The sequence below is a fragment of the Lactuca virosa genome, chromosome 2, assembly GCF_052849685.1.
Source record: "Lactuca virosa cultivar CGN04683 chromosome 2, Lactuca_virosa_CGN04683_v6, whole genome shotgun sequence".
In the NCBI taxonomy this organism is placed as follows: domain Eukaryota; kingdom Viridiplantae; phylum Streptophyta; class Magnoliopsida; order Asterales; family Asteraceae; genus Lactuca; species Lactuca virosa.
Window position 1 is genome coordinate 242,172,311 of NC_136427.1, and position 71,359 is coordinate 242,243,669.

Below are 71,359 nucleotides of genomic sequence, written 5' to 3' on the forward strand. Positions count from 1 at the left end.
ATTAATGAGTTTTAATTTTGGGAATTTTAAAATTAAAAGATAAGTTCATTAATAAAATTGATATTCATTTATTACTATATTTATTGCAAGTATTACATTAAAATAATATGTGAATTTAATAAAATAGAAAAACTAATAAAATGACATGTGAAAAAAAAATTAATTCAAAATAACCATAAAATAACATTTGACAAATTAAATAAAAGTGTGACAAGTGGCAAAAAAAACTTTCATTTATTAAAGAGGATATGCAATCAAATAAAAAAAAAAGAGACATATGACATGGTTAAGTTTTTTTTATTAACATAGGTAGATATATAGATTTCAAGTTTTATATTGTTTTAATATGCAATCAAAATGAAAAAAGGTTAATGATTTAAAGTTTAATCACAAATATACACCATAAGTGCCCAACATTGTTTTTGTAACACATTAAAATAAAAATGGACTTGAAACGTATTCCTTTCATACTAGCAATTTGTATATTTATTTTTAAAACAAACAATTAATTTTCAACATGAATCAGCCGTTTCTGGCCATCGTTCCCGTTGACTTCTCGGCGTTCCAACGACATGTTAACAAGAATCACAGCAAATCTAGCTTCATACATCTAATAAAAACTAAAAAAAACAAAAACTCCATACACAAACACTCAAATACAACCGATTCAACTATCAATTAAAATAAATTCAACTCTCTCGTCTACTTTACTTAAATAGTTAAATTAAAAATGAACGACATCTCTAAATAATGTGCAAAAAATTCTCAATTTCATCTACAGACTTATAGTTCTACTGCCTAGACATAGGTGCCATTGACATGGCTGATTGTTGGCTATAAAAACCACCTTCCATTTGATAATTCTGGTAACCATCTGGAACAATTCCCGGTGTATACAAAGAAACACCATTCACTGGCGGCCCAGCCATAGGTTGTGGTGGTGGCGGTTGGTTCATGGTATGGCCATATGTTACTGTCCCAGCCGACACCATGTACACCGGAGCTGGATATGGCGGCATTGGCGGTGGCGGAGATGATGGTGGAGGCGGTTGTTGGTCTGGATACTGGAAGGGTGGAGCTGGTGGTTCACTGTTATTTATCTTGGTTCTCTTCTGCAAAGGGTAGTCATTTGAGGGTGAATTTCCAATAACGCCCTCGGAAGCCAGGGACGAGAGGACGTAAGTCAGCATCTCGGCGGATGATGTTGATGCCGTGAGCTTTGCCGCCACTGCAGCGGCGGCAGATTTGGTGTCCTCGGATTGGTCGGTGAAAGGTGGTTGTTGTGTGTACATCACCGGAGCAGACTGTTCTCCGGTCACCGGAACAGGTGGCGGTTGTCTGCCATTAGGGTTAAGCAATTGCCTACAATAATTATCAGCCTTTTCTGCTTGAGAATGTGCAGCCTGAAAACACAAGAACAATCATTTTTGTAAGTAAGTAGCTCTTTTTTTTTTTTTTTTTTTTTTTTTTAATAATACTTCAGTACCCAAATTGGTGAAAATAGTAATATACCTGAAGCTGACTTCGGACTTTGTCCAGCTTCATTTCCTGATAATAAAACCATGGAAGCTTTCATTTATATGAAGAAAAAAATGTGAATATGTAACACCAATTTCAGGATACCAACAAACCTGATCTTGAAGAGCTTCCCTCAAATAAGACACAAGATTTGTTCTTGATGATTCAATAACTGTAAGTTGCTCAATACAATCCCTCAATGTAGCATGCTGCCCCTTGAGCTCATCTGTGACACCTGTCCCATTTACTTTGAAAAGAAAAAGAAAAAAGGTAAATATTTCAGAAATATACTATATAAGATGAAAATCAGAGATGAGAAAAAAAAAATACCAGATCTAATATCCCCACCAATTTCCTTTTCCACTTTTTCAACACAATTAATGGCATTTTTGCATTTGCTGATGACTGCATCTTCATTGACCTGACTACCATATATCACTTGATACCCTGAAACTATCTTGTCCACTGCATTGCCACTGCCAGCTGGCTGTTTCTGATTAAAATACAGTAACAAGTAAGAGCAAACATTAACACAATTCAATACAGGAACATGTAAAAGATAATTAAGTAAAGTACCAATTTTAACCCTGAATGCTTCCCATTCCTATTACTAGTTTCCATATGCCTTTTGACAAGCTCTTCCTTAAGAACTTGCCCTCGTGAACCAAAAACCTTTCTTTCATCCAAAATAGTGACCTGAAAAATTAAAAAAGAATTACATAATTTTCTTGATTAGAAGCATGGAGAGAAGAGAAGCATACGAGGCGTAAAGCAGAATTTCTTCCAAATTCGTCCCCATTGTCGATGACATCACGTAGTGCATCTGGAAGAACCTTCCAGAATTCACCAACAAATTCAGAACCTTTTTTCCTGCTATTTTGTAAAATATCATTTGCAAGATACAGAAAAGCCAGGCGTTGATCACGTGGAGAGCTATGGAATTGTCTTGCCCATGTTTCCACTACTTGTTTTGCCTTGTTCATATGAAATATACACCAATGTGACAGAGCTATATATATTGTTAGGGATTAAAAAATAAAATATAAATACCATGAGATAGTTGTTAATAATTATGAAAGTTAAACAATTATATAGCTTCATAAACACATTTCAGTAGGATACTCTCAATGCTTTGCTGTGAATTGTTGAGCTTAGTCAGCTTCTCCACCAAAATTTGTGGATTAAATGCACTACCCATTGTGTCTAACAAATGTAGTACTACCTCCAATGACAAGACCTCTTAAAGACAACCTTCACACCAAAATTCCAACATGAAAATTAACAAAAGAACACTTCTGAAAGCAATAGCAATCGCTAGCTTTGACTAATTCTCATGGTAAAAAAGGAAAGGAACCTGCTTATATAGATGGTGATAAATTAAATATGGGCATTGGTGTGTGGAGACAGAGAATGAAAGAAATCTTGCAACAATTACTAACTGGTAGATGAAATTTTTCTTAGGTGTTTGTAATTATGTTATCCAATTACCAATTCTTTAATATATTGTTATATACTACTAATTGGTGGATGAAAATTGTAACAGTTGACAAGGCACATGGTTTAATGAAAGTGTGATTAGTCAAATGTCTAACACAAGAATCAAGATTGATCTTGTGTAATGGTAGCATCATAAAATTGCAAACGAGTAACTAAATGCCTAAAAACTGCAATGTGGACAAAGGAATTATGGCTGAAACAGAACAGAAAGAAGTATTAGTCGTTCGAGTTATGGTATTCGGCTACCCAATTTAGATCCATTATTTATCAGGTCATGTAAATTATCTGAAGCTAAAGTAGAACAAGACAGTTAAGTTGAATGCAAAACAACTAAGATCAGTCTTGCAATCAACAAGGAGACCAAAGTAGAACAAACGGATAACTAGGATAAAGGCTTCAGTAAATGTCCGTACAAAGTACAAACTATAGCGTTCGATAGTTTTTTAGCAAAGGAATCAAAAGCATATGAGATTTTCCGGACAAGGTAAACCGAATAAATTAAGAAGAGAATAACAAAAACAGTAAAAAGAATTGCATATTGGAATGCTGAATTTATGACAAGGAATACTAACCTGATTAAAGAAGATAATTAAGCGGCGGAGCGTCAACTTTCTCCAAAAACGAATAAATTGGAGGGAAATTTTAGGGATTTGACGGATACGGAGGAAAAATTAGGTAAACTGAATGAATGATATTTTTGGAAAGGATTTTTGTTGTTAATGAGAAAGAAAGGAAGGGTGTAGATGCCGCCGACTGACAAGGGTTTGAAAAAAGTGTTTGGGAGTTTGGGACCGCTTCCGAAACCAGCTAATAACATCGTACGGGAAGAGAAAAATGTGGTTGTTGAGGGAGATAACCTCCGACGTGCGTTTGAAACCGTCACATGGTTTGTAGTGGGTATTTGGGATTTTGCTTATTTTTAACTCCATAATCATTTTTTTTTTTATCAAATTGCTTAGGTTTTGAAAAAAAAAATCTAAAAAAATATTTGGATTAAAAGCTATAGATTGATAAACTTTTTTTTAATGTTTAAATTAGTTTATAGATATTTTATATGAATGTGTCATAAACATTTTCAAAAACATTTATGTATTTCTCAAACACCTTTTAAATATTATTTACTTTTGAAAAATGAATAAGTCATAAACACCTTCAAAAGCAATCTATATACACCCGTCTAATTTTGTATAAATACTTTTGGATTAATGTTAGTCCCTTTCAAAAAAAAAAGGTAACCTTGGTTTTTTCTTTTGGAAAACGACGTAGACTCTATAAAGGGTTATTTCGTAGTCCCGATCCATTTCGAAACTTGTTTCTGAGTCAGTGGACATCCACTTAATGGAAATTTGGAATGCACATCGAGATTCCAAACATCTCGGACTTACTTGGCAAAGTAAACAATAGCATGAGATCTAACGATGTTGAGATTTTCCGGGTTAGTTTTTGCTTCGTTTACTTGTTTATGTGTTTTTATGGATTATTAACCAAAAAATATATTCTGAAATTCGAAGAACATGTCCCAAACTGCGAATAACATGATCATAATAGAGTGTTAATTCGTATCCAAAACCTTAGAAAACTATTTTATTTGGAACAAGAAATCTGATATACTTATAAACTACCCCTAATTTCACTTATGTCCAAACGGAATTTGAACCATTGACCTCAAGAAGAGAGAGTAACACTTGATACTGCTATGCTAAAAGTCTTGTGGTTCCTTAGAAAACTACTATTTGTCATTAGTTACCCTCTAGTAACTTAAAAACTGATATATTGTGTTGTTCCTTGGGTTTAGCCGTCTTTTTAGTCATCTAAAATGAACTGTCGTATTCCGAAATACGAAGAGCAGTCCGGAATGTGAAGACCATCCCGGTCTTGTTTGATATTCCATCCAACATTTATTTTTGAAGTTACATAAATTGTTTGATATTCATCACGATGGTCGCTTCAATACTTCTCATATTTTGTCACATAAACTTGTCATTGGTGTCAATATTCTTGGCAAGCTAAAGCACCTATTCACATCCAAGAATATCTTCCGGCAGATGTGCTTTGATATGTGGCTTAAAATTCTCGAGGGTGTGGAACGGGATCATATGTTAATGCATTATATTTTTTGCAAAGTTGTCACAAACCCATGAAACAATGTAGAGGAAATGTTTTTCTGAGATCGGAGAAAATAAATTGACATTTGAGACAAGTCTTAGAATGGTCTGATCTTTTTTCGGACGAGACTTTTTTTGATTAGGTATTTTATGACCGGTCTAAGTCTTTGTCGATTCGGCCTCATGGTCTTTATATGTGCATTTTTCAGTTCATTTTCAGAGTTTTTCAGTTCGGTTTTGATATCTTCATATTTTATATTTCGGTTTCGAGTTTTTCTTTTAACAAATATGTTATTAATAATAAAATGATACATTAAGATTTACTAAATATGATACACTAAAGTTTAATAAAAGAAAAAAAAAGGAAAAAAGTTGGGTTATATATGGTTAAAAAAATGTTCAATTAACAAAAAAAATGATATATACATAATCTTTGGCTTCCGGTCTTTTTTGAGATTAGTCTACGATAGGTGTCGGGCCAGTCTTGGACCGGTCTGGTATATTTTTGGATCAGTCTCAAAACGATCCGTTTTATTTTTCGGTCCGGTCTCATTGTAAACCGATTCGCTATCGTTTTTTTTTTGGGGAATGGTCCAAGATCTCTAGGGTGCAAGCCTCCAATTACACGACATTGTGGGCTTAAGTACTAAATGTTGGGTCTTGTCTAAGGCTATGATTAACTATAATACAAGGGGAAAAAGTTTAAACATCAAACATGAAAGAAAATTTTATGTTTTTGTTTTTTTATAACAATTATGAAAGATGAAAAATCTATTAATTATCAAATCTTAGTTGATTTATGGTATAATATAAGAAAACAATGAGGGGCATAAATTTCATAGGTAGGAAGTACAAAATAAATAAATTAGTTTCTTTAAAAACTAATGTTTGATATGTGTATTGAGCTTGAGTATCATTTTTAGAATGGATATCTAGTTTGCTACATTCACATGCTATACATTTAAAAATCAAAATGAAACATTCTGCAAACCCAAGCAACTTTATCTCAAGTTTTTATTAGTTTTTAGTTTTTACTTTTACCTACCAAATGTTATCCTAATGCCTACCAAAAGATGTATAAAGTATAAGAGAGGTTAAATATCTTCATGTTAAATGTTCTTACTTATCCTCCTACTTACAAGATCATCACAAGTGTCAAAATCAAAGGATGAGATGAGAAAAGAGAAATAGTGTTTTACACATGACAATCATTGAATTGGTAGGAGGATGAAGTAGGAGGAGTAAGTAGAAAACAATTTAATTTTTCAAGTATAAACATGTTATTGAAACCATAAATTGGTATATACTACCAAACATGCTTCTATTACATTTATTTAGCTACCATTTTTGGTTCATATAAAACTTCTAAAGCAACAATATACTTGCCAATGTTAACATATACCACATGCAATCTAGCAGCTTAACATTTAGGCACTTTTATGTTATCCTAACAAAGCTATACCATAAAATCAACTATACATTTTGACCCTCAACACTAGCTTTTAACACCAAACTGATGTAGACTAAGGTTTAATTGTAGAATTATAGACTAAAATTAAAATATACAAAGGGTTCTTGGATTTTGAAAGGCCAAGTCTCTCCCAAGTAATCTCTCCCTCAACTGATTATCTTCCAAAGATACCTAACAAGCACTGACCCCTACTTATACTCTATTAAACCGACATAACATGTAAAATGACCTAAAATCCCTTATCCCAACATTAACCCATTTGACTTTCTTTACTTGACCTTGACTAGTTTATTATCCATTTTATTGCATATCTAATCCATATATGAGGTATAACACAAACTCAACATGCTTGACCTTCTAATTAACTAAATTTTGCTACCATCAGTCAAATAGATAAAATTCATTCAAAATAAGTTGAAAGAGCAGTTGCAGAACAACATAGACAAAGCAAAAGAAAGCCAAACAAACAGATCTAAAAGGGGATAAAATCTCAGATCATGTTACTAAACAAAACCTATTATACTTTAACATAAAACATACAGAAAACAACACAATGTTAATCACTTGAAGACCCATCATCATCATTTTCATGCAGTGTAACCACTTTCTCTATAAACCTTTTCCTCACTCCTTCAAGAACAGCTTCTCTAGAAGCTTCACCATTGAGCCCATCATTAAGAACAGGATCTGATTGGCACAAAATCATAGCAACACCTTCTGGAGTGCATCTCCTACCAAAAGTATGCAACCCAACATAATTTGCCTTCACTGCACCATTATTGTACACCAACACAGTGGGAAGATTACAATCTGGATAATTAGGAATGCAATCAGTTGATATAATCTTGACAAATTTGGTAGCTGAATACATTGTTGCCAGTTCTTCCACACACTGCATTAGAACTCCACACTCTGGGTACCTATTCAATCACAACTTCCCATTAACAACCATATAATCAAAATCAATTGCTAATCAATAATAACAAACAAGATAGTAGTTAATTAGTGATTACCCATCTTTGTATAGAATAACAACCACCCACACATTAGATGGAGCTTGTGATACCTCACGCACAAAATCGGATCCTGAAATGGGAATGACTGACCCAAACTTTGCAACTTTCACTGTTTGCTTCATCTCTGCTAACCTCTTTCTCCTTCAAGAACAGAAAAGAATATGAAACCATGAGAATCTCACATGGAAGTTTAATGTCCCCATAAAATGAGATTAGGATTGTGGGAGTTGAAAGCACCTGTATTCTTCGAGGAAACGATTGTCATCAAGATCATCTTCTAAATCTTCAAGTTCTTCTTCTGTCTTGTTATCGATCCAAGATTTGGTTTTAGGTTTGGAATCTTCATCTTCTGCAGGAGTGAAAGGGTCGGGTTTGAAGGCAGGAGGTTTGGGAGGTAAGTTCCCAAGTTTTCTTTGAATATCATCCCATTGAGTTGATGCTCCTTCAACATCTTTGTAGACAAAGTGATAGTCTGCCATTGTTGCTAACTATTTATTGATCTTTGTCTTGTTAAGATCAGCTTTATCACTTGGCTCCCAAGATCTCTGCAAGCATAACGAATAATGTGTACTAAGACTTCAGAGATTACTAGAATACGTCCAAACAGCTAGTGTAAATGGATAAACCATCTCAGGAGATGCATAAATTTCATTTGATTGATTGCTTCAGAATTCATGTCATTGATTCCCATTATACACACGTCTGTACCAATAAATTGCAAAAACTTTGCTTGATTGCTACATGTTAACAGTTCACTTCTTGCTTCTGTCCCAATTACCACCAGCAAAGGGACTAAGGGAGACTACCTTCATAAATCATACCCAAGATTGGCAATACTAAAACAGAATAGACTGCTCTGATAATCAAAGGAACAAATTCAAACATATTAATTACAAAAAAGCATATGAATGTTGCATCGAATGCAATCGCAGCAGGGGACAGAATATAACCTTCATAAAATTACAGAGCATAGACCCTGGATAATCAAACAGCCCAAATTCGACGTATTGAGTAAACGCAAATGTCATGTTGTTATTTATGTGGCGAAATTGACATTCAATTACAAATACAGGAAGTACGAACAGTAAGTACGGACGGGAGAAGATGAATCAGGTTGATAGAAGGAAATGAAATATAAACCAGATGCGAAGAACCAACTCACCACAGATGCGATTGTGAGAGAACGAAGTCGGAGTTTGTCTAAACCAACCACCAAGAACCCGAATCAATACTCAAGGTCAGATGCGATTTTGAGAGATGCAGATGCCTGCAACCCAAATCAAAACTAGAGAGTGCAGATGCGATTTTGAGAGCAATGAGATTCGGATTGGGGACGGATGTGATTTTAATATGTTTTAATCAAAACTACCTCGTTTTAGTTATTTTCTTCTACCGTTCAAAAAAATAATAATTATATTCTTCTACATGTATTTCTTAGATGAAACATAGCAAATGAACTAGATATATGAAAAAATTGTCTGTATAAAATAGACATGGTATAATTTACATTAGGATTTTAATTATATATATAAAAAGTGTAGTTGTAGGCTTCATTACTAAATTCACGACCATCAAATAGATTACAAACATAATTATTTTCGATTATACATGCTTCATTACTAAATTCAAATAGATTACAAACATAATTATTTATGATTACATAGGCTTCGTTACTAAATTCAAATAGATTACAAACATAATAATTTTGGATTACATAGGTATCATTTATTTGTAATCTATTTGGGAGAGTACATGTTTTCGTCCATAACCCCTCTGAGAGAGTTTTCCCAACAAAAAACTAGAAAAAATGAGTGTTCCAAAAAAAATGATTTTTATAGCCTCACGTTTGCAGATGGCCACTCACGTTCGCAGGTGGACCTTTCTATCTGTGAACATACAACACATGATGTACGTCTACACTTTATAAGCTTTTACATTCACAAGTATGGAAGGGAAATCGCATATGATCCTAATCCATCTCCGATTTTAGTGGTTAAAATTGTAATTTTTTTTTTTGGGTATTTTCTGCAAAGTGATTAGCAAAAGCGACTATTTTTGTAATTTTTTCAATTTATATATATGTCCACAAACAAGGGCGGATTTACTATGTAATTTTCTGTTAAATGTAAATTTAGTGAAAAAATTCTCAAAGTCCGTCATAAATTCGTTAGAAATCCGTTACAAAGTTTGATAATTGTGAATTTAGTGTAAAATCATCGGTTTTATTGACGATTTTGTGACGGAAACTATCTTTAGAAATGATTTTTTTCTAATAGTGTAACCCATAAAATATTTGTGCAACCCTTGACTTTTCTTTTGGAATCCTCGGGTGCCCACAAAGGACTTGAACCCTTAACCACTTGGGTAACGGTACATGTGCAACAAGTCTTGATACCAACAAATATTATTACAAAAACATAACTAAAAACTGTTTTGTTTCGTATTTAAAAAAAAAAATCAACCACTTGGGTTGTGGTGACTTGGTAAAACATGTGGAAGATATGGTGAATAAACTATTGACCCATGTTCAAATCCTAGCACTACTCAGCCCTTGTGGTCATGGAGGTTCGCCTGCAGTGACTCCAGGACATGAGGCAAAGCTTCATGTTTGCAGCGGAGGATTAGTCGGTGCGCAAAAGCTGGCCCGGAAACCCTCATTAGGGAATTTCCCTTTCCAAAACAAAAATTGTAGGGTATAACTCGTTAAAAAAATGAGTCACTCACTTGCATGCTTGAATGAGAAGTACCCGATATCATCTAAAACAATGGACATCCAAGTACTATGTTATGTTTATGCTCATAATTGTTTGAAAAAGCATAAAAAGAGTCATTCTATAATATGAATATAACTGTAATGATAGAATCAAGCAAGAAAAGTAATCATTCAATAGTTGTAGGTCTCCAGTTTAATAATTATGGAGGGACATAACAACATACTGTACCATTTTCTTCAAAAAAAAAAAAATATATATATATATATATATATATATATATATATATATATATATATATATATATATATATATATATATATGAGCCTGGTGGAGGTGATATAAATTACAATCAAAACCAATAAGTATAAACCTATAAAAAAGATATGCAAAATAAACATCACAAGAATTCCAATCAATTGGTGTATAACATGGAAATCATAGAAAATAACACAAAAGTCCAATTAAATAGATTATATCATAAAGGTTATAAAAAAAACTAAAATGACATGGTACATAAGGCAGCTTTTAATACTTTTATAAAAGAAAAATAAGGACTACTAAAGAATAATTTTAAGACTAAACACTATTTGCTACAAATGGTTTTTAAAAATCTCCTTCCCACCGCATCAACTATGGTTTGATATTCTTATCGTAAAATAATTTTTAGACAAACATTAAGGTACAATTTTCTTTTAATAACAATTTTCAGAAAACCAAGAGAGAGCCATCTCTCAAAACGTATATACATTTAAAATTTCAAGACCATGCATTATATATTAAAAAACAAAAAACAAAAAGGAAATTCAATCAAACTAAGGTCCTCTTTGATTTGGGTCTGACTGGGTCCGGTCAAACCTTTTGTCTGACCCAGTCTGATCCAGCTTATTTGATTTGCACATTTTTCCATCTGACCGAGTATTTTTCCATCTGACCGAGACCTTAAACAAAAAGTTGTTGACTGATAAACTTTCCAAGCTTACCCCTCGTCCATCTCCTCCGGTCTTGAGCCAAATCGCTCCTCTTCTCAGTGACGAGTATTTTTCCATCTGACCGAGACCTTAAACAAAAAGTTGTTGACTGATAAACTTTCCAAGCTTACCCCTCGTCCATCTCCTCCGGTCTTGAGCCAAATCGCTCCTCTTCTCAGTGACGAAAATCCTCCACCATCGTTGTTGCCATCGCTTCCTTCTTCCATCACTACAAGGAAACGATCATTAGCGGCGACAAAAGTCGCCGATAATAAGTCAAGTTGTCGCCGGTAATAGTAATAGCGGCGACGCGTCGCCGGTAATAAGTCGCCGCTACTGCTTCGTCGCTATTGATCAACTTGTCGCCGCTAATGAGAGATGTCGCCGCTAATGAGGTGTGTCGCCGCTAATAACGAAGTCGCCGGTAATAACAATTTTCATTTTTTTAATTAACGATTTTGGTTGCCGGTAATCATGTCGTCGGTAATTACATAACAACATTCGATTAAATATCAAAAATAATAGTGTCGACGCTAATTACAAAACAAACATCCGATTATAATTAATTAAATATCAAAAGTCATAATATCCGATTAAATATAAAAAGTAATAATGTCGTCCGGTAATTACATAACATCCGATCAAATATAAAAAGTAATAATGTCGCCTGGTATTAGTGTCACCGGTAATTACAAAAAACAACCAAACTTTTACAATCTACCAAGTAGCAAAGCGTGACAACGTATGTAAATAAAACTCATCCCTACATACCATCATCTTCGTTCCCATCGTTTCCTCGATTATTTTGGGGTTGAAAAAACGAATAAAGCTTATCCCTACATGTCGGGTCGTTGAGCATTGCACGAAGATTTTCCAACTACATAATTAATAACAACATATATAAACTTATAAGTTAAATTATCAAACATAAACAAAAACTATCAAAATACATTGTTATTTTTAATCTAAGACAAAAAACCAAAGTACGTTGTTATTTTTTGCACTTGGGACAAAAACCTAATTACCAAAGTTTTTAGCAAATAATCACCACAAAACCAAAATTACCAAATCAACATGCATTTTACGATGCTAAAGTAGATTGCTATTTTTAAACTAAGACAAAAAACCAAAGTACGTTGTTATTTTTTGCACTTGGGACAAAAACCTAATTACCAAAGTTTTTAGCAAATAATCACCACAAAACCAAAATTACCAAATTAACATGCATTTTACGATGCTAAAGTAGATAACTATTTTTAAACTAAGACAAAAAACCAAAGTACGTTGTTATTTTTTGCACTTGTGACAAAAACCTAATTACCAAACTTTTTAGCAAACAATCACCACAAAACCAAAGTAGATTGTTTAACCAAGTAAAAAACAATTATAGTTAACCATATAAAATATATTTAAATAAATAATTACCGCTAAATGTTGTAATACGGTGTCCTGTATTGCAGGGGAAACTTTTTTCCAAGTCCATTTATCAAAAAGGATCATGTGTCACATTGTTTTTCCAACTTCTCGGGAAAACATGTCTTTCCGCTCTCCTACGGGATCAAATGTGATATCCCTATCATATTTCATGCTAATCGGTTTGCCCTGGTTCCGTAAGATTGCTTTTTCAAGCTTTATATTTTTCGCTTTGCCTCGAACTTTCCTTCGTGCACGTTGCTCAACTACAAATGTAATTAAAAATTATTAGAAACGGTATTTAATTTATAATAACTGAACAAAAATAGTAAATAAAAATTCATAATAAGACTTACCGTCCTGCTCGTGATGACCAACACCTCTACCACCTGGGAGAGGTGGGTCCTCAGCTCCATCACCCCCGTGTCCACGACCCATAACAACAGTCATGGTATATATAAACAAAAGCCATATTGTCATCATTTCCTGAAAAATTATAAGATATACAAATACAATTTTTATTACAAATACACATTACATAGAAATAAACATTTACATAGGAATAAACATTTCTATTTAAACTAGAAATCCAAATAAAGTTCATATTACAAACACGTATTACATAACAACTATTCTAATAAGAATCTTCCTCATATCCTTCAGTGTCTTCTTCGGTATCATAATCAGAATCGGTCTCATCGTAATCAGTCTCGCAATCAGAAACATCATTGACTCTACCAGTTGACGGAGGAACTTCAGTTGCACTTTCTACATCAACAATGACTATATGAATGTTTTGAAAGTACATGCTGAGTCCTGCTTGGAACTCGAGATGATATGGATTGGTAGTCCAGCTTTTATCAATAGACATGATGTTGCTAAAACATAATTTTGTGTTTAGAGTTTAGTATACAGAATTAACATTGTTTTTTTTCCAATCTACATTTTTTTTACAATTAAAAGAATAAAAAAATAAAAAAATAAAAAAAATTAAATTAAAATTTTTTATTTATGCGTTTTTTTTAATTAATTTTAATTACAATTACTTGTAATTTATATAGGCAAAAGTTGTAAGTATTAAATAAAAGGGTCAAAGATCCAACAAATCAATTTTTTCCACACGTTTGTTTATTTATACTAGATGTACAAATATACCCATGATTATTGAAAAAAAAAATTGTTTGTTTCTTTTAATATGTTTAGCAATTAGTTTTTAATGAATATAATATTAAATAAAGAAAAATTAATAATTTGATATATCCATAAAAAACATTTCTTACTATTGTACCTTTTTATATTTTTTTATTTATAACATTTTTTATTTTATTTTTTTAAATTATACCATTGTATTTTAAAAAATTATATTATGTTGTTGTATTGTTCTCTTTTACCGTCGAGATTAAAATATATATATATTTTTTATTTATAACATTGTATAAATATGTTGCAAATAAAAAATTTTAAAACTAAAAAAGACATGAAAATATAAATATGAAACTATAGAAATATAACATTATAAGTTAATTTGAAGATTATAAGTTAACTATAGAACTTATTGGTTAATTTGGGGTTAGCTTGGGAAGAAACTAGAAACTTTCTAGTATTTGTATATAAGTTTTTAAACAATTTTATAACATTTTTTTGTGTTTTTTTTTCCAATTATAACAATAATTTTTTTTTTCATATATAGCATCCTACTTATACCAAAACCACATACTTTTACATAATACATAAGAGCATGAAATTCACATACTTTCACATACATATACCACATATACACCAGATACAAATACATTCACATACACATAAAATAACATCCTACTTAAACCAAATACACATAATTTCACATATATAGATAATAACATCATATTTATACCAAATACACAAATTTCACATTCATATACCACATTTACAACAAACATACATGCATTCACATACACACACAATAACATCCTACTTATAACAAACACATATAATTTCACATATATATATATATATATATATATATATATATATATATATATATATATGTATATATATAGATAATAACATCATATATATACTTCTACCAAATACTCATATACCACATATACATCAAACACATATACATCAAACACACATACATTGGCATATATACACCAAATTCACATATGTTCATACAAATATCAAATATACACACAATTTTCACATATGACAATTTTCACATAATTTTCACATACAAATACCAAATTCACAAAAAATTGAAATAATAGAACCTGTAGTGGCGGAAATCAACGGATATGTAGCCGGAAAAATTGGTCTTCACCCAAAAATACCCTCACCCGTAAACCCAAAGACAACACCACCAAAAACACTGAAGTTGAACAATTTCATGCAATTTAATCATCAAATGCAGCTAGAAATCGAAATTAACATACAAATACAAAGAGATACAAGAAATTCAACTTACCTTTCTTCAATAGATGAAGCTAGAAATCGGTCCCAAGAATCCCTAACCACCCTTAATCCCTAATCTCACACAATGTGGGGAGATATGTTGTTGGAATCAACTAATTGAACACAAAATCGGGGGAACTTGGAAGAGGCGCAACGTATAGCAGCAGCAAACAAAATGAAAATGGGAAGAAATGAGCAATCTGCGTGTGTTTTTTTTATCTGCGAGAGCCTTTAGCGGCGACAACTAGGGCTTTACCGGCGACACAAGTCAATAGCGGCGACAATCTGGAGGGAAGGGTACCGCGTCATTTTTTAGGTAACTATTAGCGGCGACTTTTTAGACTTTTAGCGGCGACACAAATGTCGCCGGTATTAGGTTTGTGCGGATAAGGGACCCCAACCGTTGGATTAGATACTTGATCGAAGGGCTGGGATCTAACAGTGGGGGAAAATGCGGATTCGGGTGATAAACCTTTAGCCGCGACACTATTACCGGCGACATGGACTTTTAGCGGCGACTCTAGCATTTGTCGTCGGTAATAGTGTCGCCGCTAAAGGTCGATATTCTTGTAGTGCATCGATGTCATCGCTTCCTTTTTCTATCGAGAAAATAGGTATGTCCCTTCCTCTGTCAATCGATCTGGGATTGTTCTTTAATTTTGGATTATATGCCATGAATTAAAATCGACCATCTATTTTATGTTTTTTTATCCTGTTTCTGTTGGTTTGTTCTATCTGAATCAATGAATATTGGAATTTATGCATTTAAGTATCATTCAATTGATTTGCTTGTACATCGATTTAGGTTGAACCTGGAGTATGACATCATGATTGGTCATTCCACCATTAAAACCTATGTGACATCATGATTTAGGTTGAACCTGGAGTATGCATTTAAGTATCATTCAATTGTTCTTTAGTTTGTTATGAATTAATTTTTTATCAAAGAAAGTTATAGGTTCAACAAGAGCTAGACCATTCATCTGTTCTTGGATTTTCCAAGCTCTGATGTAGTGTGACTATTGTAGATATAATATTGGATCTTATTATTCTATTTTTTATTCTATAAATTCAAGATGCAATCACTTTATTTCAGGGATTGAAAATTCAATGTTATTCAGATTATATGTGATTGTATTCATATGAGTTTATCATTTGTTTTCCTTTTTAATATTTGATGTTTTTGCTCCAAGTGTTATGGCTAGTGTTTGTTGCATGTCTCATAAGTAACACAAAATTATTAAACTTCAAATTAATGGCTGATTATCAATCTTTTAAATTGATTGATGAATGTGAATTTGGTAAATGAATGAATTGTTTGAATTGCTGAAAAACAATGAATTTATTTATAATTTTATAAAAAACAATGATTCCTATTATAATTTTTATTTGAATTTTTAAAGTATTTGTGTGTAATATATTTTGTATGACAATTTGTATGTTTTTTTAATTCTTTAGCAATTGGTAAAATTGTCATTTTTTATTAGATGTATAATCAAACACAATGATTTCTTATTCAATCAGGATTTCATACCCAAACAAACCTTTCTGAATCAGCACTCTCTGGGTCAGTAATTATAAAACGGGACCTGAAAAAAAAAAAATCAGCCATTTACTTTGCCCCACCCTTCTACCCAAAAGGCTAAAACATGACCCACTTATCGAACTCCCTATTCCCTAACCCACCAGACCCAACTATACACCCGACCCATTTCTTTTTCTTGAGCGGTAGAAAGAACGTGCAAATAACCCTAACTCCAAAATTTACCCCTGCTGCTGCAGCTCCCGTCCGCCGGCGACACCCACCGCAACAACTGCCGTCCAACCACAGCACCACCGTGAGGCGCCGCCTTCCACCCTCTTTTCTATTTTCCTATTCCCCTTGTCTCTCCCGTCTCGAACACCACAACACCACCGTGCGGCTTTGCCTTCCACGCCTCCCTTCGATTTTCCTTTTTCCCTTGTCTCTCCTGTACCTCTCGCACACAGGCACATCATCGAACCCCAACCATCTCACCACCTCTGCCTTCCACTTCAGGGAATTTTGCAATTCAGGTATGATTTCTGAAGTTTGATTTTGTCTCTCTTGCTAATCAGGTTCGTCATTCTTCTATTCTTCATTCTTTCACCAGTTGTACTTTGGGCTTTAATATTGATCCTGGTTGTATGCTTCATTTTGTGCAAAGTCGTAGGCAGTTCAAATAGGCATCATGCCATCAGCACCCTTTGATTTGCATTAGATGGATTTTGTGCTACTTTTTATTGATGGATTAGGATTACTATGGTCTTGGACCTTGTCTTTGCACATTGATTGCCATTGCCTTTATGAACTACAGTGAGGTTCCAAAATTGATCAGTTCTGTTTTCTGAAATTTTTGTACAGTGGGGTGTCGATTTGTCAAATTTATTCCTTTGAAAATTTGTACAGGCTTGAGTTTAATGTTCCTGAATGATGGAACGAAGTGGTGCTACTCCAATCACCATACTCTCCTATCCTTTTTTTGAACTCCACATCTCCCTCTTGTACATTCTTTGAAATAATCAAGACTTTTGTAGTGATCCTTCTCCCTTCCTCAATGCCTCTTGTGCTAAGATACATAAATAATGAATCATTCGATTGATATAGTAAATTAATATGAAATAATCATGACTTGTGTTCTTATTTTTCGTTCTTGCATTTATACTCTGTGTGTGTGAAATTGCTTTTACAACCTAACATCTATATCAGTGGAAATGAATACCTAAAGACAAAAAAATTCAGAACTTTCCATCTTATTTTCAAGAGATTAATACCAAATATTTAAAATAATTAAACTTGCTATTGATTTTTTTGTTAAATCTAGTTATTATTCTTTGTGTCACGGGTTAATAATGTACTTCTATTATTGGAGCTATTTTTTGCTTATTTTTGAAGTTGTAAAATTTTTCCCAGGCAATTCTCGTAGTAAGAAACCCCAAGAACTGTATAATCATTGCATGTATGATTTACCAGTCTTGTGTTGGTGGGTCTATTTGGGTGTTGAAAATGCATCTTGGAACATTGGGTTTGAAGATGGGAGGATTAGCATGTCTGTGTTTTCCCGGACGCCGGAAAGTTAACCCCAAAGATAATGCCATTTCCGATGAACAACGTGATTGTAAGCCACCAGATGCCGCCACCACTCCTACAGGTCTCCCCACAATATATATCTATATATATCTCTATATGTGTATGTATTTCTTCTACGTCTTAATTTTTCTCTTTATCAGGTTTTTGAATTGGATGATTAATATATTGGAGGTCAATACCCAAGCATAGATATAAAATTGAACCGATTGTTGATTTATTCATGTTTGTTATAAGAATTGGACTTTGAATTATCGAAGTTCCTATTATATATGCTCGATTGAATGATGTAAAGGATCTGATTAGTATTTAGGGTTAGAACTTAGAAGTGATCTGGAAGCATGCAGTATGTTTTAACTTTAGTTTTTAAGAATTATCTGACATGAGAAATACTAAGATCTGTTGCTAGAAGGATATTTATAGGGAAATTAGTATATGAATTCGTGATTGTATATATGGTGTTGAGATGCAGTTCAAAAGGTGGATAACGATCTGCTTAATCAATCAACAGAAAAGTCAGAAACAAAACAGGTGGATGCTCCTTTGAACACTATTGGAAAGAAACAAAGGGAATTCAGTTACCAAGAACTTGTAAAGGCTACAAATAATTTCAGGCATGATCGCTATCTCGGGGAAGGTGGATTTGGGCAAGTATATAAAGGAAACCTAGAAAACCCTAACCAAGTAAACAACTTCGATTTGTTCAGTTTTTTAAAGTGTATTTTAACTTTTTAATTTAGTAATTAAATGGTCAGGTTGTGGCTGTTAAAAAACTCAATAAAGATGGTTTGCAAGGGAATAAGGAATTTCAAGTTGAAATCACAATGCTTTCACTCGTGTGTCACCCAAATATCGTTACCTTGATCGGATATTGCTCCGAAAGCAACCAACATCTTCTAGTTTATGAATTCATGCCCTTGGGATCCTTGGAAAAACACCTACATGGTAAAATGTCATTTTCAATGTTATGGTCTCTGGAGGAGGACAAGACAAGACAGACAGAACATGACATGACAGTCTGACGTCAATGGGACACAGACTCCAATGATTTCTTCATCCTCATCAAGAAAGTTTATCCAGTCTTGTCATGTGTGACAAATACTAACTAATCTTCATACCAACATGATTGTTTTCGTTTTATTTGATTCTTGGGCAGAACCCAGACCAAATATGAAGCCACTTGATTGGAACACGAGGATGAAAATAGCAGTAGGAACAGCTAGAGGCCTTGATTACCTACATAATCATTGTGAACCTCGTATAATCTACAGGGACATGAAATCAGCCAACATATTGTTAGGTGAAGGGTACGACCCAAAGATTTCTGATCTGGGTTTAGCTAAATTCGGACCATTGGATGATAAATCATACATATCAACACGGGTGATGGGCACAATGGGTTACTGTGCACCTGAGTACGGGTTCACAGGCCACCTGACCATAAAATCCGATACATACAGTTTTGGGGTGGTTTTGTTGGAACTAGTAACAGGAAGACAAGCATTAGACGACACAAAAGAAGGTGGTCAATATCTTATCGAATGGGTACTTTCTTTCTCTGTTAAGTTAAGTCAGTTCTTTCTGTATGAAGTCAATATATATAGTCATGTATGGCTTACTATATTAAGTCTGTTATAGGCGAACCCGATGTTGATTGACAAAAGGAAGTATGTGAAGCTAGCGGATCCGAGGATGAAAGGGGAATTTATGCAAAGATCGGTGAGGAAAGCTGTGGAGGTGGCGTTGATGTGTATGAATAATGATCAAGAAAAAAGGCCGGATATGAGTGAAGTTGTGGATGCGTTGGATTTTGTGGCGTCTCTTTCCGATCCGGTTATGGTTGGAGATCGGAATCGGAATTGGAATCAGAATGGCAATAGTGGATTGATTGTAAATTTGGATTCAAGTGATGATGAAAATGATGGGTTGAAAGAGGAGGATGAGGATGAAAGAGCTAAAGCAATAGAAGAGGCTAAAATGTGGGGAAAGAGGTATAAGCATGAAGCAGCAAACACAACGCCGTTATAATGCTCTGCAATTAAAATTATCAGACAACATGTAGTAAGTAAAACCAACGATTTTGTTGAGTTCTATCTTTTTGTTAATAGACCCATGTAATTCCGATAATGATTTGTGATAATTTAGGATTTTGTCTTTGGATGTAGATACATAGGTAGGTATATTGATGGTATAGATAAGTTTAGACTAGAGGTTTGTTTTCTTTTTCTTTTTTTGGAAGATATATTGATAGCATGAAAAGAAAGGGTTAAATGCTCATTTATGTAAAGTTTTGCATTTATTCAATTGGGCAAATGACTTATTTATGCAATAAGGTTTTTTTTCCCTATTTTATGCAACATTCTTAACTTTTATACAAAATATGTAACACTAACCTTTTCAAATGAAACAAAATCATACAATGAATTAATCTAAAACCGTTAAACATGTTAAAAGGCGTTAGTTTTTAGCTATAACGGCATATAAGCTTTACTTGTCAAGCCAATGTGTAAAAATACCTCTACCTCAACTTCTTTTATCGCCAAGAAAACTCCGTACTCCCTTTTCCTTGATCCAGTTAATAAAATCTCCACTTCCTTTTAGTTCTTCTTGCTGATTACAACCATTCTCCCCTCTTTGAATCGTCATCTTTTGTGCCATCTTCTCATGTCCTCGACTCCTTGTCTCCATCTTTTTTGAGGAGTGTTGTTTGCCCTTGTGGAAAGATTACAATAATAGGGGAACCGATGTGTGATGAAAAATAAAACCGAAAAGATAAAAAGAAAAAGAAAATGTGTACCAGTAAGTTTAGTTTACAGTGTAAACCTGTAATATCAATCCTAATAAATTTACTTAATACCTTCCAATCGATCATCAAAGTTTGAAAGAGGTCGATAATGTTACAATTTGAATTATACAAGAAATGCAAAGATTACAAAATAAGATTTTTGACTCTAAATCATGCATCCCTAATCAATCCTAAAAGCAACAAACAAGTAGAAGTTGTTCAATTTGAATGAAAAACTTACATTCTCTGGTTCCCTTATTTGTTACTGAACTGTGAGCACAAAGGAGAATACAACACAGAGAAATCGACACAAAGAAGAATTTGACGAATCAGAAGACCAAAAGATAAGGACTAAATCTAGATAATATGCGCCACTAAGGTCATTCTCTTGTTCGTTTTTGAAAATGTAAAATGTTTTCAAGTCTACATATCACATTTGTTGTAGAAGAACATGTAGACTAAACGTCTGCGTTTCCAAAAAAAATGATTGTATGTTTCTAAAATATGCATGATGTCTTTAATAAATTGAAATTTAAGTATATATTTTTTAAACTTAAAAAGACATGATGAATAATTCTAGTTTCACAACATTGAAATTTAATCCATACAACCACATAAGAGTTTATTTTAAAGCATTCATTCCATATTCTACATTAAATGCTCAAATCTTTCATCTCGTAAAGAATCGTATATATTCTCGGTCCGCTGCACTACTTTATACTTGAACCGTGTCTTCATCATCATCAACTTGAACATGGTTATTTCGAATCAACACATTGAGTATATAAGTCAAAGTTAGTTAATTTTGTATCATATATATATATATATATATATATATATATATATATATATATATATATATATATATATATATATATATATATAACTAATTTTATACTGAACGTTTAGGAACATCAAATTACGACATGCACTAAATTATTAGTGTAATGTGGTGTTAAGGATGATATTCTCTATCATATAAATGTGGGATGATTAGAGTGGAAGGAAACCACACAATTTTTATGTAACAAGTAAAATTAGCAAAAATCGACTTAACCCGGGCCAACCCAAAATTAGTTTGTTAATATGAGATTTTAAATCCGGTTAATTAACAGATCAATCCTTTTAATTTAAATTCTTGGGATATGGTCTAAGTTTCTAACATGATCAAGCATTGTTAACAGTGGCGAATCTAGAACCAAAAACCATGTGGTTCCTTATGTAAATGAAATTGAAAAAATATGAAAATGTAGATCTTTTGACAAAAATAAGGTAGTTCTTTGTTTTTTTTATATATATTTGTTGTATTAAGAAAAAAAAGGTAGGTCCTAGGACTTACCTTGGGCATGAATAGCTACGCCACTGCTTGTCAACCTATATATATATATATATATATATATATATATATGATGGTGAGGTTCAATAGAGAACTATTATTAAACACGAATCAAGGAACAAATCGTGAGCGTCAAAATTTAAAATGATCAACGGCCAAGGAATGAATATACACTTGTAAATTGGACACATACAACGGATTATACCATAAAACTCACATCTTTACCACAAAACCATTTTTTTTTGTTTAATTTTTTTAAGCCGCGTTTATTATCGAAAAAAAATCGAATATACCATTGTTCACGATTTTTTATCATTTTTCCATAGAGATCCATGTTGATATATATAAAAAACAAACTTTTTTTTCCGAAAAAACCTACTTCATTTTGTTGTTTTTTCAACATTTAAGTTTATTTTTATCAAAAAAAAAACTAATTATACCAAAATTTTTAATTTTTTGTCATCTATCAAATAACATCAACATCGATTAAAAAAATCTTGATCAGTTCAGATTCACACTGTGAATCTAAACTGTAAATATTTCAATTTTAACATTTACAATGTGAATCCGACTTACTATTATTCACATTGTGAATCTGCTTAGATTCACAATGTGAATTTGGGCAGATTCACAATGTGAATCTGAGCAGATTAATAATGTGAATTTATATTGAAATTTCATTGTTGTTGTTTTTTTACATCAATATGAATCTATGTTTAAAGAGTACCAAAAAATATGAATTTTGATATATTTATTAAATTTTTTCGATAAAAAATAGTCCTTAAACTTTTAATAAAACAAAGAAATGAAGTGGGTCTTTTTGAAAAAAAAAATCATTTTTTGTATATTAATATGGATATCTATGGAAAGATGACGAAAAATAATGAAAAATGGTATATTCAGTTTTTTTTTAAGATAAAAAAATGTCTAAAAAAATTAAACGAAAAAAAGAATTGGATTTTGTTATAATCCGGTGCATATGCTTCCATTGTAAAAGTCTACAACCATTCATTTTGTTGTTGATTGCTTTAAATTTCGACGTTTTAGATTGGTTTATTGGTTCCTTGATTAATAATGGTTCTATATATATATATATATATATATATATATATATATATATATATATATATATATATATATATATATATATATATATATATATATAGAGAGAGAGAGAGAGAGAGAGAGAGAGAGAGAGAGAGAGAGAGAGAGAGAGAGAGAGAGAGAGAGAGAGAGAGAGAGAACTTCACACTGATTTTCTTGTAATAGCTTTAAAAACAAAAAAATAACTTTGTTTAAGAAAAAAACAGTTGGCATGACCATGTCATATTATGCCCAAATAGTGAAATGGTCATGTCATTCGAAAATTTAAAAGTATACTTTGAGACATGGTCGTGTCATGCAAAGATTTAAAATGTGACGTGCCCTTTTCGTGATTGTTTGACCGATATGACAATGTTAAATCGATGACCATCACCATCGATACATTGCTTGGATAATCAACATGGACACGTTATCGAGATGCACACTTAATTCTTCTACTTTTTAGCTTATTTGTATTCTTCTAATTTCTTCTCATCCAAGCAACCTTATAATCAAACCATGACACCGAAAGTAAGTCGTATCATAAATATGTGTACAATCCCACCATGGCGTGTAATACTTGTTATGATATTATTATGTACATGAAATGATGCTAATCAACATAAGGCCATCTGGTATGGTCCTTACGGACTTTTAGTAAGGCACATGTGACTCCTAATCCTATGCATGAATACTGTCCCAAGGCCCCACAGTCGAGGTGTGGCGTGAGATGGATTACATAACTTCACAAGAGGGAGAGAAGAAGTCTCTCTCTCTCTCTCTCTCTCTCTCTCTCTCTCTCTCTCTCTCTCTCTCTCTCTCTCTCTCTCTCTCTCTCTCTCTCTCTCTCTCTCTCTCTCTCTCTCTCTCTCTCTCTCTCTCTCTCTCTCTCTCTCTCTCTCTCTCTCTCTCTCTCTCTCTCTCTCTCTCTCTCTCTCTCTCTCTCTCTCTCTCTGGCCTCCGCGCATAAACACCACCCCTTGGTGTTGGTATAATGGTGTTGTGATGAGTTGGTCATCCTCTTTGACACCTTCACGCGTCTACGATGACCTAAAACTTATTAAAACAATGCATAAAATGCTTCATGCAACCTAACAAACTTCTTTTTGATGACAAGGTACAAAAAAAGTATTTAATTTGTTCGTATTAGTTGAAAAAAATAAAAAACGTTTTCTATGTTATCAAGTTGCATGTAAAACATAATGAAAACAAACAATTTTGTAATTTTGATTTTATTGAAATATATGATATTTATAAAAAAGTCAGAATTGAAAAGAAACTTGTATCACATTTTGAAAGGCATAAAAGAAAAAAATAAAGAAATCTTTCATTTTCTTTTGTTTTTTCAAACCTAGAGAATACAATATCACATTTTGATATTACGAATTAAAATTAGATAATTAGTTGAATAAATTATATCCAAACGCCTTTTGATGAGGACGACAAACGTCCACGGTTAAAAAATTATTTCCATTTTCCAATATGGACGCTAGAATTCCGTCAATGGACAAACGGAATATGCGGTTCGATTATAGAGGCATAATGTTATATAAAGAGGCAGGTTTGTTTGGAAATTGGAATATCCTAAGCACAAAACCATAAACACATCCATCAAATTCAAAAGGAAAAAGGGAAGTTTCGGAAGCGGAGAGGAATATTCCGAGAGAAGATCCGATCTCGAGTAATTCCTCTCATCCATTGCTGATTCTTTCAGCATTGATTAAATACGCTTCCCAAACCCCTTTCTTCCTCGTTGTATCCTAACCTCCTTCTCCCTTCTCTCTTCAACACTTTGATTTCATCTTCTTACAATGGCAACCAAGGCCGTTTATATCTCCGACGTACCAAATCTCGATCAAGTTCCGGAAACTGCAGCCTCATTCTCTCTATATGCCACGCGCCTCCCTATCGGTATGATATTCTTCTTGGAAAAAAATTTCAGACGTTTGTTGTAGCCTCGTAGGTGAAGTTTTGATGTGGATTTGTTGTTTTTTCGTGGAATAGCTGTCGATGTGAGCAAAAGTGTCGATAATTCGCCTAAATTTACGGTGATCGGCCACAGAGGTCACGGCATGAATATATTGCACTCGACCGATCGGAGAATGAAGGCCTTTAAGGAGAACTCTATTCTTTCCTTCAACAACGCTGCCAAACACCCTATCGATTACATTGAGTTTGACGTTCAGGTATTATTCTAACGCCGCTCCGGCCACCCCTTGTTTCCCATCGTTTATGAAATTTATCTTTGATCGCGTCGATGCAAATGATATGTACGTATGAATATGATTTCGAATAATTTATTTTCCTGCTACGTCTGATCGCTGGTCGTGTATATGCAGCTTGGAACGTATGATTTTAGATAATTCTAAAGCTCGAAGGGCCTGTTAATATTTCTATTTTGTTCTGATCTGAAAAATGTTTTTGATTTCGGTTTCGATTTTCCGTGTTCCCTTTTTTGAAAAGAAAAAAAGAAAGTCTAATCCTAATAGCTTTTGGCGCTTTCTTTGTTTCTCTGCAACGTTATCATGGGGTTGTTTGCATAGAAGTTTGAAATAGATTATTTAATTAATGTATCTTATCTATAATTTTAATTAGATTTTTATGTTTGTATATACAAATTGTGTTTTTGATAATTTGATTATAATATATCAAATGATAAAATAAATTCGTACATTTATCTTTTTTTTTTTATTTAATTTAAAATCCTTTTATTCATATCTTAGATCTTATTTAACATCATAACTAGTTTCAAATTTTGCATCTGCATCTTAACGCCCACTAATAGAATCATAACGATTGATTTTTGACATGTCTATGTATACAATAAATATATTTGCTATGGCACACGAAATTGCAACGTTTTATTCTTTGATGAAAGACTATCCGTATATTTAGTCTCTAAAAGGATATAATTTTATCTCCTATATAAAAAAAAAAAAAACGTTTGAGTTGATACAAAATTTTGAAGCTAATTTACTGTTTGCTAAATATTGAAATTTCATACCAAATAAAGTAGGATGAAATTAGTAATTACTTTTATATAATTGATATCTTATAGTTTTTAGGTGGTAATGTAACAATGTTAAATCTTTTGCAGGTAACAAAAGATGACGTAGCCATCATTTTCCACGACGACTTCATCCTCTCTCAAGAAAATGTAAGGCGTGATTTACTAGTATATATATGTTCAAAATGGACACGTAGATCTAACCTTCATGATTTACTATAAATGTACTAATTATTGATCCAATATTAATTTTTGTAGGGTTCAGTGGTTGAAAAGAGAGTGACCGATTTAACAATGAAGGAATTCTTTGCATACGGCCCCCAACGGGAAGTCAGCATGGAAGGAAAAGCATTGGCTAGGAAAGTAAATGGCACCGTTGTTGGGTGGCAGGTTGAATCTGATGATCATTCTTGTACTTTACAAGAAGCATTCGAAAAAGTAAACACTAGACTTGGATTTAACATAGAGTTGAAGTTTGATGATCATCGTGTCTATGAACAAGACCATCTCATCCATGCTCTTGAAGTCGTATTAAAGGTATATATTATTATATAATCATTCTTTAACCAGTGATTATCCGTAGAAAGGGCTGTTAATTAAAAATCCTATTATTTTCAGGTTGTTTCCGAGCATGCTAACGATAGGCCCATAATATTTTCAAGCTTCCAACCGGATGCTGCTTTACTTATGAAGAAACTTCAACAAAAATACCCCGTGAGTATATATGCCTTCAAGATTTTCTTCTTATTACGCGGGTGGGCCCATATTTGTGTTTTCCGGCCCATTCCACCTTGAATAAAATATATATTGATGTAGTTTTCTTTTGTTGAAAAAACAGGTTTACTTTTTGACAAACGGAGGAACCGAGGTTTATGATGATGTGCGAAGGAATTCATTAGAAGAAGCAAGGAAGTTGGCAGTTGGGGGTGGATTGGATGGTATAGTTTCAGAAGTTAAGGGTATTTTCGGAAATCCGTCGGCAGCACGAGAGATCAAAGAATCAAATCTCGGCCTTCTCACATATGGCAAATTGAAGTAAGTCTGACTTAAGTTTCGTATTTTAGAAAAATAATAATTTTAGAAGAGGGTAATAGAACTAATGGTGTGTATTTTTTGTATGGGCAAAACAGTAATATCCAAGAAACAGTACACGTTCAACAGCTAATGGGCGTGGATGGAGTGATTGTGGATCTGGTTGAAGAAATAGCGAGGGCAGTTGAGGAAACGAAGACAAGAAAAGGTTCTGGACATGGTGAAGTTAAAAGTGAAGAAACAGAGAAGGGTTTAATCGAGTTGTCGTTTCTCTTAAACTTGATTTCTAAGGTGATACAACATTAAGATGGAATTGGAAATAGTTTCTAATGTTTTGGACGATTTAATATATATAGACCCCTACTCCCTATAAAAAAATATATATATAGTCTGGTTATCTTGTACATAGGGTTGAGAATGGAGGTCTTGAATCGGGGGTCATCGTTCATTGTCAGAAACATGGTTTTCACTAATATATGAATCGAATAGATTCTTCTTTTAATTATTTGGTTATTTGGTTGAAAGGACATTTCGAATTTTTGTGGAAGAATATAAAGTGAATGTCATATAGAACTAATTAGGAACAAACCAATACAAAAGTTTATGGTTAAAGTTTGAAACCAAAAAGTCTAGGGATCAGATCTGCCAATATAGAAAAGTATTGTAGCCAAAATATAAAATACAAAAGTTATTATGACCAAAATATAAAACTAAAGATTATCATACATTTCTAGTTCTTAATAATAAAAATTCTTATATATATATATATATATATATATATATATATATATATATATATATATATATATATATATATATATATATATATATCCTAAAAACCGACAACTTTTTACCTAAACATGTTATCCCTTTCAAAAGTTATAATTTTGACAAAGATTTTAAATTTTATTACAATAATAGTCCAAAATTTATATTTTTAACCCATATTTCAAAATTTGTTAAAATTTTAAATTTTTACGTCTTTTTTTATCAAAATTTTGCATTACAAAATCATATTTATAAAAAAAAACATATTTTCATATAAAAACATTCTTTTTTCGAAATAAAACTTTTTTTTAAACACATTTTTGTATGCGAAACTTTTTATATTATGTGAAAATGCATGAAATAATACACCTATGTAAATAAATTATTATACTGTGTATATACCTTATTTTTTAAAGTTCAAATATTTTCAACGATTTTACAAAAAAGTTCTAAATTTTATTTTTCTTACAGTAAAGTCCTAACCACCGTCAATTTTTTACAAACTTACCATTTTTTGCCGGTTAGCCGGTAATTAGAGTTTACTGTCAAAAAAATAAAGTTTAGAATTTTCTTGTCAAATCGTGAATTAAGACTTTACTGTAAAAAAAATAAAGTTTAAGACTTTTTTGTCAAATCGTTGAGAATATTGGAGCTTTTGTGTATATATCCCTTTTTTTTAGAAATTTAATAGTATGATAGTCTTTAAGAATAAGAGTTATTGGAACCTGTTCTGCTCTAGTCAGCTAGATCGTGTTGAATTCTTAATGTTTGCTTCTTGTTAAATATATATATTTTTTTAATCTCAACAAACCAGCATTGAAAAAATGAAGATAATCAAGAAAATAATAAAGAACCAGGGTTGTGTCGGCTTTTTGCAGTCTTAAAAATGATGAACTAAGAAACTGGGCGTGTGTTGTTTATGTTTGTACAACATGTCCCCTCTTTTCAGTTCAAGATTTAGCGGTGAACCAAGAAGAAAACTTTACAAGTCTTCTCATCCACTATCGCTCTCTCTTTTGCATATGTTTCCTCGGATTAGGGCTGTTCATTATTTGGTTAAAACCGAATTGTCCAATCGGTCAATTTGGATTGGATTATTTGGTTCGGATATTGAGATTTTTGGATTGATTCTAAGCTAAACCTAATTATTATTTTGGATTTTGGATTGATTTTGGTTTATTAAATAAGAACCGCATAATCCAAAAAAATCGAATAACAACTTATTACTTATTTTGAATATATATATATATATATATATATATATATATATATATATATATATCTTTAATCATTTATAAATTTACAAAATTATTTTTTAATTATTATAAACTTTCATCCAATATAATACATTAATATGTACTTCTTATCAAAAGTTTTTTGTCAATGAAATATTAAATTATAATCAAATTTTCTTAATAATTGTTTATAAATTATAGTTCATAACAAAAAGTTTTTTTAGTTACTTTTATAAAGTTGGCTAATATTTAAGTAATATATTTTTTATAATGTTTTACCTTTAAAAACAGAATTATAAAAACTGATCCAAGCGAATTGTAATTTGGTTGGATCGAATCGGATTTGAATTTTGTTTGGATTATTCGAATCCGTGTTTTGAAAACCGAAATCTATTTGGATTTACTTGATCGAATCGGATCAAACCGATCCATCCAAACGAACATCCCTACCTCGGATCGTGATTATAGTAAGGTAAAGATGATAATGGTAAGAAAAATAGTGGTGATGCGACGAAAATCATAATTAAAAGCTCTTGGGCTACCGATTGGGTATCACGAGGCTGATAAAATTATTCATTTCTAGGTAAACCAGGACTATACACTAAATTCCAAATATTTTCAACGATATGACAAGAAAGTCTGAAACTTTATTTTATTGACAGTAAAATCCTAATTACCGGCTAACCGGCAAAAAATGGTAAACATATCAAAAACTGCTGGTAGTTACAACTTTATTGTAAAAAAGATAATAATAAAGTTTAGGACATTATTGTCAAATTGTTGAAAATATTGGGACTTTAGTATATATTCCAAAAAAATATATACAAAGTTACAAAGAACTATTTCATAATAACATATTTGTATATATTTATGTATTTATATGCATACAAATAGGTGTTTGTATATATATATATATATATATATATATATATATATATATATATATATATATATAGACACACACAAGTAAATTCATGCGAAAACATAAATATTTTGCGAAAATGCGAAAACATATTTTATCTTATAAAAACCAAACACGTGTACATTAAAAATTAAATTTATTAGTAATAAATTAAAGATAATAAGTTTACATTTGAGGGTATTGTGGTAATATAGATTTAAAGTTGGTTTTAACAATTTCTCTTTTTTTTTCACGTTCTTAACCGCTTTTAAATTCAAGTTTTCATAATAAAATGTCAAAAAACATGTTTTGCTAATATGAAACAATTTCTCCTTTATAATCTATTATCATCATGCAATTCAAAGTTTGGATAGATCATTGTCCAAAATATAAGGTTGAGGTAGCACAATCTCATATCTTTTCTTTGTTTTGACATTTTTACAAATTATTTGTATTTTCGCATATATATATATATATATATATATATATATATATATATATATATATATATATATATATATATATATATATATATATATATATGTCAAACCATATGTATATACCGATCCGTGTAGGCATGCTTCGAGGATCGAACCTTATAACCTGACACTCAAAGATAGTGACCAAGTACACAGTGTCGTCATTAAGTACCAAAGAGCATTGGAACTAACAATAAGAACATGTTGTATTGCAAGTGACACTTGACGGATCCTTTGACTGTCAAGTAACATTTGTTAAACGGCTAAGAAGGACACTCGGGTGCAGTGGCGGAACTTGAAGTTTTGATTTGGAGGGGGGGCAAAAATAGAACATGTATAAAAATTGAAAAACAGGGGGGTAAAGTCAAATTTTTATAGCTTTAGGCATAATATGTAACTCTTTTAATCGTTATGGACTAATTATTTAAAAAAAAAGGGGGGGGGGGGGCACAGCCCCCCGACCCTATATAAGCTCCGCCAATGCTCTGGTGTACCTTCGGTCTTCTAAGTCATAAATGTGATAAGAACCTCATACCCGTTCGGTAGAGGAAGAGACCAAGACCCTCATGGTTCAACTATAAATACAATACCCAACCGATTCACAATGTATGCACTCACAATCCGATACAAACATGCATTCTTACAATCCATTCCTTGAGCATTCTCTGACTTAATCATCAGAGTGTTGGCCCAAGATCACCTACCGGTCATCGGCTTACGAATTGTTTGTGCTCTCAGGATTCTCTACTCTAGAAGGCTCACTTATACCACCAGTTTATAGAAGTCGAAATCTAGGGCACAACACATTTTGTCCAAATGTTTTGGGGTTGCTCTAACCCCCAAAATAGCAAGCATTTATGGGTAAAAAGGGCCAAACCCCTTCTAGAACCTAGATCTAATCATAAAAACATATAAAGCAAGGATCTTTATACTCACAAATGGTTCAGAAGAAAAGCGGGGAGCTAGATCTACATTGGGAGGACTCACTTGCACCAAGAACTTAATCACCTTCTTCAAAACACTCTTCCAAAGCACAAAACTCAAGAACACTTGCAAAGAGGGTGCTAGGGTTTCACAATGGCGTTTCAGAGGTGGAGGGTGGAGAATGAGATGAAACTCTAAAAGTTAGCACCATTAAATATGGATCAAATCCTGGGAACTAAAGTTTTGGGCCTTAGCGGCTCTGCATTGCAACCAACACATAGTCGCGTCACGACTTAAATGACGTGGCTTACATCGCCACACATAGATGCCGCTTCACGATCCGTCAAAAACCTCAAATCTCAATTTTAGACAATTCCGTACTAAAACAACTTATACATGGAAAATGAATGTTACACAAATGTCGCTTTGCAATCCGTCGAAAATCCAAAATCTCAATTTTAGATAATTTTGTACTAAAATAAATCATACATGGAAAATGGATGTTACATATCGTCACCCCTAGTTTTTTTTTCTAACTAGAGGGCAATTGTCGTGTCAATTTATTTTATAAATGATACATATAATCTTAGATCATATGTCACCACATCAGTTTTCGGGCGTGTTCGGCACGGAGCGTTTTGGAGCGTTTGAGAGGTTCTAGCTTCTAGCGTTTGACAAAACGCTCCGTTTTGAACAGAAAGTCTCGTTCGGCACTACAAGCTTCTAGCTTTTAGTTTAAACAAAACGCTACAATTCCAAATGCTACTTCATGTAGTGTTTAACAAAACGCTACAAGCTACAAGCTACCTGCTGTCCGCTACAAACTACCCGCTACCAGCTAATTTTGCCGAACACGCCCTTCAACCTTCAACGCCGCTTATCCATTAAAGTTAAATTGGATGCTCTTAAAGTTCCGATATTTAGGCAACCCATATTCGTTGCAATTTTTTTTCATGCCACCCAAACATATCCTTTTTTATAGTTTGTGTCTCCAATCAAGGGTGAAGCTATGTTGTGGTTAAGGGTGTCCATCGACACCTTTGATATTGCAATTTGTTTTTAAATTATATTGTGAAATATTCATGGACGCCTGTTACAAATATAGATGAAAACATGTGAAAGAAACCAATACAAAACAAAACAAATTTATAATATTTCGGATTTGTTTTATACATTACCGAAAGTTGTATAGTGTAAGACATGATTAAGATTTAAAAAATATAAAATTATGTATACAACTTGTTATCATCTTTTTTAAAAAGTATCATTATTGGTAATATATTGAATTTATAATTATATTAGTTTAAAAGTTTTTGATTGTTTATTTGTTTTTTATATTAATAGTTTGTTAATTTATTTTTTATATTGATTTATTACTATGATTAGTCATTGTTTTTTCTTTTCCATGTATAATTTTATCTTATGATAATGGAAAAACTAACGGAAATTATAGAATGTTTTTAAAATACAAAAACTCATTCATGAATAATTGTAAGATATTAGTAAATATTTTTTGAGTCACATTTAATTTTTAGTATTAAAATTAATAATATATTTGACTTGGATGTTCAACCTGATCCTATAACAAAAAAAATTAGATCTCTTTATTTTGTCACCTTATATAAATTGGACACATGTGAATTTGAATCTTATATTCGTCATTGTCTCCAATCCAAAGGAACCGATGATACATTTTCTAACAATTCATAAGAAAAAAAAAATAACCCAATCACCATTCATTTTGATTTTTGCATGTATCATTAAACTTTTTAAATAACTTCCGATTGCATTATTCACGTCAAGTCTAACCATAAAACACTAAATTGATGGCCGTTTAGTAATAATATGGTTATTGCTTTCCAAATAAACATTAAAATGATATTTTTTAATGGTCATGTATTTTAGCCTCCATATTTGAAATGTCAAGATATCTCAATATCTCATACATTAAAATGATGTTTTTTAATAGCTAGTTAAAATGAAAGAAAAACACTAAAATGGTGTTTGTTAAATGACCATTGTAGTAGGTCTGAGCGAGTAAATCACAGATCCAATTTGGATATGCAAGACCCCAAGTTATTGAATGTCAATAGTCATTATCATGTTATATGAAAAATCCACAACACAATTTGATACACGGTATTTTTGTTTATATCTTGGTCTATTTTCAAGATACACCTCCAGCTAAAATTTGACTACTTTTTATTGAGAGTTAACTTGTTCTTTCATGTTTTTTAAAACTTTTTATTAGCACCACCATATAATAATTAGGCTATATGATATACTCTTTTTTTTTAAAACTAAAATGTACCAACAACACCGATATGTTTGAGCTTAATTTTGAGATCTAACACAAAAGAGTTTTCATTTTGAGCGAATTCAGGATCAGTGATCCTTTAACCAAAGTTGAACTATTATTAGATAACCTTACTACAGATTCTGGTATTTGTTGGAATATATAAAGGATAGTGGATGATGGTGTTAGAATAAGGATGTCCGTAATACCCGTAACATCCCTCGTTCCTTCCTGCTCTGCCATACAATCACAATCACAATCACATAATGTCGTCGTCCCAATCCCTCACTCCGATTCCCCACTTCCCAATTTCTGTCGATCCATGTGAACTTTGTTCCTTCATCAACAGAATCCTCCTCCATACCAATGGGTTGCGGGGTGTCCAGATCCAACGAGGGTCTGGTCGTTTTTCGCAGCCCCCATCATAGTAAACCCCAAACTCATCCTCCCAAATTGCTAATCGAGGAACCATCAAACCTCCACCAACCACCGGAATTGCAAAAAATCAACATCGCATATCACGATGGCAACGGCAATGACGATCCATTGTGGGTCGGATCTCCTAGCTTTAGGGAGTACGTTCAATCCTTCCCCGAGGATGACGACGTTGCTACTTCAGGTGTTGACGCACATATGAATATGTATAGTATAATAGTTGCACATCGTTATCATGCAACATTTATGTAATTATTCCCAAATTAATCATGGATGCAGGTGATGTAAGAGGAAAGGAGATCGTAATTGGTACCCGAGGAGGTGAAAAGTTGATATGCAATGGCGAGGTATGATTGTCAACATACGAAGGCAAGCAATTATTAGGTTAATTTAATTAGATCAACTGATTTGAATTAAAATCAATGGGATATATAGGTTTGCGTACGGGGGGATTTAGCAGGGAAGGAAGAAGCAGATACAAGAGGAGGAAGATATAGAAAGGTGTTTCAGGTGCATAGAGTCACTTTCTGGCACGGCCGTGCGTGGCATCCCGGCCACCCAAAAGCAACCAGAAAGGCGGCCGGAGCCTCATCTTAACATCCATCATCCATCCATGGTGATTCGTGATGCATTCTGTCTTTGACTAAATTCCTTCATTCTTTTTTTGTAATTCATTATATTATTATTTTATCATTATTATAATTACTTAGCCTTTAAAAGAAAGGTTGTATTCGAATAAGAATTGAAGTGGGTTCATTCGACCAATTCAAAGTCTATTATGCAGTCTCTGACTTTGATTCACGCACCAACCAAAAACCATATAAAGTCACTATCATTATCTTAGAAAAGTAACATAGAGAGCATAATTAGTTAAATTAAAAATAATAGTAGTTAGTTTATATAGAAAATACTGTTCAGTTATAAAACAAAAGAATTAAAGAAAGACAATTTTCAAAGACCGGGATGAATAGAATTTATATATATACATATAATTTGCATTGTTGTGTTTTTACTATAAAATAGTATATACTTCTAATTTCTCTAATTTTATGCAATCCATAAGAAATAGACTGTTATCTTTTTTAAAAATCCAAAATAAATTGTCATTTTTGACAATTAGCTGCCTTGAAGAAATCAAAAGTATGTTATTGTTTTCAAAAAAGTTAAATTCATAACGGGTGATACTAAAAAAACATCTCATAAACACCTCTAAGGTCATCCGGTATGAGAGAGGAAATCACGCGCGTGAAGACTGATGTGGCACCTCTGCCCACACGTGAACACCTCCCCCAAAGAGCGTGGGTGTGTTGTGGCGTGACCAGCTCCACGGGCGAAGACAATCAATGAGGGGATAGCTTTGTAAACGACCAATGAGATTCTTTTATTCCAAACAGTCAAATGGTCGTTGTTCACGAAGGAAGGAGCCGGAAATTCTTGTTTTTATTACTTACCCTTTTAATATTATTTTATTACTATTAATATTTATTCTAATAACGTTAACTTTTAATATATTTATGGAGCCTATTTATTTTATTTGTTTATTTTCAATTAAATATTATCTTAATAAAAAATGTTCAAAAATATATCTATGAAGCTTTGTATTTAGTGATGGTACATATATCAACAGACGATGCGACCATTGTTTCATGTACATGTTGTGTTTTTAATAAAAATCTATTAAAATTTAAAAATAAAAAAAATAAAAATAAATAAAAATCTTGCCCAATAAAAGAAAATTAATAAAAAATTAAATTAGTTTGAACGTGAAAATAGTGGTTTTTTTAAGTGTTTAATCGTTTCGTTCATTTACCACAAATATTCTTAGGGATGCATTTTTAATTTTAAAAAATTATATCATTTTTTATTAGGCATGTTTTTTTTAATAAATAACAACAATCTTTTTTTACGAATTTATTTTTTACAATAAGTTTTTTTATACATAAAAATGTCTCATGTTTTTGTGTTTATATATATGAGAAAATAATTTACAAGTCCAACGAAGTTTTTAAACCGTTCAAAAAACTTCGATTATGTTTTGTCTGTTCAAGAAAATCCAACGAACTTAACATCTTGTCTAAAAAGCTCAATGAAGTTTTCAAACCGTTCAAAAAAACTCAATTATGTTTTGTTTGTTCAAAAGGTTAAGTTCGTTAGGTTTTTTGAACAGACAAAACATTATCGTGGTTTTTTGAACAGTTTGGAAATTTGTTAGTCTTACGAGTCATTTTCCCGATATGGTAATAAGCCACGACATCTGTTTCTCTTCTTTGAGTTCCATAGAATTGAACAAAAGTGTAACTTAGTTGGATTTTTTTAGATAAATGATTAAGTTCGTTGGGTTTTCTTGAACAGACAAAAAATTATTAGAGTTTTTTAAACGGTTTGGAAACTTTGTTGGGCTCGTATGTCATTTTTCCTTTATATATATATAATATAAAAAATATACGAATTACTTAATATTTATAACTTAAAAGTAATTATTTATAGAAAAAAACGTGTATTACTTAGCATTTATAAATTAAATGTAAACATATAATCATTTAAAAATCAAAAGTAATATATCATATAATGTGTAATTAGAAATCATCATGTAATCATCAATATGTTTTTCAAATAAAAAGTAATGATTGGGATGTCTAATTGGCCAAATAGGGTGTTTTTACCTATTAAATTTATAAAAGTTAACCTAATACCAGGTTTTTATGCAATTTGACTCTGTAATTAGTATTACTTTAGTTAGTTGCTATTATAAGTTTTTCCTTACCTGCTTTTAGGGGTTCGTCTCGCTTACTAGCAACATGTTGTCACTTTACTCATTTGTTCCCTAATTTTTTTTATGCAATAGACAATTGAACTTCATTTTTTTGCTACGAGTGAACAGGTAAACAACCCATGCCGCGTCAAAAAAACAATTATGCATAACAATCTACATAAAATCTGAAATAAAAATAAAATAAAATTTTGTTATATAATTTTCAAATTGTTCAGCATGCTAGAAAACCCCCTTAATAGAGTGATTGTGATATTATCTGTTTTGGGCCCCAACTCTATATGAACTCAGCATCTCCTCCTGAGCAATGTCGGAGAGGGAATATCAATACACCCCCCATAAAGGAACACATCATATTGAGAAGATCTGAGGATTTTAATGATTAATGTAAGTTTATAAAGTATAAACCCTAACTCTCGTATCTGTAGGATAAGTAGGAGGTTTCTTGAGATTAGCCACCCACATAAGGTATAAAATTTAATCATTATTGGAAAGTAGACATGCAAAAATTAAATTTGATTTAGGAAGGAAATCCAGAAATGTCTATGATGATGTTAAAAACACAAGAAATGCCTTATATTTACACACCTGTCCCTGTCCCCCAAAAAAACCAAGATAAACGAAGAAACTCTATAAAACGTCATTCAACTAAAAAAAAACAACCTTATGTTCAAGCACAACACGAATCAGCTTCCACCTGCAACAAACCAAACCATTTAATTGATACGAAACTGAAACAAAATTAATTATCAGACATGATGTTTTGAAGACGAGAATTATAATAAAAACATATAAAGGGTGGCTCGCTGCAGGAAGAATGGGATTCCACCATAAATAACTATTGTTTAACTTCAGGTTTTCAACCATCTTTTAATACAGGGCAAGGCTAACACTATTTTTAGGAAAGGTACTATCCTAAAAAAAAAAGTAGATTTGTAAAGAAAAGATGTATATAAATTTAAAAAAAAAAAAAAAAAAAAGTTTGAACCGAGTTCATAACAAAATTTAAAACTAGGGCCACCATTGTAAAAATGAAAGTTGGTAACCTGTTATATCGGGCATAGGGGACCATCCCATATCTGGTTAGCTCTTGATCTAATAATAAATGCAATATATAATAAATGGCATATACATATTGGTAACTTGAAGACAATGAGATTAGTATATTTCCCATTCACAAAAAGAGTGTGTGGCAAGTATGGAATAGTAAAATAGGTGATTACCTTAGGCTTAGGTGTGGCCTCTAGACTTGAGATTTGAAAGCAAAATGGGTGTGAGTGGGGGAGAGAAGATTTGTTGTTGTTCATGCCTAGTCCTGCCTCCTGTTCTTTGTGACTGTGGGGACTCCATAGCACTCGGGTTGCTAGAGTGAACTGAGAAGCTTCTAGGAACAACTAACGGAGGAGGTGGAAGGGGAGACGCAATTGCAATTGAGGTTTTACTTATTTTGGGAGGAGAATGAGATCTGTCTTGATTTTTTAAAAACAACGGACCCGAATATCCCATCATACCCTGTTTTGAAGGAGGAGGAGGCCTAGGAAGCTCATGAAGCTCACTGATTCTGGGAGAAGAAGATAGTGATAGTGATAGACCCGGAGGCGGAGGTGAAACACTACGAGAAACATGAACTTCACTAGTATTTATCTTTCCGGAAAACCCCCCCTTGGTTGGCAGCAATGGACCAGAGTAGGCTAGTCTTTTCCCTACTTTACTATCAAACCCACTCCATGAAGGAGGAGGAGGAGGAGGAGGAGCAGGTAACTGGATGCTGGAATTGGAATCTTTTATCGTGGGTTTGGAATCATTAGAATCCCTCTCGTGTTTCTCATCTGTTGGTTGCAACTTGCTGAATGGATTATTGGTGTGGGGGACAGATGATGCAGGAGGTGTTTTTGGAGGAGGTAGCACGTAAGAGTGAAATTTCTGTCGGGGTTGTGTTTGTGTAAGTGTTTCCTTAGGCTTCTCAGATGAATCCGGGAATAACGGGGCAGAATAACTGCTCGCTCGCGCCCCTTGCTGTTGTTTATAATGATTCATCTGTGGCAAAATAATAAAACTATTTTATCATATATTTTAATGTTAAATGGAATTACACTGAAAATGAATGTTCACTAGCTGTTGCACGCATACATGTCGATCTTCTGAAGTTGGAACTTGAAGAAGATGTGGTATGTCAGGCCGGTCTACCTGCAAAATGCAAATCAATATATTATATATGATACTTACAACACATGGAAACTAATCTACAAAAGGAAACTAATTAATTAATAATAGAATCACTAAAACCTCCAACAATACAAGAATTTTACTTCATTATTTTACCTTTTCCATAACAACAGTTTTTAGAGTTATAACCAAAAGCAGATTACCTCCATTGATGTGCCAAAATTATCAAGTCCTTGCTTCTTTTGCCCATAGTCAAAACTCAATTCCCCATCATCAATCCTCTCAAAGCTGTTCATACCTCCATCTTCCCCACCATTCACATCATCAAATTCAGTGAGTTGGCAATCGATTCGATGCTTCTCTGCAACAATTCTTATCAACGGGTCAACTGCTTCAAGAGCCTTAAATCCCTTACGAAAAAAATTCAACTGCTCCAAAAAAAAAAAAAAAAACATTTTCACTACAAAACAAATAAACAATATTCAAAGATAGTGACACGTAATGTATTAACAAAAATGACACCTGTGCAGCATGATGGCGAGTAGCCTGTGTCAAAATACTACGGCATTGTCCCTCCTTGAGTGATTTTACCCGAAAGGCACATAGTCTAGCCACTTCATTATATTCATCTTGTGCTTCTTGTAGTTTTTGTGCAACTGAACTTTCAGCCTTTCCACTTCTCAACTTTCCCTTTTCTTTGTGTTGTGACATCATGTATTCGTACACACCTCTGTATGCAGACTCTACGATTAACAAATTTTCATATCAATGGCAAATATATAAATATATACCTTTTTTCATCACATTGAAGCTTCATCTCCTCTACTTTTTGTAGCTCAGATAGAAGAGACTCTGATGGATTTGTAATTGTCACAACCACGTAAGAACGCTGATATATGAAGAGGAATAAGTCGCTGATATTAATTATTACCATAAGAAAGTGGAATACCCGTAATATTGACAACACTTACATAACTATCCGCGATTTTTTGGAGTTCTGATTGTATATTTCCTAAAGTTGATAACACTCTTCCTGCACACAGAAAGTTTATAATTAGGTATTGAACATCAAAACAGATGTGGAAATGTAGTAACAAACAACGAAACAATTTGTATTACCACTTTCACCATCAACATCACTTGCACTTTTCTCCAGCAAACAGGTCCCCATTTCATGTAGAGATTCTGAAAATTCTGAGATCCAAAGATATATGAGGTTACTTTATATGCATAAAAATAAAAATAGCTAGCTGCCTGTACTTGTCAGTGTGAGTATATAACTTAGATGCAACAAAACATGGCATTTGGATACAAAAGGAAAACACCTACCAAATATACTATTTGTCATTGCAGCAGCAGCTGACATTAAGCCATCATAGGAGTTTCTAATGTCTTGCATATCCTGCAAAAGAATATATTGATCAAGCAATCGACCTTACACTTTCAACAACATTGACACCTTATACTACCCACAATCAGACTCCACCACCCATAAATGGCGTAGATGGAAGAAACGTGCTATCATGGGCTGTGAATTTGATCGCCTTGGGTCATTATTATATATAGGATTCTTCTTAATCTTACATCTTTCTGCAAAGAGTATTTTAGTCGTGAAAAAGAGAGATTAATTTATAATATAGTGCATTACAAGTGTGCAACTACAGTCCACAACCATGAAGAGAAGTATGAGAAACCCTAATCGATCCTAACTTGATTTGCACAGGAAATTCGATATCAGAGGCAGCACACAAAAGGAAACAAAAACAAAAACAAAATCCATACCTTGGAAACCTGAACAAGCTCATCCAAATGGGCGGAAGGCTGATGATCCTTCTTCTCCTTCCCATCGTTCTTGTGCATCGTTAATTTGCGCCCAAACTTCTCCAGTGACGACTTCATTTTATAAACACTTGCAAACTCAAAAACACTGGTGATTATACTATACCCACAGCGACCAAGGTGCAGGAAAATGTTAAAAGAAAGTTGAGATTTATCATTTATGTGAGATGGTATTTATAATTGATTCTGGTAAATTGATCGGCAAGTCTGCGTGCGCGTTTGCTTGGTAAAAGTGTAAAAACAGAAAAACCATCGAAAGGAAGGAGAAATGGTAGAAAAATCGATCCTAATCGCTGTCGCAGTCTATAAATTCTGACGTTACGAATCAGGGAAGGTGATTGAAACTTCCGCAAATTCAACTAAAATGGAAGGTGCACTGGACTCGGTACTTCCGGCGTTGAACCTTGACCATTTTGTAGGTTTCATAAACTATGCTTTCTTTACACGGAAATTTATATACTTACCCCCAAACCCAGTGCTTAATGTACCCATGTGAATGTAGTACCATATCTAATATTGTTTGAGTACCAAATGGTTTGAAGATTTATATGACTTAGGGTACGCATAGTATTCCTTCCGTTCCAATATTATTGTCCACGGACAAAAAACACACATATTAAGAAAACATTAATTATCACTAACTTTATTTAATGACAGTTTTGTTCTTACTTTGCATTTAATGTTCTATTAAATGCTTGGTTGGTTAAGTAATAATGAGGGGGTATTTTGGTAAACATGTTATTTATTTTTATAAGTGGACTATTATTTTGAGACAAACCAAAAAGGAAAGATGGACTATAATTTTGGGACGGAATGAGTAATACTTTTCTTTATATAGATATTTTAAATTAATAAAGCTATCTAATATAAAATAATAAAATATTTTAAGATATTATCCTTATTCTAATAAATGTTTTGCCAAAAGTCACTCTAATACAACTCCTCATTAATATTATGTCATGTGTCATGTAGAAATATTAGACAACTCATATCAAAATTCAAATTTATATTTTCTAATTATATGTTAAATTTGAAGTTATAATAACTTTAAAATTTTGATATATCTCTTAATTAATAATTTATTTAAAATAATTTATTTAAACTAATTGATTATAAATTTTTATTATAAAAGTTTAATTAATTTTATAACCGTGGTTCTCACGGATTATAAACTAGTTTGATATATATAAATATAAAGTGTAATCAGTGGGTAGTCGTTTCTGATTTTTATTATCAATAAATTCAAATACGTATTTGAATTGAAGTTTTACATGGAACTAAATATGAAATTTATTTTGAAACTTTATGTTTTGTTGTTTAAGACTTGACGATTTAGGGTATGCCATGACAGTATTAATCACGACATGCAACATTTGCTTGATATGGCCAAAAATCTTAGGCAAAAAACGTTAAAAAAATCTTGATCAATTAAGCACCCCCGAATTGTCTGGCAGTATGTTATTTGTATAGTATGTATGATGGAGGAACTCATTAAGCTTCGTGCTTACGGTTTTCAGTTTTTGTTTCAGGTACATCGTTTTCAAAAGAAAGGAATCGGCTCGATCGCAGCGCATCACACTATGTTTTCCGCATATGAGATCTTTGGGATTACACTCTGTTATTGTTGTATGTTAACATGCTTTGATTATTGACACTTTGGTTTTGACATGGGATGTTATTATGGATGCTTCTATACTAATTGGTTTTATAATAACTTAATTAAAAACGAAATTTTTGGTCTTGAATTTTGAGATGTTACAAAAATGAACCAAAAACCTTAACTATATAGAACTAAGAGATGAATTGTCAAGGTAAGAACTTGATACCTTCTGAAGAATGACCAAGGTGGCTAAGTTCTCGATCCACAAGCTTTAGCACCACAAGAGCAACTTCCAAGATATTCTTCCTTCTTCAATATCACCAAAAACACTAACAAAGGTTACTTCCAAGCTCAAAACACTCAAATGGCACCTAGGGTTTTGTAGGAGGGTTGATGAGGGAAAGAGGCTGAAAAGGGGGTAGCCTCAAGCCTCATAATGGGGATTATATAGGGTTAAACCCTAAAAATTAGTGTCTGCTGATTCACAACGTACGCCCAACACACAAAGGTGTTTCCCCATGTCGAAGTCAGGTGAGTACGTCGCACGTACCCACATTACGCCCAACGTACAAAGCCCATTTCGTCTAAAAGAAGTCAACACTTAACCAAAAACGCCAAGAAAATGATACCTCACAAAATGGTGTTACAGATTCAATAAAGTTTACAACTTTATTGATCCTTGAGGTCCCAAAACGGTTAGGTGCTTTAGATTTGGATGGTTATGAGGTTTTGAATTCATGCATGGGGTTATGACCCCATTTCTCCCATTTTAACCTAGATAAGTGAATGACATGCATTGGACGTGCATGCCCATAGAGTAATGATCTGTATGGTCCCTTATGAAGCAAGGATGCCTTCTAAAAGGTTTAATTAAAGAACTTTACATGTTTAGAGCTTAATCAATTAAGTTGTCTTCAGATAGAAACCACGACGTGGGATGTGACAACCGTCAAACTCCAGTCAAAGTTAAAGTCAAAAGTCAAAGTCAAAGTCAACAAGTCAAACCGGTCAAACTTAACTAGTACTTATATGTTAAAAGTTATGCTATGTATAAAAATGTGCATTTGTATGTCAAGAATTCAAGTGTCTCGGAGAATCTATGTGTTTAGCAATGTAAAAACCCTAAAAAGGGAGCAAAACGCATCAAAACACGACTATAGACCATTTTGGGGACTTAAAACAATCATAAACGAAGCATAACGGGGTTCACGAACCTTGCATTACGAGATTATACACTAATAATGACTAAAATCAAATCTCTCCCAAATCTCTCTCAACTTTTTATAGTCATCCGGGTCATCCCGACCCTTAACTTGGCCAAAAAAACCGCTTGAATCGGGGAGTTATATCGAAAAACAGCTAATTAGGGCTGAAACCCTCTTAGGAACCGAACCTCTTAGGAACCGAACCTCTTAGGGCCGAACCCTTCTATTAGGACCGAAGTCCCCTCAGGACCAAACTGTCAGAACCGAACTTAGCCCTCGGACCGAACCTCTTGCGAACAGAAGTCAGTTAGAGCCGAAACCTCCATACACCCGAAATAGACCTAGCCCTCGGTCCATTTCGGTTCCCTGCCACCTTCGGACCCGAGCCTCCCCATTCGGTTCCTTCTCCCACCTTCGGTTCCTCCTTCTCCCTTCTCTCGGTTCTCACCTCCTAAGAGCCAAACCTCGCAGGTTCGCTCCTTAAGCCCGGTTTTCGACTACTTTCGCTTCCTAAGCTCGTTTTTGACGTTTTTGACGGGGATTTTTCACCAAATTCATATTTTTATCATTTTAAACTCCCTAAACTCATATTTTATTCATTTCTCAAGGATTTATTAATTATAAATCATTATTTTACATTAAGAAGAGTATTTTACACCACAAGTGGGTCAAGTGTGCGCACTTGCCTCCATGCGTCATCTTCTCATTAGCCCAATCTTATCCACATCACACAAACCAAGTTAAACATCATTTCAACTTGCAAGTTGCTCCAGCAACCTTCACTATATAAAGAAATCCCTGGAGGGTTTCTTGGTTTACCTTGATCATTCCAAACTTACACACTTCTTAGCCCCTCAAGAAAGCCTCTTTTCCTCACTACTTCCCACCACTTTGTGAAAGTGTTCTTGAGCTACTACTTCACTTTTTGGTAAGTATTTCATCTAAACTCAAGTGTTATTCCATATTTTCCTAACACTCTTAGATCTTCTACACACATTTTAACACCAAAGAATCGTTCTTAGGATCATCCAAGCTTTCACATGTTCATCAAGTGTTCTTGACTTGATACTCCTTGTCTTCAACCTTCCACTCTTCAAGAAATCACTCAAGGTGAGTTCATACCCCTACATTTTCTAGTTTTCTTTAGTTTTCAGGGGGGGAATATGTGACAACCCGGAAAAATTTTGGTTTTAAGACCCAGTCATTCAACTCAACTGAGTGTCAAACTCATTAGTACTGAGTTCCAGCCCGGTTAAAGGTCATTCTAAGGAGTTTTGAGCCTAATACACTTAAGGAATAAGTGTTAGAAAGTACCTGCTAGAACCACAGTGTAGCAAATCAAACAATAACCTCATCAAAATGAGTTCACGGCCACAAGACCATGAGTTTACGGCCGTAAACTCATGTGGCCGTAAACTCAAGGGTATATAGATGATACTTGGCCATTTTTCTCATTCTTTCCTTTCCTTGGCTGATTTTCTTCAAATCCTCTAAAGTATCATCAAGATTTCCTTCCAAGATCTTCATATAAGTAAGTATTCTTCCTAGATTTGTTGATACATCTCTTAATCTAGTATCCTTCCATGATTTCATCCATAGAAATCATTCTTTTCTTAAATCTTCAAGTTTCACCAATAACACCAAGAACACACACTAGTGTTCTTGGCCAAAACCGACCATTTCAAGCTTCTAGATCGTAAGTACTCTTCCCTATACTTCTTATCTAGTTAGTATCCATGATTAGAGACTTGAAAACATCAAGAACACAAGGACAAAAGGAGTTTACGGCCAAGCCATCTCCCAAGGCCGTAAACCCCTTTAAGGTTGCCATTTTGGCCATAAACCCTCCTAGATGCAAAGCTAGTGACCCAGGACCCTTCATGGATGAGATTAGGACCTTAAACTACTCTCAAGTGCACAATGACCATGATTTTACGGCCGTAAATACCTTTGGGCCGTAAACTCATCAAAAACCTCAATGAAGGTGGTCTTCCTCATCCTAGTGTAGAGCTAAAGTCCCTAAAGCATCCCAAGCCTTCAAACTTACACTTATACATGAGTGACCATGAGTTTACGGCCGTAAATTCCCTTGGGCCGTAAACCCATGGCCGTAAACTCATGTGAGTGTCATTCTACCTTCCTTTGTTGAATCACATGTGATTCCAACACTCGGTCAAAGTGTTTCCTAGTCCCGGAAGATGTTTCCTTTCATATAGTTATTTATAAACACTATATTCATGTCAATATGTGTCCTTATATGTCATTTAGGACTTATTGAGTCTCGGGACTTCATTCGTGGAACTTCTCATCCTTACACGCATACCCGTTTGAATCACCCACATCAGGTGAGTTCATACCCCGTAATGAATCTTTTAACTGTTTTAACTGTTTTAAGGGGGGGGGGGGAATACAAGTTGAACACAATGATAATTGTGTAAATGTTTGTTATAAACATCTTTCAAAATGTTACTTATGTCATTTATAAGTTGTCAAAACATTTCAAAAACTCTTTTAAAGTTATGTTACTTTATAGTTATACAAAAATCCGTTTTTAAAGTACAAGCATAACTTAGTAGATAAATGACTCTTTTCAATAACAGTCCAAGTAGAACATTAGTAAACTATAATAGGCATAGTTTAGGAGAATGCTATTCATTACTTCTAGTACAATGAAGCAAACAAAGAGTCAGTTCATACATGAGTCAAACACACAGTGAAGAGAAACAAACAATACCATACAGAGAGAACACACAATTATGAGAAACAAACAAAACGTACAATATACAGTACAAAACAAACAAGTTAGGTTGCTATAGCATGAGAACACACACACAGGATCTAATTATACCAATTGATCACTAACTCATTGTTTTAAACAAAAGGTGATAGTTATATTGTGTATACATGATCATATAACAAATGTGAATTACACGGCTTGCAAGAATTTGCAGAGGTCGCGTTTGGTTCCCTTAATCTCTAGACAGGGAGAACGTTTAGTAGGGGTTCTAGCCTTCACATTATGACCGTAATAAAACGAACATGTTTTAGGTCACCAGTACATCCGCATGTCATTATAAATGACAACTGTGTACTTATATTTCCCATTTCTTTCATAAAGTGACAGTACCACTTGAAAGTCAAACTCAAACTATTTTCGAGTTAAGATAGTTATAAACTAAGGAAAACATACATTTTTACAAACGACAAACAGATCAGTCGAGTCTAGCACATAACAGTAGATGCCTTGGTAGAAGGCTACGTTTAAAAGAAAGGACCATAATGCTAGTCTTATGATTCCTTAATGTATACATCACAGGATATATATATACCAATAGGGTCCGACAGGTAATAGGATGTGTGCTCTCCGCTTCATTTCCTGTTCCTTGTTTGGTTGTGGGCTTGGAACGAATTCACCCAATCTATTTTCTATCCGATTCTATATATATGTATGCTTAGTATACATTAAGTCATCATAACGGTGCCAGGTATGGGTCAGGTTATAGGACACAGAGTTAAAGCACAGTTTTTCTAGTACAAAACATACTTTCCAAAATCAGTACTTTTGGCATACAAAACTAGAAACTTCCCAGTAAAGGGTTTAATCCATTTTATTAAACCAGTACAATTTAAAGGACCTTAGGTGAGTAACTCTATAATACCTTAGTTTATACATCATGTTTATATATAAAACTAATACCCAATAGGTAGTTAGATGTGTGCTTTCCGCCTTACTTCCTGTTCCTTGTTTGGTTGTGGGCTTAGGGCAGATTCACTCAATTAACTTTCTATCCGATATTAGATTATATATATCAGTATAAACTAAGCTATTATAAAAGTAGTCACTGTGGTCACCATTTTATTATAAGAAATAAGAGTTTTCTTAAAGAACTTTTTCATTAGATATAAAGGAACCATTACAATTAACTCCACGAGTAACAAGTGATTACACCAGGGTTATATAAGACGATGATCTAACAACCAATGGGATGTGTGCTATCCGCCTTAATTTCTGTTCCTCGTTTGGTTGTGAGCTTAGGGCGGATGCGCACAATCGATTGTTTGTTTACTCTGAGTCTTATATAACTTGTATCCACTTAGTACCCATAGAAAGGATTGCAGTGTCATTTTACTTAAACTTCCATTAAAGTAGGAAATATAGGATTTTCTAGAGGAACAGGCGAACTTTTCAAAACAGAACTTACAACTTACACCATTTTACATCTACATTTTCAACAACACTTTACAACTTACTCACATCACTAAAATCTTATGAACTCACCAGCTTAATTGTTGATCAACTCTTTCAAATAACTTGTATTCTCAGGAGACTATTAGACAGGTGCTCGTGCTGGGAATTCAGAAGATGGAGCATTATAGCTTCAAGTCTTGTTTTGTTATTTGTGTATGGATTTTATGTTTTGTGAACACACACATTGTAAACACTTTCTTTCGAAATGAAATGGTTGTTCATTACTTTCTTACCATATACATATCTTGTGATACTAAACATGACGTCCTCCACCCCCGAACGTTTCCGCCGTTCTGGTTTTGGGGTGTGACAGAATACAAGTTAAAACACCAAAACATATTTGAAACTTAACTTGACAGATTACAACAGAAAAGTTGTGACCTGTTCACGAACTGTTTTACCCAACTTAAACTTAATATTTTTCAAAACTGTTCAATATGAAAATAGTTCAGGTTTATACCTTTAAAATGACTACTTGCACATCTCCATACGATTTTTCTACAGTATATGGTGATTTTTACAAAACTGTCTATCACTGCAGCAACAAAATCGGACCAGGTTGTGAAGATGAACATTTTCACACTGGTTTGAGACCACCAAAAATTATAGGAAAATTTATGAATATAGTAGACTCTTTTTCCAAACTCTCCGAGATTACGGATTCAGTTTTAGACTTACGATGAGTTTTCTATAAATATTCTAAAACAGTGACAGTTAAGGGTAAAACCGTCAAAACAAGTTTAAGAGTTATTCACACCTTGTAACATGCTGAGCAAGGTGTGTAAGATTTTATACTTAGTAGTTTCAATGTCATTTTGTTGAAATACAAAGCCATGCATAACAAGGTTTCATTTAAAACATTAAAACACTCTTGATAAACTATAATAGGTATAGTTTGGGCACTTTGTTTAACAAAGAAACAGTAATGCAATCGATTTACAAAACGGGTATTTCATTACAAACTACGTGAACATGTTAATGAATAAATTTGTGAGACATTCATCTGCAGGGTACTCTTAAGTACAACAGAAAAGTCCTGTAGTTATAGCCAGAATCTCTTGTAGGGAGAGCGCGATAGTTGTGTATAGATCTATATTGGGTCTGACAAACCCGCACCTGAGCTGCTTGCAACAGCTAGACCAACAGGTCTGGGGTGAAAAGTGTCATAACATTCCGACGCTTGAAGTACGTCGAGTACGAAGTCTTCGAGTCTTAGCATGGTTATAACAACTCACATGGGGAAATAACAAAACACACATTTCACGGGAATTTAAGGATTTCACAAAAAAAGAGTTTTATTTAAATATAAAACCACACATAAGTATGACGATTTACTTACATATACTAAGTCTTGATTCAGTTAAGACTACAACAAACCTTTTAAAAAATATGAGATTTTCTGGAAACAAACTTGTAACAAACTTTAAGGAACAACATCCGTTCATTTTTCATTTATAAATTGCTTATGAACTCACCAGCTTTAATGTTGATACTCTTTCAAAAACAACTTGTATTCTCAGGTAATCAATAATACAGGTAACCACAAGATTTTTGAAGACAAGACGCTAAGGCACAGATTTCTTTTGAACTATTTTGGCATCATATGTAATTTATTTGGAAACATGTATTTTTGCAACGATGTAAGCTTTTAAATTATATTTATGATGGTTGTGTTTGCTTTCTTCATTATGGTTATGATACTGAGCATGACGTCCTCCGCCCCCAAACGTTTCCGCCATTCCGGTTTGGGGGTGTGACATGAGATGATGTTCGCCACGATGTGGTGAAGGAAGGAATCGCGACTATTTTGTTGGTTTGTTTATCAAAATAATTATATATTTTTTTTAAATAAGACAAAACTTCATAAATGGTTCATGTGGTAGTGAAATGACGAAAATGCCCTTCACTTAACGGTAGAAAGCTGGCGGAGCGATGCATAAGGATCAAATATCAAAAGTTTTGAAATTACATGGACTATTTGTGATGTTTTTTAAACTTAGAGATTAAACTTCAAATTTTGGAATACCACAGGGACCATTTATAAAGTTTTGTCTATAATTAAAAAAAAAAAAAAAACAAGTTAAGAAAAAAAAAATAGCGTTTTTTTTCCGAATACGATAAATAAAGTTTAAAAAGCTCGACAATTGTTGTAACTAAACTTTCAAAAAAAATTAAATTAAAGTAAAAATGTTATTTATAACAAATATAAAAGTTAAAAAAATTAAAATAGATATTAATATTAAAATATATATGATTATATTAAAAACCTAATTGATTTGATAGATTTAAGCTTTTACGAAAAACTAGACAATCAAAACCGTATTTGGGTAGCACCACCATTTTTTTACTGGTTTGCATTTAATAAAAAATATTAAAGACAAAGATGAACAAATATGAAGGTTTAAATAACTTCACCTCCTATTCCAGTTTAGAGTTAGGGATATGTACAAAAAGCTCGTTCCATCACTATAATATGGGTCACTGTGATTGTTAAGAGCTTACATGGTACATTAATTTTGATAAAAGTGATTGTTTAGCTGCCAAGATCGTTTGAGTATGACCTAGATTGGTATTTAATCCATGTCAGTAAATAAATAAATAAATAAAAACAAAACACCACCAAGTGACAGGGAAAAAACTTTGAAAAAAAATGCAATCTAATTGTCGATGTTGGATCCAAGCAAATTTAATTCGACGAAAGAAAAAAAGAAATTACAAGTCAATCGTACATAGTTATTAGGGTAAATGTCACTGTAGCCCTACGAAGTTTCATCATTTGGTTTAAATGGTCCCTTTTGTTTTTTTTTTTGGCATTTAAGGGGTACAAAGTGTAGTTTTACCGGCTAAAATGGTCCATTGACCCGTTTTAATAGGTTTCTTAGCCAAGTCATAGTCCAAGTCATCTAATGAGTTCTGAGTCAACTCGCCCTACACCACCGAGTTGAGTCGAATCGTTTGCTTGGGCCCTAAGGGTCACTGCGGTCCCAATATATATAAAAGGGATGGTTTAATAAATCAAACCCTAAAACAATATACCCATTTTCGGCCAAACATTTACCGACAAGAAGGAGACAATAACTTTCACAAGAATCACGAGATGGCTACCCCACCACCGTCACCAGATTCGATATCGTTAAATTCTCGAGAGCGGATGAACTTCAATGACATACACACAATATTTTGCGATTGTGGGGAGAGAATGGTGGAAACACAGGTGGAGATGGATCGCATTAAAGAGGAAATGGGTGTGATTCTGTGATATCAAGGGTCGAAATGCTTGATGTGCAGCGCCGATTAGACCGTAACGATAAGAAGATGCAAGCTATGACAGTTGTGCTGGTGGGACTCGTGGTGGTGACGCTTGGTTTTCTCGTGGAAAAAATGCACACTCTAATGTAATCTTGATTCTGGTGTTGTTTGTTGTCTTAGGTTGTCTGTGTTTTTTGTGTTAATCTGCAATGTTGTCTATTAGGGTTTATGTGGATTACTGTCTTTTTGGTGTAATCGTTTGAAGTGTATGATGAAGTCCTGTCTTAGCGGGCATTTTGTATAAATGACTATGTAATCGTTAACTAAGCTATATATTAGTTTAACATTTAAATAAAATATTTTTATAACACTAACCCTAGAATTGTCCCGTTAGTTAATGAGATACTTGGGGGTATTTTCATCATTTGACATTGTAGTCACGAATATATACCACTCACATAGATCCGTTACCATTTAATCCTTGTTTTTGCTTGCTTGTCCTTCTCTCGGTGCAAATTGAAGGTATGAAGATGGAAGGAAGCATGAAATCAGTGGAATGTTCCTGTGGGTATAATGCTATAATACGAACCTCAACCACTCGGAGCAACCCAGGACGACCCTTTTACGCTTGCCCCAAAAAGGTAAAAAGTGATTGCAACTTTCCTTGTACTGTAGCCCTAGATTTGAAAATGATTTTCTGCATAAATCGTTTGTTTCTCACAAATAACTAATCTCAGGATCCCCGAAATGGGTTTATTTGTTGGGTAGATGAAGTTGATACAAAGAGCACAACTGGCGAGTCTATCATGATTGCAATTTTGCTTAGGTCGAATAAGAAGCTTCAGTCCGATGTTTGGAAGATGAAAATTTGTTTATTTCTTAGTTGGGATATTTTCTTTGTCATAATAGTGTACAAGTTGTAATGGGTTGTTAATGGTATTTTCTTGATGATTTGTAATAATTTGGGTAAATGTGGTTCTGTAATCCTGTTGGAAATTAATGAAAACATCGTTATTTAGTGGACCACAAAAGTTGTAATGGGCTATTTTCTGTGTCATACTATTGTCCCACTTTATCAATAATTTGCATGAACATGTGTTAATTGGAAATTAGTTTAGTGGAGCACAAAAGGGACCACATAGATATACAATAATGCAGGAAGTTATTAACACAACCATGCACGTCCATTACATAATATTAAGTTGCATATCGGATCTCAAATAACATAACCAGACACATATAGGTAACACAACCAAATGTTCTAAAAACATGCATCAAACATCTATACGTAAATCCAAGAACATCCAACAAACATCCATAAGTAAATCCAACAACATCCAACAACTTAAATAGAAAACAAACACATTATCCTTATTCAATATCTAGTGGATTAGCACTTGTATTGCCTTCTCCATTCTTTCCTTCAACCCTCTTAGCCAACTTCTTTTTTATAATCCTTTCAGAATGTTTCCTTTTCCTTGTAGTCTCTATTCCTTTAGGTTGTGTTTCACTACCTCCTTCACCTCGATTACCCCCTTCATTTGTTTTTGTTCCACTTCCTTCTTCACCTCCATTACTACCTTCATTTGTTTTTGTTCCACTACCTCCTTCACCTCCATTACTTCCTCCATTTTCTTTCTTTTTCCTTTTGACCTTAAGTTTTTTGGGCTTGTCAACCTTAGGACATGTAACCTTGTTATGTCCAACTTCTTTGCACACACTGCATAAAATTCTATTTCCAACCTTTGAGACCGTGTGCCTTGTAGCCTTTTCACTTGGGTCATTTCTTCTATTCACTTTCGGTCTGCCTGGCATTTTTCTCCTCAACGGTGGTAGTGGTGGACTATAGTCAGTACATGGCCACATATTGCTCCCATTCATCCCCTGCATTGGATACTTGTAAGTGTTCCTGTAAAATGCTCCAAAGTACATTGGATCCACATAACTTCTAACATCCCTGTTAAGAAAGGAAATGGTTGCAACTGAATGCACACAACTATAGCCATTCAGTTGCCACACTCTACACGAGCAGGTCTTCTTGTCTAAATCCACCACGTAAGACTCAACCAAGTTTCTTGTCTCGAACTGGTTCAAACCAGTTGGTAGAACCTGCCAATATCTAAACACATTGGATGGAAGTTAGTATATGTTTATAGTAATCAAAGTAAACATATCAAATTATATTTACCTTTGAGCAGTTTTAAGTTTATTAAGTAAGGTTGTAATTGCAGGATATGGTTTAAACTCAGGCCATGAACTACCTTTCATGCTCAAATTAATCTGCCTTTCCATAACATACAATCTAATTTCCTCTAGCATTGTGATGATTGGTTTTTTCCTTGCATCTCTTATGACATTGTTAAAACTTTCAGATAATCCATTTTCTACTGCATCACACATCCTACCCTCCTGAAAGAAAGTTATGCACCATGATTTAGGGTTCTTCTCCATAAGATATTCAAAGGCTTCAGGGTTAAGAATTTGGATTTCCTTCATTGCTGCATTAAACAAAGGCTCAGTGGATGCTTTGCATGCCCTCCAAAACATCCTCTCATAATGTACTCATGTGAATCTTTTCCTAAAGTTGGCTACAATATGCCTTGCACACTGCCTATGTTTTGCAGTAGGCAAAATGTCTTTCACAACCTCCAACAAACCCTACACCATAAAGGGAAATTATTAAAACAAACAACTACAATTAAACTAAAATTAAAGGATATGGACATTAAAGTAATACCAAAACCATTTTCCATTCCTAGATCATCCCTTAAATTCTCCAAAAACTATTTCCAATTCTCTTTGTTTTCCACACAAACAACTGCCCATGCAATTGGAAATATGTGATTATTAGCATCCCTTCCAACTGCACATATTAACTCTCTTGTACATAAGCCTTTCAAGAAACACCCATCCAGATTTATCACTCTTCTGCAACTACCTCTTAATCCTTGCTTTAGTCCCTCAAGACATACGTAAAAGTTACTGAAATAAATCTTCCCATCAGGCATACTATTGACACCAATATTCACAGTTGATCTAGGGTTTGATCTTCTTATCTCCTCACCATAAGACCAAAGTTTTGAATAGTGCTCAACAAGTGTTCCTTCAATTAGCTCAATGGCATGTTTCTTTGCTCTCCTACACTGTCCCATACTCACATCTATTCTAAAAGTTTGTTTGACCTCTTCTTTAAGCATCCTAACACTCATTTTTTTCTTATTTAAGAACTCAGTTGTAAAATGGCTACCAATCCAAGCATAACTAACAATTGATCCCAATTTGAAATTTCTTGCACAATTGTGCTCATCTATGAGTGACTTAATCTGGAAATATTGTTCTTCACTCATCCATGAGGCCCAAAGTCTAAACTTACACTGGCCAGAACAACATTTCACTAAAAGTCTCCTACTATCATTTTTCTTGTAGCACAACTGATACCCATTAGCAACAACATAATTACATAACATATGTTTTAACTGTTTTGGACTTTCAAATCTCATACCTAACACAGGTTTTTGTTTTTTCCAGTTAACATTTTCATTATAAGTTGTTACTTCCTCAACAATTGTGTCATTGTCATCCATACGAAAATATGTGTCCTCATGAGGAGGACTTGATGAGATTGACTGCACCTTGGGGCATAACTTGCTCAAAAAAACATCATTTATGGTCTTATTCATAGGAGTGGAATCAACATGTCCAAGGTCATCATGTACATTACCTTGCAAGTCATCAATCTCGTTCTGAAAAAATCCCAGGCCATACAACTCCTCATTATTCCCCCTACACCCGACTGCTTGTCTTCAGGACTGCAAACTTCAGCTTGGTCATCCACTATCCATTGATGGACATTAGAACCAAGGTGATCCATGTAAACTTGGATTACACATCCGTTGTCGTACCCTACTTGAATGAACTCTTGGTAGTCTTTCTCGATGGCTATTATCCTCAATCCATCAGGAAAATCTATATATGGCATGCAAAAATACACATTCACACATTCCTCGTTCGCGAATCTTTGAATAAACAGTAGAAATTCCTTCAAGTCCATTCCTGCAATATCGACGTCTTCAAAGCGTTGCTCGGCTCCATCTGAGTAACTTATTGCGGGATACCTAGTAAAAATGTCAGCAAAATGAAGATTGACCTTCATATACACAGCCATAGCATCGATTTGGAAAGAAACAGTAGAAGAAGAAAGGGGAAGAAGATAGTGACGGGTGAATATGTTATTTACAAAAGGGCTAAGTAGGTCAAAAGGTCATTTATTGATGTGGCAACGAAAATTTCGACGTGGCTATATTTTAAATGACGTGTCTTATGATACCTGCTGACTAGGATGGGGCTAACCGGCTGACCCCTTCGTTTTCTATAAAATGGCTTCAAGAGTACGTAAAACTACACTTTGTACCCCTTAAATGCCAAAAAAAGGGGACCATTTAAACCAAATGATGAAACTTCGTAGGGCTACAGTGACATTTACCCTAGTTATTATGCCAATTGATGAAAGAAGCAAAAAAGTTTTCAGAATTTGGTTTTAAAACCGTATAGTGTCTACCTTCTAAATTGAATGTTGAGTGATGATTGTTTCAATCTCTTGAATTGAATCGATGATTGTTGCTTAATCGAGTCACCCCTTTGTAATTACCTGCGTAGTAGCCAAAATCATAGGAATATTGAAGCAAATCCGATGAAAAGTAAGAGGAAGGATTTGAACGTGTGATGTTTAATAGAGGTTGTGACATTGGATTCTCTGCTTTTCTTTTCCCTAATTCTCGAGGCTTAGATAATATCAATTTCTCACATTTTCTCCTTAAAAATAAGAGAATTAAAAGGATGGAATATGAATTCGTTTTTTTCTCAATCTCTTGGCATTTGGCCTACCGGTAAGATATGATTTTTTCAAATGAGAGGTCATGGGTTCAAGTCTTTTAGGGGACATATATGATATTTAAAATTAGATTAGTTAGTTTGCCGTTTCAAAAAAAAAAAAGGAAAAATTTGCACCTAACTCTCTGTACCAAAAAGTAATATAATATGGGCATGTTCAGCAAAATTAGCTGATAGCGGATAGTTTGTAGTTTGTAGCGTTTTGTTAAAGGCTACATGAAGTAACATTTGAATTTGAAGCGTTTTGTTTAATTGTTTAAACTAAACGCTAGAAGCTTGTAGTGCCGAACAAGACGTTCTGTTCAAAACGGAACGGTTTATCAAACGTTAAAAGCTATAAGCTCTCAAACATTCTCAAACGCTCTGTACCGAACACGCCATATAAATCTATAATACTCGACCGATTTCTTTCACGAATGTCCGTTGGCATGTTGTGGCCCATTCAAAGCTTGAGCCCATTAAAGCTTGATTTGAACATTAGTTAATTAGTGTCCCAAATAGAAAATATGCAATGATAAAAGCTAATAAAACCAGTAAAAATCAATAATATATGTATTATTGAGAAAATAGTAATGCATACTAATGCATACAAATTTAAAATAGAGACTGTAATAAGATATCATAATTTTCATAGATTTGCGATAATTTAATCGTAAAGAATCCTCTAATCTAATAAATAAGTACAATTTTGCCAGGTGGCATTCTATTAGTCCCTCCCAATTGATTTATCCCGCCAATTCCATCTAAGTGAATTTTCGATCCTACCCTAGCCCTACCATTCAGTTTCCTCCTCTCGACACTCAAATCAAATTCAAAGTTCAAACGGAATCCCTGTAAATCAGCAATAAATCATCCGCAAAAATCAATTTATCACTTCCTTTTTTATCTCCATGTTTCTCTCTATAATAGAGACTACTAAGAACGAGAGTTGAATCAGTTTTGCTCATGAAATTGTATATGGAATGTGATTAGGTTTTCAAAAATCTCTCTCTTTCAACAAAACTTTTCGTCGGTCATCTCCACCACCATCTCCCCTCCATCATTCTTTCAATCGGGTTTCTTATTTTACCACTCTCGCTGACGAATTCTCCTTCTGAATGAGGTAAGATTTTGATCATTCGTTGCTGGTAATCCTTATTCTTTTGTCTCTGGAAATCATGAGGTTTGAGATTTAGGTTTTCTAATTCTACCATCCCCCTTCGACAATTGCAGATTCCAAACAATTAGGATTTTTAGGTTTTCATCACTGCTACATCGTGATGTATGTTGAACCGGTAAGCAAAGAACGATTTCTCTGACTATACGGTAAGATTTCTTAGTTTTTACTTAGAGGTTAAAATCAAAAATTATGTGTTCAAAGGTAATAACCTGCTCTTTGTTCTGGATGTTTTAATTTGTTTTTATTTTGATTTTTCATTTGTTTTATTTTCTGATTTCGTCTGTGGCATTTGCTACAAAGAAAAATCATCCATTTTTTCTTCAGTTTGTCTTTATATCAGTAATTGGTTGTTTTTTTAGTATATGAAAACACTCCCTTTATCCTTTCAATTACTTCCTATTCTGAAAACAAACATTGATAAGTTTTGTTGTGTAACACAAACGACACTGATTATATGTGTTTTAATTATCCCTGTCAACTGTTTGTTAAAATGCTTCAATGATGAAAGTTTGGAAAATCTAGCTCTAATATCGATAAAATGTTCATTTATTGGCATTCAGGTTATTAATTTAGCTCTAATTCCCGACAGAGAATACAATATTATCTCGCCCCATACCATAAGTACCATCATACAATGCACAGATAAAACGTGATTGGTTTAAATGGTAACTCCTATCATGCCAGTAATCTCGCCCAAATCTTTCATTATCTTGCTCATTAAACTCATACCTTGCCTTTTTTTTTTAGAAAAAATATCTGCTGATCACTTAATCAGAAGTAGCAAGTTAAAGGTTAAAGCACAAAAAAGGTGATGGTACCTATCTCCCCTCTCTCTCTATATATTCTTTTTAGTGCTGTCAACATCAAATAAGGTGAGGTTTCCTGTTATTTTGGATTAGAAACCATTATCTTCTCATGTATATTTTCTTTCTTCAAGCTTAAGAGGCACACTTCTAGGGAAGCCAGTTATATTAGGGAGTGAATCAACACCTTCTTATGGTATGGTCTATGATTGTGGTCGGATATTCCCCTAAACCTCCTTATAATTGACAAGTAAAATATTGTTTTTTTTAATCTGATACTAAAATATATATTCCTCTAAAACTCTGATTAAAATTAAAATGGTTGCAGTTAATATATTAAATTTGTTAGTTATTAGTTTATTACATATATTTTAGCATGAGGGATGTAATGGTCAGCTGTATTTCGACATTTTATTTCCTTTTTATATCCGATTTTATTAGACTAATGAAGTTCAATTTAATAGGCTAACGTTAGATGCTCAGATGGATGTCAATGTGAAGGCCTCAAAATATTGATGGCATAAAAGAATAAAAAGGTAACAAAGTAACAAATATTTGTTTATTTCAAAACATTCATTCTACCTAGCTTCTTTACTTATGAATCTTTATGTTTTGGGTGTGAGGTATAATATTTTACATGGAGTTTCACCAAATTACCTAGGATGATCCTACTTATTTCATAGAAAATGTTTTATTTTGTGAAGTTTGCATCTTTTACCACTTCCATGTGACATTCTTTGATATATTGGTGCTTATGAATTTTATGAATGTACATAAAAACTTCGAAGGTTTAACTACAAGGGCATGGTAGGTAAAGTTTTTAAATAATTAAAAATACTAATGCATTAATGTATCGTAATAAGTATATTTACAATTTTGGATGTTCAACCGTAAGACAACTATTTTGAACGACCCAGTTATTGGATCTTAGACTTAGTTTATAAATATTCTGAAATGAATATACTTTTTCATTAAGAAATTTAGCGTTTACTGAAAATAAAGTCCTATAAAAATCAATCATGGTTGATGAGTTTACTGGTATACCCATACCATCCCTTTTAATGATCGAGACATTTCACATTATTTCAACTTTTACTCCTACTCTTTCAGCTTAATTTTTATATTTTCTTTTTAATATTTTTTTAAATGCAAGAAATAGCAACAAACTTTCATTGATTTGTATAATATAGCATCCTACTTCCGTTTGTTTTTATTATTGTATTTTTAGTATTTTTAGGTGCTAAAATTATCAAAGAATCAAAAGTACAATGTTATTTCTTTGATCAGATGCATGGTGGTAAAATGTTCAAAGTAATTTAAGTAGAATGGAATTTTGGAATGGGAAAATGCAAGAAAGTATGATGTCATTTCCTAGGTTTGTTTGTAAGGGTCAAATGCAAAAATTCAAACTATAATGATATTTCCTTGGATTGTTTGCTGTTACTGGCGAAAAGTATATTGCCTATGTAGTAAAAAGAATAAAACATGCTGGTTTTAAGTGTTAAATTAATTTTACAACAAAATTCTCTTGCTTTATTTTTAGTTTTCATGAAATGTGATTAAGATATGCTGGATATTCGACGACGAGGTGTGGTTTAAGGTTGGTGGAGCACTTCTACACATCTAATTGACAAGTGGAACCAGTAGTTTAGCTGTGAGTGAAGTGTGGAAATGATTAAATTTTACCCTTCATCCTTAACAATAATTGATATGTTATTTTGAAGATGATGCTTATAAAGACGTGGTGGTAGTTTTACTCAAGTATAAATGTAACATTAAATTATTTTGTTATTTGACATAATTTTATAAATCAAGTAACTTTGTTTATTAGTTTGTTGATTTTGTTTTTTTACATGCCTTTCTTTAACATTTAAGAATACGTATCAATTCATGAATGAGCAACCACCAACTAATGCATAAATTGAAGGATACATCTCTTTAAAAAAGTTTTAATCAAGTCTCAGTTCTCATTTTTTGGATCATCATATCTTTATGTTTATAACTTCATTATTTTATTTATTATGAGTATTTGAAACTATTGATAGTTTTTTTGTGTTTTTTACTTTGCATTAATGGCCTTCTATGTTCAATGGTCGAAGATTAATAATTTCATTTTCTATTGTTTTTGTGTTGCTTTGACATTTCTTTAATTTTTATTTTGTTTATATGTGTCGATTTCTTTGAAGCATATGTTGATAAAGTTCTTAAATCCTCAAAAGACTATTTTCGAAAATCAAATACATTTATTTGGATACATTATAGATATATTTTAAAGTAACCATATAAAACAATATATATTGCATGCTCTTTAAAAGTAATGATATTTGACAATATATGGCATGTTCTTTATATTATTACATGTTTACTAAAGAAACTAATTGTCTAAACGAAACTATTTGACAAAATGTAACTATACGTTGCCCGTCTAAAGGAAACTAAATGTCAAATTAAAATTATATACCATCCTTTGAAACACAACTATCACCAAAAGAAATTTATTCGCAACAAAAAGAAAACTCACAATAAGATGTTATGTTATGCAATGTTGTACACAAAAAAAGTGATTGCAATATATGATTTATAACAATTATTTTATTTTTTCAACCCGTGTAGTACACGGGTTATAACCTAGTAATACTAATATTTTAAAAAATATTATCATAATTAAATATGACATGCATTAATTATTAAGAATATTTTCTATAATTAATGAACTTTATATTTTTTAATTAGAAATACTCATTATAATTAATAAAATTATACTTAATTATGATAATATTCTTCATAATTAATATAATTAATTATGATAATATTCTTCATAATTAATATAATTAATATGTATGTCGTTAAGGCACAAGTCACATGTTAGAAATTTAGTTTGAATAAATAATACATTTAATTTTGAGTCCAGCAATAAATTTATATGAATTTGAGCTTATTATAACCTTATATCGAAAGAATGATTAATTTACCAACGAGACTAGAATGATATGATTTGGTTGCCAACTTGCCATAAATCATTCTTTTTCAGATTTAGGTGATTTTTGGACTTATATAGTCTCAATAAATTATGTATATATATATTAAAAAGTTAGTGTATAAGCTTAAAAAAGTAGGGTAAATTACGCCATTCGTCCCTCATGTACATGCCAGAAAGCGTGTTTAGTCCCTATTTTCAAAAATTAACGCGGACCGTCCCTCGGTTTGTTTTTCCTTACACGCTTAGTCCATATCGACATGAAATTACTTTTTTACCCTTAATAATTTTCTTTTTCATTTTATTTTGTTTATTTATCAGTTTTAAATTAAAAATAAAAATAAAAAAATATCCCTACCCATCTATTTTCATTTCCCCATCTCAAGATTTTTCATAAACCACCACATATAACTGCCAACACCTCCGACATCACCACCTACCGCCAGCACCTCAGCACCACCACCTACCACCCCACCATCTCAGCGGGTCCCACCACCTCACATACTCTCCTTCTTTTCACCCTATGTTTCCTTCTCTTATTCCGTCACCACCACCTCTTACCTATTCCGACAATACCACCGTATACCTATTCCGACACCACCAATCACCTCTAGACCACAATCCAATAATATATCTTACATTTTATTTGAAATCCTCTCAGATTCGAACCTAGAGCTTCGTTCAATATGGTGGTCTGGTAGCTTCACATGAGTTCTAGCCCTAAAGCTCCAGTAAACGCATACATATCAAAATTGGTGTTGAGCTCCACACCATAAATTCTGAAATTGAAATCAATGATGAGAGAAAGAAATAGAAAACCACCCCTGCATCTTTATGAGTTTGAAGATTGGGAATTGATAAAACAAACAGAAAAGAAAGAAAGAAACTAGCGTTCAGATTTTATCATATCTAAAAGATCTGCACTTGGTGCCGATTTGAACAAATTTAAAATGGTCTTCAGCCCCTCTTCCCTCTGTAACCATGTCGCAGGAGATACTGGCCGCCTCTGCCTCCGATTCGAACAAAGAATAAAGAAAGAGTCTGAAAATTCTTGATTGAGACCGGAGAAGAAAGAGAGAGCGGTCGACGGTTCTTCATTTGGGGTGTCTTGATGCTCGCCGGATGAAATCGTTGAGGCGATGTTCCTCGGTAAAAGATGAATCCGATGAAGTGATGGTGGGGTTTAGTAACCTGGAAACGAAGGAGGTAGAAGGAATGTAGAAGGAAAGGGGGAAAGGGAACGGGGAGGTGGGTTAGGGTATTTATTTTTTTTTTTAATATAAAATAATTTATGATTAATGTAATAATAAAGTATTAAGGGCAATATAGTCATTTTATAGTTGGAAAGGGATACAACATGCAAATTTAAATTAATGAGGGACAAAGCGTGCAGACTTTCAAATAATAAGGGACGGTCCGAGTTAATTTTAGAAAATATGGACTAAACACGCTTTCTGGCATGTGCACAAGTGACAAATGGTGTAATTTACACAAAAAAGTAATTTATATGTGCAGACAATTTTTTTAGGTAAATTATAGAAGTGGTCCTTGTGGTTTGGTCGAATTCTCATTATTGGTTTTTAAGTTTAAAATTTGATAGGTTACATCCTTGTGGTTTGTAAAAATTGCATTGTAGATCTTTGGTCCATATAAAAAGACCAATATACCCTTTCATTCTTTTTTTCTTTTTCGTTTAACAATTATTTATATATATATATATATATATATATATATATATATATATATATAATTGTTTTTTTACCTTTATTTTAATAGAAATAATATAGATTATTTATAAAACTGTTTTTATTTTTTAAATCAATTATCTAAATTATATAAAATCATATTATTATTATTATTACTATTACTATTATTATTATTATTATTATTATTATTATTATTATTTTGCTTTATTTATTTATCTTTGTTTTTGTGGTTTAAAAATCTTTTAATATTTTTGACGTTTTATTTAAATATATTTTTTAATGTTTTGTTTTGTTTTTTTTTTGTTCGTCCAATATAATTATTTAATGTTGTTTTTTATATGTTTTTGTTTACATCATTAACTTGTATGTAGGGCTGTAAACGAACTGAACGTTCGGTAACGTTCGTGAATTGTTTAGCGAGAAGTTTGTTTATGTTTGTTTATTTAATAAATGAACGAACATGAACATAAATTATCGTTTGTTTAGTCACGCACATGAACAATGGTCTCGTTCGTTCTTTTATGTTCGTGAACGTTCGTTTATGATGTTCATTTACGTTCATTTGTGTTCGTTCGTTTAATTTATTTATATTCATTTATACTCAATTTTTTTATTATATTACCATATTATATGCACGTTTATGTTCATATATATTCAATTGTGTTTGTTTATCTTTGTTCGTTCGTTTATATTTGTTTAGTATGTTCACGAATATAATCGAAGGAACATGAATAAGATAATTTGTTAAATGAACGAACACGAAAAAGAAAATCTCGTTTGTTTATCCGTTCGTGTTGGTTTGTTTGTTTGGCTAACTTAAACGAACAAACACGAACAAGTCCTTGTTCGTGTTCGTTTCGTTCGTGTACAACACTACTTATATGTTAGTGCTTGTTCATTTATTCAGTTTTATGGTTTTATGTGTTTTTCGATTACATCATTCGTTTATATGCCATCGTTTTTTCATTTATTGCCTAAATAATTATATTTTTTCGTCTAACTATTTCTGAAAAAAAAACAAAGTAAACATATATATATATATATATATATATATATATATATATATATATATATATATATATATATATATAGGGTAAGGATCAAATGAGAAAAACTAAAAGGTTGAGAACGCGAGAACAATTCTGGACCAATCAATATATAAGGGTATATTAGTAATTGTATATTTTAATTAAATTAAAATAAAATAAAATTCAATCAAATTCCCTTAAATTTAGGATCAGTTACCAAAAAAGAAATAAATATTTGATTTTTTATTTTTCTTATTAATGGAATATAAAAAACATTTTTACCAAAATTTATTTTAAAACCGGAACAAATTTAATTTTTTTTTAAAAAAAATCATTTTTTTCTCCTAATTCACGTTATTTTTTTTTTTCAAAAAAATGAATAGAAATCGATCCCCAAATTAGTACATTTGTATTCACAAATGATTTTTTTTCAAATTTCTTTTTTCAAAAAACCTGATACTACTCCAATCACAAATGAATACACATCAATTTACAAGTAATCAAATTTCTTTTTTTAATCAACTGAAAATAAAAACAATGTAAAAATTATCATTTCTTCATAAAAAGAATACCTCTAATCATAAATAAATACACTCATTAACACATGATTACACTGCTATTCATAAATGAATACACTGTTATTAACAAATGAGTACCATGTTATTCACAAATGAATAAATGAATACTTCTAATCATAAATCAATACATTCATTCACACATGAATGCACTGCTATTCACAAATGAATACATTGCTATTCATAAATAAATACACATTCTAACATAAATGAATTCATCAATATATAATATAACTTACATCTAAAAAAATATAGAACATAATACAATCTTTCATTATCCCTTAGCTCAAATTCTTCACCTTTCATCTTCTCAAACGACTTTAAATGACCTCCACAAAACTCATATGGAAGAACTCTCAGAAGCTTCATAGTCAACCAACCAACATATTTTTGGGTCAAACTAACATAGAATTGATAAAAGCGCACACCTGAAGAACAACTCGATGTTCAAAACTACAGAAATCAGTGAGCACAAACAAATAAATGAAACTCAACAATAAAATTTTTGGGAATTCTTTGTTTTACCAATATGAAAGTCATATAAATCTTGAAAAATGGTGAAATTGGTAGCTTACAGTAACTGCAATTCATACGAATACAGTGTATCCAAGTACTTTTTCTTTTCTCAAATTCCACTTCTTTTCCTTTTCTTAAATTCCAATCAAGACTCACCCAAAATCGCAACACCCTTCTCCTTTTTCTTGTTGAATTGAATTACAAGTATCAGTTAAACTACAACAAAACAATTCATAAATCAGAAAAAAAAAAAACATACCGTGATCCAAAACAACAAACTCATATTCATAGCATTGCGAAATACAAATTAGGGCGGTGCACAAAAGAGTGGCAATGTAGAATAGGTCTCAGGCTTCGCCTCCTTCGATCTCTCTTTTAACAAAGCTGGGCTCTGTTGTGAAGAAATTAGATGGGAATTTTATAAGAAAAAGAAAATGGCATCGGATAAGTTTGAGGATCCGGTAAATATGTCACAATGCCCTAATGGCGCCGCTATCAAGCCATTCGCTCTACGGACATCAAACTCTTCTTCTCCGGTTGCTCTGCCTCTTAGCGATGGAGACGTTCGTCCTTTGCCTGTCGATCGACAGTGTCGATGATGGCTACATAAGCTTCTGATTTCTATGTAAGTGACGTTTAGACCAGGGAGGAGGCTCGATGATTACTACAACATGAGATGATGATGATGATGAACATATTTTGGTGGTATACGGATGATAGAGGCGACTTTATCAAAGAAACCCTAGGTATACAAGAGAGGGAGGATGAGAAAAACGGGAAAATGAAAGGAAATAGGTGAGATTGAGAAATTTTAGGAATTACCAAAGTTGTAATTACTGTTATACCCTTTTGGCAATTTTAAAGTTACACTTTAATGTCACTAGTTTAAGATTTTACATAAATGACCCGATTAGTAATAGCCTTAGATCTAGATATTTAGATGGTATATATTTGTTCTCGTCTTCTCAACCTTTTAGGTGTTCTCATTTGATTATACTCCTATATATATATATATATATATATATATATATATATATATATATATATATATATATATATATATATATATATATATCGTTAAAAGAACGAGAAAAAAACAAATATTAAATCATTTTATTCGAAGACCGATAGTTATTCGGGTTATTGTTTTAATTTGTTTATTCGAAAAAATGTCAAAAAAATCATTATATAATTTACACGGACAAAACATCAAAAAAACAACATTAAAAAATATATTTAAATAGCGTCAAAAATATTAAAAGATTTTTAAACCACAAAAACAAAGATAAATAAATAAAGAAAAAATAAATAATAATAATAATATTTTATACAATTTTGATAATTGATTTAAAAAAAAAAATATTAATTCTATTAAAATAAAGATAAAAAACAATTATATATATATATATATATATACTTGTTAAAAGAAAAACAAAAAAGAATGAAAAGGTAATTTGGTCATTTTATATGGACCAAGGTGCATTGCAATTTTTATTTTTCACAAACATGACTGTTAAATTTTAAACTTAAAGACCAAAACTGAAAATTTGATAAAACTACAGGACCATTTCTGTAATTTACTATTTTTTTTGTAAGAAAAAATAAATAATTTACCTGTGACATAATCTCCATTGAACTAAAATGATGCGGGTGATTTAATGGATATTATAAAAGTATTAAAAAAATAATAATTAAAAAAAGGTTGGATCATGATTTAAGAAATAATTTAGGATTTCTTTTTTGTCGGAGGGATATGAATCTATGATCGTGTAGCGTTGGATTGAGATTGAATTTGAAAGAAAAGAGGATTGGACCAGGCCATCCTGCCTGAAACTGAAAGTACCGGGATCAAATCATTGGATTGGGGGCGGCAATAATGGAGATAATTCAAGCACCTGCCGGTTGCTTCGACCTTCTTCACCAAAAGCCATTCCATTCTCCCTCGATTTCGATTCGCAACGGAATTTCATCACTCTCTCTCGCCTCCATTAAAACTTCACCTATTTCTCTCAACAACTCTCGCAAACTCCTCACAGCCTCCTGCTCCCTTCTCGACGATGCTGTCTCAGGTGAACCGACACTCCTTTATCACCTGTCAGTTAGGTGAATTTACGTTCTTGTATAATTATCTTTCTATCTGTATTGGATGCTAGTACTAACGGCTGCCTTGCACGCCAACTGTTTGATTGAATTCCTTAATACGAATTATAGTTGTTCCTTTCAGCTCCACCATCCGAATTTGGTAAAGTTTACTCACTGGTTTCCGAAAGCTTATGCTAACTGGGGCTCTTGTTTAAACAAGAATAATTTTTATACTTGCAAAGGGGTTGTACAGTGTCCGTGTACCCCTTTGATGTTTCCTTAGCTTCTGCAACTCTTTTACACACAACCTCAGTGCAAAAAGTTAGCTGAGATCTATGAATTATCATGAACATGTCACCCGTGTTTTATTTTGCCCCTAACATCTTCTTGTACTCAAGGTTCTGCAGTTCAGACTTTTGAGGTCGATCCCATGTTAGATATCAAGGTGATTTCCCTCACCCACATGATAAAAAATTTCTTCAATATGAGTGATTAAAACCATCATTGTGATGGAAAATGACAATTACTTGAGAGAAAAACATAACATTATTCAATGTCTTGTTGTTTATAAGATATTGTTGTAAGTTGTAACTGTGAATTTCTATATTCAGAAGAAGGCAATGGTTGTATCTCCTGGATTGAAAGGAACTTCCATATATCTTGTTGGTAAGTTTTTCTACTACCATGTTTCAAAAATCCCTTAAAAAAATCGTATTTTCTTATTCTTGAGAAAAAATACCAGGCATAAACAGCACAATGAAAACAAGATTGGGGAATCTTCTGGCAGAGGCACTCCGTTATTATTATTTTGACAGGTAACTTTTTATATATCTCCTCAGATTTTTAATTATACTTGAAGAGAAATGACTCTAAAGACATGGTAGCCCAAGTGCAGCGATAATCTGGTTATGGAAGCAGCTGGTGGTGAAGCTGCAGTAAAACAACTTCTGGACATGGACAAAGTCGGACTCCGTGAATCAGAGGTGATTTTTGTCATTCTCATGAATGGAATGGAATGGTTCATTACAATTACATTGGAATGAATTTGTCTGATGGAATGGAATGGGGTAAACCACTTACAGACTGAAGTGTTGAGGCAATTATCATCAATGGGGCGCCTGGTTGTTTCTGCTGGAGATGGTGCTGTTCAAAGCTCAACCAATTTGTATGTGTTTCTTTCCTTAAAGTTGTCAAATTTGGATTTTGTTTTCTTCCATGATCTAGAAAATCATGTTACAGGTCACTTTTGAGACATGGTATCTCGATCTGGGTGGATGTTCCTTTGGATTTGGTAGCCAAGGAAATAGTTGAAGGTGGGGTTCGACTTTTTGGATCAGATATTTCACCTACTGCATCTCATTCCGAGGTATGCCTTAAATTTGAGCTGATTCTTGATAATAAATGACATATTTAACCTTTGTATGAACAATAAACAGGTGTTAAGTCAGGTAGCCATGCTATACAAACAAATGCAAGAAGGATATGCAATAGCAGACGTAACCATTTCACTTCAGAGTACGGCCCCTGCCACAAAACTCATGACTTTAAGGACATGACATGACATGACAAAACAGACTGTACTGCTTTTGACATGCATTGGACAGGGACTGATGTTAGTGATTTTTGTTCCACTATGGTCTGTGCAAATGATCCTTATCCTCATTTTTGAAAATATGGTCTAACCATGGAGGTGTTATTACTTATTAGTTGGTGAATGGGGTTGTAAAAGGTTTGTTTCTGTTAGCAGAAGTTGCAGGTGGTTTGGGTTATGAAGATGTAGAGTCTGTTAGTGCTGAAGACATGGGAATGGAGGTGAACACAACTATAAAATTACCAACAAAGAAACTAAAAACGATGTATAATAATACGAATGCTGTCTGGTTCTTGGTGTTTTTTGTAGGTGCTGACGGAGATAGAAAAGCTTATAAGAGTAAAGAAGATGATGGAAGATGCTGCGAGACCATTTTAAAGCTTGTTGTATTTATGGTGATGAGTACAATGTAATTTAGCTTGTACCCATGCCTGTTTATTATCTATATCAATTGTTTAAATTATACTATAAGTTTAGAAATTCGGGTACATATACAGGTACACAAATATACAACAACAACACCACCCAAATTCCAAAGGAATATAGTAGGGGGAGGTTAGATGTAGCAAGCTATACATCCCAGGGTAAGCAGGTCAATAATGTATGTGAGCACGATCATATAACAGCAAAATTAGGATCTATATTATTCCACTACCCTCATTTTAAGTCTTTGCATCCTCTTATCAGCTCGTACCCTTAGAAAGAACCAACTCCTTCATGTGTATCCTCATGTATCTTCCCATTCCTTCTTAGGTGTTTTATCATCCCTGCGCCATCTATCAAGACTATTTTCACCCTCCTAGTTATAGTCGTTGGTTGCCTCCTTTGGACCTATCAAAACTACCATAATCTTCTTTCCCTTAATTTTTTGGTTATTGACGTCATTCTCAATATATTTTTGATCGACACATCTGGCATCTTGTCCAACATAATTATGCTCCACGTCTATCGCAACATCTTAATTTCAACGTGACCTTATCAAAAAAAACTTTTGTGGCTGCCCTACACTTTAACCAATCTGTCTTTACATGATGACGAATGTCTACCTCAACACCCCTTTCTTTATAGATCATAGACCCTAAGTATTTGAAACTCTCATTTGGATGTAAAACTTCCTCCCCGACACAAATTTCTACTCTTTCAACTTTATGTTATCATTATAACTGCATCAAAAATATTGTTTTAACTGGGTTGCTTTATAGCCCCTTTCTATTCCAACTAGACCTGACAATTTGTGTTTTCGTGTCGTGTATATGTGCCATACACGAATTTACACGACACATATTGTAAAATATATTTTGGGTATCAAACGCGTAATTAATCTGTGTGACACAACACGAATAAACTCGTTTTTAACCGTGTTACATGAAAACATGGATTTACAGAAATTTATACAAGAATCTATACACGTATTGTCTAATACCATTTTTTAAGCTAGGAAAACATGAATTTAGTTCGTGTTTATAAGTGTATGTACATGTCGTGTGCCGATACGTGTATATACGTGTCATGTGTCACACAAATTTAATTCGTGTCTTGTACGTGTTTAAACATGTAAATTCGTGTTTGACACATGTAAGACACGAAACACAGATTTAGAATTTGTGTCGACACGAATAGACACAAAACATGAATTTCTAAAACTCATACACATAAAACTCGTGTCGTGTATCAAATTGTCGGGTCCACTTCCAACGTCGTCCATCAAGTATTTAGCATAACATTCAACTCACTCCCGGTCTTTGATACCAACACAATGACATTGACAAAAACCATGCACCAAGGCACCCCTTCACGAATGTCACTAAACATTTCCTCCCAAATCAAACGGATATTAGGTCTAAGATTTGATAGTGGATGTAGACCGATTTCCATTGGGAAATATTACATGTCGCGCACATAAGTAGTAGATTGCTAGTACATATCCTGAGGAGTCTCACATATCTCCATGTGACCCTTCTAACTTCTTAGACCCTTTAAATTCTCTCATGTAGTACAATGTCATATGCCTTCTCCAAGTCTATAAACACCATATCAAGATCCATATTTATTTTCATATATTTTTCGTAAGGCGTGCAAGGAGGTTGTTGACAGATCAACCATAATGAGCTGTAGCAAAACGAAAGCAACACCAAAGAGAAAACTGATAATCTTCAGAACCACGTGTTCAACCAAGCAATATAATAATGAGTAAAATGGAATTTAACTGTTTGTAACAATCAATCAAGACAAAGCAAGAAAATAAGAAAGAGAGAAGAACACCAATAAATTGTACATGGAAACCTAATTGGGAAAACCATGGTTAAAGGATGTCAAGAATGAATTCATTATGTCAATCGAGATTCCAATGCTTCTGATTAGGAGATATCAAAATACAAGTGAATTAAACCTCTATTTAAATGAGGCTTGATATCAAGATGTACATCATG

At 33.0% G+C, this 71,359-nt stretch overlaps 8 protein-coding genes across 10 annotated transcripts; 4 read left to right on the top strand and 4 right to left on the bottom strand.

Moving 5' to 3' along the window:
* Positions 1–652: 652 nt before the first annotated feature.
* Positions 653–3,893, bottom strand: LOC145160632 (uncharacterized). 2 transcript variants are annotated; one of them, XM_079079910.1, is made up of 8 exons: positions 3,588–3,893; positions 2,641–2,769; positions 2,280–2,527; positions 2,095–2,214; positions 1,849–2,005; positions 1,632–1,765; positions 1,513–1,548; positions 653–1,403 (listed from the first exon to the last, which is right to left on the bottom strand). In XM_079079910.1, the coding sequence occupies exons 2-8, from the start codon at positions 2,714–2,716 to the stop codon at positions 792–794; spliced, it is 1,383 nt and encodes a 460-aa protein (XP_078936036.1). In that variant the 5' UTR covers positions 2,717–2,769; positions 3,588–3,893; the 3' UTR covers positions 653–791. The 2 variants fall into 2 exon arrangements, with proteins under 2 accessions (XP_078936036.1, XP_078936035.1); XM_079079909.1 differs by having other exon boundaries at positions 1,849–2,011.
* A 3,079-nt stretch (positions 3,894–6,972) lies between these two features.
* LOC145160633 (uncharacterized) lies at positions 6,973–8,949 on the bottom strand. The gene is made up of 4 exons (XM_079079911.1): positions 8,770–8,949; positions 7,845–8,152; positions 7,605–7,748; positions 6,973–7,511 (listed from the first exon to the last, which is right to left on the bottom strand). The coding sequence occupies exons 2-4, from the start codon at positions 8,084–8,086 to the stop codon at positions 7,148–7,150; spliced, it is 750 nt and encodes a 249-aa protein (XP_078936037.1). The 5' UTR covers positions 8,087–8,152; positions 8,770–8,949; the 3' UTR covers positions 6,973–7,147.
* A 7,907-nt stretch (positions 8,950–16,856) lies between these two features.
* Positions 16,857–20,548, top strand: LOC145160634 (putative serine/threonine-protein kinase PBL7). The gene is made up of 6 exons (XM_079079912.1): positions 16,857–17,193; positions 18,071–18,347; positions 18,717–18,928; positions 19,000–19,189; positions 19,401–19,789; positions 19,883–20,548. The coding sequence occupies exons 2-6, from the start codon at positions 18,119–18,121 to the stop codon at positions 20,270–20,272; spliced, it is 1,410 nt and encodes a 469-aa protein (XP_078936038.1). The 5' UTR covers positions 16,857–17,193; positions 18,071–18,118; the 3' UTR covers positions 20,273–20,548.
* A 4,461-nt stretch (positions 20,549–25,009) lies between these two features.
* LOC145160635 (glycerophosphodiester phosphodiesterase GDPD2-like) lies at positions 25,010–27,992 on the top strand. Its single transcript, XM_079079913.1, has 7 exons — positions 25,010–25,359; positions 25,453–25,634; positions 26,546–26,605; positions 26,714–26,992; positions 27,074–27,169; positions 27,294–27,490; positions 27,586–27,992. The coding sequence occupies exons 1-7, from the start codon at positions 25,260–25,262 to the stop codon at positions 27,791–27,793; spliced, it is 1,122 nt and encodes a 373-aa protein (XP_078936039.1). The 5' UTR covers positions 25,010–25,259; the 3' UTR covers positions 27,794–27,992.
* Positions 27,993–34,270: 6,278 nt separating this feature from the next.
* Positions 34,271–35,311, top strand: LOC145156898 (uncharacterized). Its single transcript, XM_079076117.1, has 3 exons — positions 34,271–34,709; positions 34,805–34,872; positions 34,961–35,311. The coding sequence occupies exons 1-3, from the start codon at positions 34,457–34,459 to the stop codon at positions 35,120–35,122; spliced, it is 483 nt and encodes a 160-aa protein (XP_078932243.1). The 5' UTR covers positions 34,271–34,456; the 3' UTR covers positions 35,123–35,311.
* Positions 35,312–37,796: 2,485 nt separating this feature from the next.
* On the bottom strand, positions 37,797–41,758 carry LOC145160636 (uncharacterized protein At2g33490-like). Its single transcript, XM_079079914.1, has 10 exons — positions 41,244–41,758; positions 40,791–40,863; positions 40,581–40,655; positions 40,433–40,494; positions 40,253–40,350; positions 39,984–40,191; positions 39,665–39,889; positions 39,426–39,482; positions 38,519–39,332; positions 37,797–37,992 (listed from the first exon to the last, which is right to left on the bottom strand). Exons 1-9 carry the CDS (start codon positions 41,358–41,360, stop codon positions 38,526–38,528), a joined length of 1,722 nt encoding a protein of 573 aa, XP_078936040.1. The 5' UTR covers positions 41,361–41,758; the 3' UTR covers positions 37,797–37,992; positions 38,519–38,525.
* A 12,407-nt stretch (positions 41,759–54,165) lies between these two features.
* LOC145158351 (uncharacterized) lies at positions 54,166–55,768 on the bottom strand. Its single transcript, XM_079077261.1, has 3 exons — positions 55,421–55,768; positions 54,420–55,346; positions 54,166–54,261 (listed from the first exon to the last, which is right to left on the bottom strand). Exons 1-3 carry the CDS (start codon positions 55,766–55,768, stop codon positions 54,166–54,168), a joined length of 1,371 nt encoding a protein of 456 aa, XP_078933387.1.
* An 11,212-nt stretch (positions 55,769–66,980) lies between these two features.
* SKL1 (shikimate kinase like 1) lies at positions 66,981–69,401 on the top strand. Of its 2 annotated transcripts, none has more exons than XM_079079915.1 (10): positions 66,981–67,326; positions 67,738–67,784; positions 67,951–68,005; positions 68,082–68,154; positions 68,235–68,322; positions 68,422–68,504; positions 68,579–68,705; positions 68,776–68,854; positions 69,087–69,151; positions 69,240–69,401. In XM_079079915.1, exons 1-10 carry the CDS (start codon positions 67,134–67,136, stop codon positions 69,306–69,308), a joined length of 879 nt encoding a protein of 292 aa, XP_078936041.1. In that variant the 5' UTR covers positions 66,981–67,133; the 3' UTR covers positions 69,309–69,401. The 2 variants fall into 2 exon arrangements, with proteins under 2 accessions (XP_078936041.1, XP_078936042.1); XM_079079916.1 differs by having other exon boundaries at positions 67,747–67,784.
* The last annotated feature ends 1,958 nt before the right edge of the window (positions 69,402–71,359 follow it).

Bases quoted from the DNA above. Each gene is read 5' to 3' on its own strand.
- LOC145160632 (XM_079079909.1), bottom strand. From the start codon at position 2,716: ATGGGTAGTGCATTTAATCCACAAATTTTGGTGGAGAAGCTGACTAAG. The intron at 2,215-2,279 runs GTATGCTTCTCT...TTAATTTTTCAG, and splicing joins GAAATTCTGCTTTACGCCTC to GTCACTATTTTGGATGAAAG. The intron at 2,012-2,094 runs GTACTTTACTTA...TATTTTAATCAG, and splicing joins AGCATTCAGGGTTAAAATTG to AAACAGCCAGCTGGCAGTGG.
- LOC145160633 (XM_079079911.1), bottom strand. From the start codon at position 8,086: ATGGCAGACTATCACTTTGTCTACAAAGATGTTGAAGGAGCATCAACT. The intron at 7,749-7,844 runs GTGCTTTCAACT...CTGTTCTTGAAG, and splicing joins CGTTTCCTCGAAGAATACAG to GAGAAAGAGGTTAGCAGAGA. The intron at 7,512-7,604 runs GTAATCACTAAT...GTGATTGAATAG, and splicing joins GTTATTCTATACAAAGATGG to GTACCCAGAGTGTGGAGTTC.
- LOC145160634 (XM_079079912.1), top strand. From the start codon at position 18,119: ATGATTTACCAGTCTTGTGTTGGTGGGTCTATTTGGGTGTTGAAAATG. The intron at 18,348-18,716 runs GTATGTATTTCT...GTTGAGATGCAG, and splicing joins CTATATATATCTCTATATGT to TTCAAAAGGTGGATAACGAT. The intron at 18,929-18,999 runs GTAAACAACTTC...TTAAATGGTCAG, and splicing joins ACCTAGAAAACCCTAACCAA to GTTGTGGCTGTTAAAAAACT.
- LOC145160635 (XM_079079913.1), top strand. From the start codon at position 25,260: ATGGCAACCAAGGCCGTTTATATCTCCGACGTACCAAATCTCGATCAA. The intron at 25,635-26,545 runs GTATTATTCTAA...AATCTTTTGCAG, and splicing joins ACATTGAGTTTGACGTTCAG to GTAACAAAAGATGACGTAGC. The intron at 26,606-26,713 runs GTAAGGCGTGAT...TAATTTTTGTAG, and splicing joins TCATCCTCTCTCAAGAAAAT to GGTTCAGTGGTTGAAAAGAG.
- LOC145156898 (XM_079076117.1), top strand. From the start codon at position 34,457: ATGGGTTGCGGGGTGTCCAGATCCAACGAGGGTCTGGTCGTTTTTCGC. The intron at 34,710-34,804 runs GTGTTGACGCAC...TCATGGATGCAG, and splicing joins TGACGACGTTGCTACTTCAG to GTGATGTAAGAGGAAAGGAG. The intron at 34,873-34,960 runs GTATGATTGTCA...TGGGATATATAG, and splicing joins AGTTGATATGCAATGGCGAG to GTTTGCGTACGGGGGGATTT.
- LOC145160636 (XM_079079914.1), bottom strand. From the start codon at position 41,360: ATGAAGTCGTCACTGGAGAAGTTTGGGCGCAAATTAACGATGCACAAG. The intron at 40,656-40,790 runs GTAGGTGTTTTC...TTTGGATCTCAG, and splicing joins AATGACAAATAGTATATTTG to AATTTTCAGAATCTCTACAT. The intron at 39,890-39,983 runs GTGTCATTTTTG...TTTTTGGAGCAG, and splicing joins CTCGCCATCATGCTGCACAG to TTGAATTTTTTTCGTAAGGG.
- LOC145158351 (XM_079077261.1), bottom strand. From the start codon at position 55,768: ATGGCTGTGTATATGAAGGTCAATCTTCATTTTGCTGACATTTTTACT. The intron at 55,347-55,420 runs GTTTGCAGTCCT...GGATTTTTTCAG, and splicing joins TAGTGGATGACCAAGCTGAA to AACGAGATTGATGACTTGCA. The intron at 54,262-54,419 runs GTTTGTGTGGAA...TTTATGGTGTAG, and splicing joins TTCCAATTGCATGGGCAGTT to GGTTTGTTGGAGGTTGTGAA.
- SKL1 (XM_079079915.1), top strand. From the start codon at position 67,134: ATGGAGATAATTCAAGCACCTGCCGGTTGCTTCGACCTTCTTCACCAA. The intron at 67,785-67,950 runs GTGATTTCCCTC...TTCTATATTCAG, and splicing joins ATCCCATGTTAGATATCAAG to AAGAAGGCAATGGTTGTATC. The intron at 68,855-69,086 runs GTACGGCCCCTG...TTCTGTTAGCAG, and splicing joins CGTAACCATTTCACTTCAGA to AAGTTGCAGGTGGTTTGGGT.